We start from the raw sequence: 72,089 nt of genomic DNA, 5'->3' as shown, positions 1-72,089 counted from the left end.
ATGTCAGAAAATGAAATTTCAAAGTTTAGGATCTTGATGATGGTATAATTCCCCAAAATTATGAAGCTTAAGATATCATCATTTCAATGAGCTGCACTGGACTAATGAAGGAAGACAGAGTTGAAAAGTTTGAAGAATTACGTGATCAGGTTGTTAGATGGGTCATCAATATTCTTCTCTCTTTTCATTTTTAATCTCTACCCTTTTACCAGTTTTTTCCCACCGCTTACAAACATGGTTAAGTCTTCCTAAAATAACAAAAATTTCTCTTGATCCTGCTAAACCCTTAAGTTACCATCCTCTGCTCTCTTTACTTTCACTGCTAAATTTAGGCTTAACTTTACAGGTCCATTTCCTTACCACACACGCATTCCTCAAATCCTATAATTTGGCATTTATATTTACTATTCTAATAAAACTACTCTCTCCAAGGTCACTCATAATATTTTAATTGCTTGATTCAATGGTTTTTCATACCCTTTGATCCAGCAATTCCATTATTGGACATATACACCAAGGAGTTCAAAGACAGTAAGAAGGCCTCACATATTCCAAAACATTCACAGCAGCATTTTTGCTCATTTTCAATTTTTATTGGTTATCTTTTGGGGTTTTTTTTAATAACTTTTCCTCCAAATATATGTCTCCTTTGCTTCTCAGAGAGCTATTCCATGTAAAAGAGAATGAAAATGAGAGGGAAAAAAGCATTGTAAAAAACTATTAAATCAACTAATTCTTACAGTTTATACATTGTTCCATACCCATAGCACTCCACCTCAAAGAAGGGAGGGTGGGTACTTTTTCTCATCTCTTCTTCAGAATCAGCCAAGGTTATTGTAATTATATAGCATTCAGTTCCATATTTTCCAATTTCCAATTTCTTTCATTTATGCATTTTCAGTCACTGCATAAAATTGTTCTCCTGGTTCTGCTTACTTCACTTTTTATTAGCTCATGTAAGTCTTCCCATGCTATTTTGCATTATTTCTGTTACTTACTTTTTGGCACAGTAATATTTCATTATATTATATATTACAATTTGTTTAGTCCTTCCCAAATTGATGGGCATCTTTTATTTAAGTTCTTTGCTAACATAAAAAGTGCTACTCACTTTGTGTGGTGGAACCAGAAACAAAATGGGGCTGGGTGAACTGTGGCATATAAATGTAATAAAATATTATTGTGTAGGAAGAAATTATGAATATGAGGAATTCAGAGAAAAAATAAATAGAACCAAGAAATTTTTTTTTCAGAATAGTTACAATAATATAAATGAAAAGAAGCTAAAAGTTGCATGATTACAATGAATGATCTTGGTCCCGGAGGACAAGTAATGAAACATGTCTCACTGCTCCTGGCCAACAGGATGGGCCTATGGGTATGGAACATCATGTCACCTGTCAGACTTGGTCACAATAATATTTTTTTTACTAATTCTTCTTTGTTATAAGGGAAGGAAAGGTCAATTTTAGGGGTAAAAGAGTTAGGGGCTATATTGGAAAATGACTGATAGAGAAACAAAAAGAATCAGTAAAACGTTTTTTAAAACTTAGCTGCCTATTTTCAGTCATCATCCTTGAACTTTCTACAGCACTTGACACCATTAGCCACCTCTTCTTTCTTGATATTCTTCCCCTACATTGGCTTCCCCAATACAGTTCTCTTCTGACTCTCTTCTTTCCTATCTGACCATTCTTTGTCTGCATCACCGGTTAATTTCACCTGTAACTCCCTAAACATGTGTGTACTTACAGGCTCTAGCAGCCTTGGTCCTGTTCTCTTCTTTCTTTCTATTCTCTGCTTCAGTTCCCATGACTCTAATTATCCCTTCTATTTAGAATTCCCTAATCTACCTATCAGCTGTGATCTTTCCTCAACAGCAGTAGAGCTTCAGTTTCAACTGATTGATAAATTGAGATACCTCACCAAAATCTCAAATTTAGCATGTCTAAAACTGAAATCATCTTAACCCTCCCAACATGCCTCCCCTACTAACTCTCTTCTTTCTCTTCATCACACTGCATTCCCAGTCACTCAGGCTCAAAATTTTGGAGTTTCTTGACATTTCTGTCTCCTTCACCTCCAACTTTCAATCAAAAATCAAGTTCTGTCCATTCAACTTCAAAAAGGTTTTTTCACCTCTATTAACACTTCTCAGTTTAAATTGCTGTCAATCTGGTTTAGGGCCTAAGTATCTTTTTTTGGGGGGGGGGAGGGGAGAAGGGAAGGCAATTGGGGTTAAGTGACTTGCCCAAGGTCACCCAGCTAGTAAGTATGTCAAGGGTCTGAGACCGGATTTGAACTCAGGTCCTCCTGACTCCAGGGCTGGTACTCTACTCACTTCGCCACCTACCTGCCCCACCTCATTATTTCTTACACGGACACTTACAATAGCCTCATACACATTCCTCTGCCTCCACTAACTCCCTTCTATAATCCATCCTTCAGATAGCTGACAAAATAATCTTCTTAATTTGTATGAATCTGATCATGTTACCTTCATACTCAAAAACCTTCAGTAACTACCCACTGTCTACAAGATAAAATGCCAACTTCTTAGCCTGGCATTTAAGGCCCAGTACAACATGACTCTAACCTACCGTTCCAGTTTTACCTACTCTCTGTGACACATTCTAGACAAAACTGATTATAATTTTTTCCCCAATCTTGTCATTTTGATATGAATCTGCCCTGTTATCCTGTAACATGACAACTCTACCTCTTACCCCTGGGGCAATCACTCCCTGAAACAGAACACTCAGAGGTTTATGTGTTAGATAAACTGTACTGGAGAGAATCCTACTGTTGTGGGGTGGGAGTGGAGGTCGTGGGAAGTACTCTAATACACTTCTGACCTCCTTCCCAAGTTACAGCTTTTGAGTGGAGTTTCCTCCACACTTGTACACATTGTCTCGTAGGCAAGAGTAGGAGCTTGATCTCTGCCCTCCCTCTCCTTGCTTGCTTTTTCCCTTTTCAGGGTCTGCACCTAAATAGGCCACAACTCCCCATATTGGAAGTACAGACTTAGGTAAGCCTAAGGTCTATACCCAAGGGAACTGAACTCAACCTAAACTCTGGTAGACATCTCTCCAAACTCCATACCTATTCAGAGGTTCACTTTCTTAGCTTGTACCAGAGGTAAGTTCCTCTAGGTGAGCTGGAAATCCACGTAGTCTATCAAATGCAGTTCCTCCCAGTTTGCCAGTCACAAAGGCTATCTTTGCTTTTTTAACTAAAAATTTATGAAGCCATGTCCTTAATAGCATTATCTCCAGAAAAAACTAGGATCTCCTCCTACTTCCCCATAAAACAAGCAGGGATATAATTTCTGGTTCCTTTGAAGTCACTGAGGGCATAATAGCATAGAGGGCATATGACCTGGCATAATGGGTAGAGGTTGCTGTCTCAGGCAGAGATTGCCCCAGGGAAGGGGGTGGGGTGAGCACAAGGTAACCTAGGGCATTGGGCTTTATATCAAAGGAATGAGAAAAAAACCCAATAATCTAGTTTGTGTAGAATATGTGACAGGGAGTAGCTAAAACTGGAAAGGTAAGTTAAAGTCAGATTGTAGATAGATTTAAATGTCAGGCCAAGAAGTTTGTATTTTATCCTATAAGCAGTTGCACAGCTGGTATTGAGGTCAGGTAGAAGTGGGGAGTTGTCAACATCATCTACATTGTGAAATCCTGCTAAGCAGAGAGCTTAGCAATAAGCACTTAGGCAAGAGTTACTCTTTAAACTCTATACTTAATCAGTTTAATTTAATTTTTAAAAAAACCATCCAAGGTAAGGGAGGGAAAACTTCCATGAGTTTTCTACTGTATTTATTATAATGCAGTTTTACTCTGTGTCCACCCTCTCCATCCCCTGCCAGGCAATCTCCAAAAGAAAAAAGAGCCCAGGTAGGAGTTCAGATGGAATATGACAATATAGCTTTTCATCATTGTTCCCTCCATATTTGTAAAAGGCTATGCTGTTGTGTGTCCTTTGTTTTAGAAGAGGATCAAAGATATCACAGAGTGATGTCTTAACCTGTGTGTAAATTGAATTTAAGTGAGGCAGGGTTGCACAAAGTCACCAGCCTCACTCTGTCTTCCAGAGTCATCCAAGTCCAGTGACAAGACAAAAGTCAAAACAACTAGCAATGGCCTGGGATGCAGTGGATGACCTTGGTGTCTCCCATGTCTGACCAAGCTCTAAGCCCTTCAGCCTCCTTCATGAAGGCCATTGGAACAAATTGTTCTCATCTGTCCATTCCACCAGGGGAAGTCTTCACATGCTTGGGATAGACATTCCCCTAACCCACAGATGGATTTGAGGCCTGTTGGTTACCCTCAACCTAGTTTAGCCCATCTGCTAAGAAGGTTTTACAGGAATGTGGCCCCTTTGCATGCTACAGCTTCTTAGAGCCACAGGAAAGGGCTATGTAGGGAAGGGGAGGAAGTACATATCTAGTCATATCCCCACCCAATGCATACCTTTTTTTTTTCCTTTTCAGGACGCTCCCTAAATATTCTGCAGCTGTTCTCCTTCTCTGAAAGACTCAAAGCCACTCCCAAGCACACACTGACTCTTTCTATGGCCCATGATACTAGCCATCCCAGTTCTAGTCTCCCAGACAGCCATTCAAAATACATGAACCCTGAAGCTACTTTCTTATGCCATAGGAACAGCTTAGAGGAAAGCACTACACACAAACACTTGTGCATATTGTGTGCGTGTGTGTGTGTGTGTATGTGTGCGTGCGCATGTGAGTGCGCATACCATTTGTTGGGGAAGAGGTATGGTGCAATGGAAATAGTGTTGGATTTGGAGGGCTGAATCACCCTGAGGACTGGCATCACCAGCCCTCAGTTTCAATACCAGTTCTGCAGTGTGGAATAATCACGAGGACCTGGATTCAAGTACCCCCTTGGGTTCAAGTCTGACATGTGCTGGCTATATCCTGATCCATATACTAAGAACATAACTTAACCCCCCATTGCCCCAGGAAACTCTCTAAGACCAAGAATTGCTAAGTGGTAGGAGTTTCCTTACCAGGGAGTTCCCTCTAACAGAGAAATCACAGTTCCATACCCCATCCCTATTAAATTAAAAGGTTATAATGAAGCCACCACCACCATCACAAACATTTGCTTCCTCAGCCTTTGAATAGTAGGAAATGATGAGGGACCCACACCTAAGGTTACATACTTCTATCTACCTTTCCTTCTTTTCCTTCCATTTCTTTTTTCTTCGTTTCTTTGTCTTATCTTTGTCCTGAGTTTCTTTGTCCTGCAATCTGCCTTCTTCTACCCCTCTACTTTCATTAGCAAGTTTTCCAAATTCAATCTAAATTTTCCTCTTTGCAACTTTCATTCACTGCTACTGTTCTGCCCTCTAGGTTCAAACCAAACAAATCCATTCCCTCATCTATAAGACAGGTTTTCAAACACTTGATGAGAGCCCTCCCAGAGTCTTTTCTTCTCCAAGCTAGTTCTCCTCCCTACGTCCTTCAACTAATACTCAAATGGCATAGACTTAAGGCTTTTCATCACCCTGGTTGCCCTTCTTTGGACAAATTATAGCTTGCCGATGCTCTTCTTATGCCTCGGTGCCCAGAATTGAACACCATACTCAAATGAGTTCTACGAAGGCCAGAGAACAATGAGAAAATCAACTCCCTATTCCTAAAAGCTGTTGCTTGCATAATGCAGCCCACAGTAAACTGCAGTTTTACTCTGTGCTTCCACATCACACAGTTCAGGGCAGCTAACTGGTGCTGCGGTGACTCTGCCAAGCATTCAAATTCTGCTTCAGAATGCACAACTCTGATAGGCTGGCCACGTTGTTCGAATGCAAAATGCACGCTTGCCAAAAAGACTGTTTTATGGGTGGTGGTCAGAAGAAGATATACAAGGACGTTCCCAAGGTCTCTCTCAAGAACTTTAGAATTGATTTGTGACATGGGAGACATTGGTGCAGGACCACTCAGCATGGCATTCCCACATCAGAGAAGGTGCTGTGCTCCATCAGCAAAGCAGAATTGAAACAGCTCAAAGGAAATACAGTGTGCACAGGTTTGGAGTATCCACCCCAAATGTTCACACGGCTCTATGTGCCCAATCTGTGGTAGAGCATCCCGAGCTCATATTGGCTGAGAATGAAGGAGAACAACCAGCCAAACAACCAACTCTGGAGTCAGGAGGACTTGAGTTCGAAGCCAGCCTCAAATATTTACTAGCTGTGTCACCCCAGGCAAGTCACTTAACCCTGTTTGCTTCAGTTTCTTCATCTGTAAAATGGGCTGGAGAAGGAAATGGTAAACCACTCCAGTATCCATGCCAAGAAAACCATAAATAGGGCACAGAGTCAGACACGACTAAATCAACAAAAATGACAACAAATTTTGAAACCTAGGTGGAGGGGTGAACGTGTTAGAAAGTGGAAGAAGGAAGGCTAAATGCACTGACTCTCTGTAACATGGCTCTTCAAATTGGAAAACATTCACCCGTAGAAAATAACAATGGTTTCCCTCATTGTTTGCACTTACTAAAGTCTGACCGTTTTCATATTTTGAAGCAGCCTGTGTGTATGATTACAGGCTTGGCCAACCATGTCAAGAACCACCACTTATAGCTCTTATTTTGATACAACCCTAGAAAGTAAGCTGGCAGTCATTGTAATTCATTCAGCAATTACTGAATAACTATTAGGCTCATACTCCTATGGGAGGCACTGAGGAGTATAATTGAATAAGTTTGGAAGCAGTATGAAATAGTGTAAAGAGAACCATATTTGGAGTCAAAGGGCTGTGTTCAAATCCTAATTTTGCTATTTTACCACCCGGGTGACTTTGGCAAAATCACTTAAGTCTCTAGGCCACAGTTTCCTCATCTATAAAAAGAAGAGGTTAGCCTAGATGACCACTAAGTTCTTTTTCCAGCTCTAAAACGACTATTACTTCCCGTTCTAAATCTCCCGTTACTTTCAGCACTAAATCTATTATTACTTTTGGACAGGCTGTCCTCCATGGCTAGAATGAACTCCCTTCCTTCCTCTGCCTCTTAAACACTCTAGCTTCCTTCAAATCTCAACTCAAGTGCCACCTCCTACTGTCTATGAGACTCATCTGATCTTCTAAGTGCCACTCCCCTCTCCGAAATTCCCACGGCCTAAATTTACTTTGTTTATATTTCTCATTTACTTTTCTGCATACATGTTGTTTCCACTTGGTAAAAAATAAGTTCCTTGAGTTAAGAACTGTTTTATTTTTATTTGTGTAGCCTCTGCACCAAGCACACTGCCTGGCAAACAGTGAGCACTTAGAAATGCCTGTCTATTGGTTGATAAACTAAAAGAAGTTGGTTTATTCCCTTATAACCTCCCCCCACCCTAACATGGTTGACTCTAGACACAATTTTTGGAATAATATTACCTTAAAAAAAACAAAAAAAGTCTTTTACATATATATCGGTCATTTTGGAGCTTATTTAGAATATGGCAACCTATAAATGACCACCAAATGTATCTCGTCTTACCTTGCCATTAAGTTTCTGACTATCCTTGTGTACTTTACTGGTTAGAAGTATACAACTAATTATGTCAGAATGTAATGAACCCATTTAAAAATAAGGATCATACTACTTATACGTGTGTGAACAACTTAAAAATAAATTCTAGGGGAAATCTACTTGATATCAGCAATCTAGCATACATTTCTGGTTAGTTATTTTAGAGGTAGAAAAAGGGGTCCATTGTCTGGGAATTTTTCAAATCACTTTCCAAAAAAAAAAAAATACCCTGACCCGAGAACACTGTAGGAGAAGCAGAAAAAATATGTAGCTCTAACCAAGGACACAGATACCTGCCAGTGTTCAGAGCACAGACACATCAGGGGAGGGAAGACCAAATAAGATTCGAAGATTCCGTTTAAGAGTTTGGAAGAGTTTCAGAACCTGGACTTTGAGATAAGTCTCAAATCAAGAACTGAGGCTGGAGATAGGAGTCTATAGATGCCACCAAATGAAAAATCATTTATTAAACTCTTCCTATGTGCTAGGCACTAGGCTAAGCACCAGAGACATAAACATAAGCAAACAAAATAGTGCCTGCCCTCGAGGCTTAAATTCTAATAGGAGAAGAAGAATTCTAACAGGGAAGAGTGTCAACTGCTTGGACAATGGAAGTGAAATCTCACTAATCAAAACCCAGGATTCCATAAACTATCATAGCTTAAGACTAAGCTGAGACTTTTAAGGCATTAAGACTTTGAGGACTCCTTGTATAAACACTGTAAGTGAACAGATGCTCAAGAAATAAATCAAGAAAAAGAAAAAACTACAACCAGAACTTCAGGGAAAAAAATAAAGAGCATTAGACTAACAGAAGGAAATGAGGCAAGAGATAAAAAATGGAATTTTAAGTGAAATACAAACACTGTTGGAAAGAATTGGAAGAATAAATTAGAATCTTATCCAAGCAGCAGACTCCCTGAAAACCATAATGAAGCAAATAGAACTCAATTACTCCCTTAAGCAGCAATAGATATCAGAACAAAATTTAAAGATTAAAAACACAGAAGAAAATGTTAGATATCTACTATAAAAAAATGACCTAGAAAATTAGTTAAGAAAAGACTATTTAACAATCATTAGATTTCTTGAAAACCATAACCAAACAAATATTAAATATTCCAAGAACTCATGAATTAAAACTCATACCTATTAACTGTGGAGTGTTACACATGGCTCTGTCTCGAGGCCTCTTTCCTTCTTCCTCTAAACTATTCCACTTGGTGATCTCATCAGCTCTCAAGGATTCAATTATGATCTCTATGCCAATGATTCTCAAATCTACTTATCTAGACCTAAACTTCTGGTTGACCTCTAGTCTCCCATCTCTAACTGAACATCTCGAACTAGATATCCAGTAGGCTTCTTAAACTCATTATGTACAAAACTGAACTTATCTTTCCCTCTCAAACCCTCCCCTTTTCCTAACTTCCCTACTACTATTGAGGGTAACTCCATCCTCCTAGTTCCCTGGGCTCACAACCTAGGTGCCATCCTCAACTCACTCTCTTTTACTCCTCACATCCAATCTTTGGCCAAGACCTATCAATTTTAACTTTGTTACACCATTCTCATATGCCCCCTTCTGTCCTCTGACACTGCCACCATCCTGGTATAGGCCCTTATCACCTCACACCTGTACTACTGCAATAACTTGCTGGTTGGTTTCCCTACCACAAGTCTCTCCCCACTCCACTTTCTATTCAGCTATCAGAGTTTTTCTGAAGGCAAAGTTCTAACCATATTACCTCCCTACTTAATAAATTCAATTGGTTCACCAGAGGTCTAGGATCAAATCTAAAATCCTGTTCGGCATTCAAAGCCCTTTATAACTTTCTCTTCCCCCCGTTTTCCAATCTTCTTATATCTTACACAACTCTCCCCCACTAAAAAAAAATATATTCTGTGGTCACTGATACTGGCCTCCTTACTCTTCCTCAAAAACGAAACTCCATCTCCTGAGTCCTTTCATTTTCATTGGCTGTCTCCCATGCCTGGAATACTCTTCCTCCTCAGCTGCACCTCATGGCTTCCCTGGCTTCCTTCCAGTCTCACCTAAGATTCCGAGTTCAACAAGAAGCCTTTCTTTCTGTTGATTGTTTCCAATGTATCTAGTATCTAGCTTGTTTGTAAATAGTTGTTTACATGCTGCCTCCCCCATTAGATTGTGAGCTTCTTGAGAGGAGGGGCTATCTTTTACTTTTTTTTTTATCCCAAGCATTTAGCCTAGTGCCTGACACACTAATAGGAGCTTAAAAAAATGTTTATTAACTGTCTGATGGAGGGCAAAGCAACCCCCAAATTAAAACCCCCAGGGATGTCATTGATGAAATCCAGAGTTTCCAGGTTAATGAAAAGTACTACAAGTAGCCCAAAAGAAAGTGTTCAAATACCAATGCACAGTTAGGATCATATAAGATCATATAAGACCTGATTGATACAACTATAAAAAAGAGAAAATCTTTGAACACAACATTCCAAAATGCAAAAGATAAAAGTTTACAAATAAGAATAATTTACATGGTAGAACTGAATATGACTCTATGGGGAAGAAAATGGACCTTTAATAAAATATGGAACTTTAAAGCATTTTTTATGCAAAACAAGTGTTCATTCAGAAGCCTAACAGCTTCCAGAATCAGGAGAGTGAGTCTGACAACTTCGAGCAACTCTGCCTCATTTAAATCCAATTTATGCTCTAGCCAAAAAAGTTTTCAGAGTCACAGAGGGGATTAAATAAGACAAACAAACCAAAAATATGAAATGGTTTTGTCCTGCTTTGACAGTCTTATGAGACGAAACAAAAGGGAGGGGAAAAGGAATACACTAGGAAAGAAACGAAATAGAAGAGGCTAGAACTTGCTATTTCTCAAAATTAGGATGTATAGGAAAAAAAGAGCATTAAAACATGAAGGAGAGGATGGGTGGAGTGGGCAACACAAGAACCTCACTCTTATCTGAACCAAACAAAAAAAAAGGTTAACTACACATACACACACACACACACACACACACACCACAAAAAGTTTGGTCAATGTTAATATATTGAACTCAACAGGGAAACAGGTTGGGAGGGAACGGGAAGACAGAGGTTAAATAAGTACAGAGTCAGTGAAAGAATAATCACAATTAAAACAAACTTCAACTTCCAAAGGTGTCATTAAAGGACTATTAAAAGAGAAGAAAGATGGGGCAGCTAGGTAGCTCAGTGAGTAGAGCACCAGCCCTGGAGTCAGGAGGACCTGAGTTCAAATATGGCCTCAGACACTTGACACATTTACTAGTCCTCCTTGGGCAAGTCACTTAACCCCAATTGCCTTGCCTTCCCCCCTCCAAAAAAAAAAAAAGGGGGAAAGAAAGAAAACATAAGACCCAGAGTCTAGACAAGAAGAAGAGAGGAGAGGCATGGAGAGGAAGTAGATCACTTCAATTACATTGATCATATTTCTTCCTTTCTACCATCTTCTTGGGGAGTAAGAGATGAACAAATATAAAAAGATATCATGAAGTGAAATCCACAAACAATGAACATAAATGGAGTGAACTCATGTAAAAAGGAAGGGTATCAAAAATAGATTATAAAGTAAAATCCAGTAATATATTGTTTACAAGATCCACACTTAAAACAGAAATTTTCACAGAAATAAAATAAGGGGCTGGAGTAGAATTTATTTTGCTTCAGGTGACCTAAAAAACACCAGGAGTGGAAACTAGAATTTTGGCCAAGGCAACAGTAAAAATGAAAATGGTTGAAAAAGATATAGTACCATAGATAATGCAAAAAATATCAATAAATTAATACACAGGTACTAAATGGAATAACATTTAATTACTTAAAGGAGACATTCTTAGCCTAGGGCCAAAGTCATTGATAAAAATGTTGAAAAAAGTAGGACCAAAGATACAACACAGGAAACCACCTTCTAGTATTTCTTACTCTTTAATGTCAACTTAATGAAACCTGTCCGGCTTGATGATGACAACATTCAAGATAGATTTTTATGAAGAAAAATGTAATGGGGACACAAAAAAGCCAAAGCATTAGAAACTTGCAGGTGTACTAAGTACCTTAAATTAGGATATTTGCATTTCATTTGCATAGTACTTGAACAACTTAATCTTTTTTTTTTTAATATTGTGGACCTTCTATAAAGATTTTTGAATACTTTGAATACTACAATTATAAGTCCTTTGAAGTATGAACTGAGAACTAAAATTGACCTGTAGGGACCCAGAATATATCCTGAATGACTCATTCTTCCTGAAGAAAGCAATAATAAAACTCTGCAGCTTATCAGTCATATTCCATGAAATATAAGGGATTGTATATAACCCCCTAATTTTCTACGAGGTAAAAAATGGAATTGTTCCTTTTTCTTTTTCACTCTAAATTCAGGTAAAACTTGTGGTGGATATTCATATAATACTATCTTATCAGTGAGTTGTAGAATACAGATTTTTTTTGTTTGCAAGAATCTCTTATCATAAAACTCAGGAGTAATAATAGAAAGGGCAGGTATATCTTGCTTAAAACAAGCCAGATATTGTATGTGACAATATGTATTAACACAAAAGTTAAAAATTATTTTATTTCCAAAGTATGCAGAATATAATTTTTATATATGTTGAAAATATAATTTAATTGACACAAATCTTGAGAACTTACCTATTGAACTTAACGCATAATAAGCATTCAATAAAAGTAAGCAACAACAAAAAATCATAAAATTATAATCAGTAGATTCAGAAAAAAACTTTTAATAAGATACAACATTGATTCTTATTTAAAAAAAAAACACACCAGGAAGCATAGGAATAATTGGATATGTCCTTAATATCATAATAGTATCTATCTAAAGTCAAGAGCTAGCATCACCCATAATGGCAATAAACTAGAGGCTTTCCAATAAGATTAAAAGTAAAGCAAAGTTGTACTTTATAACCATTACTATTCATTGTAGTAACAGAAATGCTAGAAAAGACAAGAAAAAGAAACTGAAATTATACGCATAGACAATGAGGAAACCAAATTATCGCTTTTAGTAGATGATATTGAGTGGGATCGTGAGGACCTCTTATGAAATCATGAATTCTAAGCCTCAACCTTTCTGCAAGTTGAATGGGATCAGCATGGCTCAGAGCTTCTGATTGACAGCTTGGTCTAAGTCTCAAGTTATTGAGAAATCACCTCATTTATAGGAATCCAGAACTTAGAGTAGCTGGACCCACTTCTTCCCCACTAGTACCTCAGCACGAGCCTCGCCAAATAAGGAAAAAGATGTTTTTCACTTCTTTGTTCCTAGGTTAGATTTCTTGAGAGATTGTGAGCCTGAACTCCACCAATGAGGCTGAAGGTCAGTGGTGGGAGGAGGATGGAACTGCTAAGGTATATAGTCAAGCTTCACTTCCTGCAGGGGGCCTCTCCTACTATGTTGCTGCTGGTAGTGATGACGCCCTTTCTCACGAGATCATAATAAAGAAGTTTTATGTTTCTACCTGGAAAACCTCTGATATTTTTATTAAATGCCGGGTGGTCTCACCCCACACAATATGATAATTTAGAGAATCAAGTAAATAACTAGTAAAACAATTAACAACTTCAGCAAAATTGCAGGATATAAAATAAATACACACAAATCATTAGCCTTTCATATAATACCAATGAAATCCATCAGGAAAAGAAAGAAAGAGAAATTCCATTTGAAGAGTACTAAAAGCAGTAAATATAAACACATCACCTCTAATCCCATCACAATATTTCACACTCAAGCCTGGACTGAAACTACCTCCCTCAGTCTCCTTTTCCCTCTGATTAAAAGAAGGTGAAGTACCAAACTGCTCCCAATGCTTTCATTTATAGAGGGCAAAAACTCGTCTTTTGTGCTCTCTCCATTCTGCATCTGTTGCTCTACCTGATTTTTTCAATTCCTAGGGACCAAGATACCCCAACTCCTTCCCTTCCCCCTCAGCTCCTTGAAGGCTGGGGCTGTCTTTCTTTCATATGCAAATCACTCTGGTCCGAGACCAAACCTTACTTGGTCACCATTTGGGCCCTGATTGGCTCAGAATGAATGTAAATAACAATAGTTTCTATTTGGGCCAGAAATCCTGAGGGTCTTCCCCTCCCAGATCTTTTTTTTTTTTTTTTAAAGAGGCCTTTCTTTGCCTCATTTTTTTATTAAGCCTCAATCACTGAATGGGTGCTGCCTTAGGCAAACTGAGACCTGTTAAAGACCTTAGCTTGAAAAGGCCAAGGTCCCCCATTGCATCTGGGCCATCTCCAGTTGTCCTGATCCACATCTGGCCACTGGACCCAGATGGCTCTGGAAGAGAAGGTGAGGCTGGGTGACTTTGCACCGTCCTCCCTCATTTAAATTGAATTCACTTGGCATGTCATGGCATCACCTCCCTGATGTCACAATACTCTTTCAGAATGAAGGACAAACAGCAGCAGCAGCAGTGCTTGGCACATAGTAGGCACTTAATGAATGTTTATTGGTTTGGATTGGAAGTATATAATAATTGGGAGTCTATCTGTCAAGACACACAGGAACTATATGAACACAATTACAAAATGTTTTTTACATGAATAAAGATGGATCTAAATAACTGGAGAAATATTAATTTCTTATGGTTATGCCAAGCCAATATAATGAAAATTATAATACTACCTAAATTAATTTACTTATTAAGTGCCATACCAAACTACCAAAAGATTACTTTATGGAGCTAGAAAAGTAATAACAAAATTCTTCTGGAACAATAAGAGATCAAGAATATCAAGAGAATTAATCTAAAAAGAGAAAGAAGGGGGACTAGCAGTATCATATCTTAAACCATATTACCGTATTAATCATAATTTGGTACTAGTTAAAAAATGAAGAAGTTAATCAGTGGAACAGATTAGATATGCAATATACAGAAACAAATCAGCATGATACACTAAAGATTTCTGTTATTGGGGTAAGAATTCACTATTTGACTAAAAATATTGAGAAAACTGAAAACGAGAAACTAGTATAAACCAGTTCTAGCAGAAACCTGATATAAATCAATATCTCACACTGTATACCAAGATATGCTTCAAATGAGTACTTGATTTAGATTAAAGGGTGATGTCATAAGCAAATTAAAGTAGTAAGGAAGAAATTACCTGTCATATCTATGAAGAGGAAAAGAATTCATGACCGAGATATAGGATCATATAAGGTAAAAATAGAGAATTTTGGTTAACTAAGATTAAAAAAGTTTTGTATAAACAAAACCAATGCAGCTAAAATCCTAAGAGAAACAGATAAATAGCAAATGTATATATATATATATATATATATATATATATATATATATATATATATATATATATATATATATATACAGAGAGAGAGAGAGAGAGAGAGAGAGAGTAAGTTTTTCTAAGTCTCATTTCTAAAATATATAGGGAACACCTTCAAATTTATCAGAACAAAAGCCATTTCCCAAATGATAAATGATCAAAAGATATGAATAGGTGGTTTTTAGAGGAAAAAAATCCAAGTTATTGGTAGCAATATGACAAAATGCTCTCAATCATTAATAATTACCCATCAAATTAGAGAAAATGAAAAATGACAAATGCTAGAAGGGCTGTAAGCAAACATCTACTTTAATGCACTGGAAACTGGTCCAGTCATTCTAGAAAGCAATTTGGAACTATGCCCCAAAAGCCACTAAATTGTATATATTTGCTGATTCAGCAATATGCTTAGTGATATGCCTTTACTCCAAAAAGATTAAAGAAAGAGGAAAAGAACCTGTATGTACAAAAACATTATGATAGCTCTTCTTGTGAAGGCACAGAACTGGAAACTGAGGTGGTGCCCATCAACTGGGGAATCACCGAAGAAGTTATATGCATGTGACGGAGTATAATTGTGCTGTAAGAAATTATGAAGAGGATGGTTTCAGAGAAACTTGGGAAGACTTATGAATTATTGTAGAGTGAAGTGAGCAGAACAATGAGAACAATTTATGCAATAATAGCAATAATATGAAGACAAACAACTTTGAAAAACTTGAGCATTCTAATCAACACAATCACCAACCACAATTCTCAAGTTCTCAAGATGAAACACACTATCCATCTCCTGCAAAAGAGGTGATGAACTCAGGGTACAGATTGATGGAAACATACTTTTTTTGGACATGACCAGGGAATTTGTTTTGCTTAACTACATTTTTGCAATAAGGGCTTTGTTTTTGTTTTTCTTGCCTTCTTAAGGGGGGTGAGAGAAGTGAGAGGTAAAGAATCTGAAAACTAAATTTAATCAGAAAACAATTTTTTAAAAGAAATTCAGCTTAATTCAAATCAATGAATATTTATTAGGTGCCTACTATGTCCAAAGCCTGATTTTTGAAATGTGCTTGATAGAAATCTTGACAGATCTTTCCATTTTTCATCATTGGTTGCCTTCCTTTCATTTTCATTGTTAAATGCCTTTCTGGTCATGTTGCTTTATTGTCTCTCAACTTTCTGCAATCTCCTTTTCCCTCCACTGATTCTCTTTATGATATGAGGTAATAGGTTCGTAGGTTCTCAGTCTTTCTTTGGCCCCCTCCCACTTCTGAGGTGATGGTGTCAGAATGGAGAAAAAGGGGACAGAAAGTACTAAGAATTTCACAGTTCTTAGGCTGTTTATAAACATTAACTTACCTGTTGGTATTCCAAATGTGAATGACCAAAAGTTGACACACGATTAACAGAACTGAATTGTTTTTATTTGATATTCTCTCTAAAATTAAGCCAGAAGCCAAAAGGAAGCTGTAGTTACAGGAAAGATGGCTGACGAATTCTTTTGTGAAAGACAAATAAAGGAGTTAACAGAGTTAGTTTTATCATAAAAAGTGACAAAAAACATCATTTCCTGGGACATTTCATCTTCTTACATTGCTGGGAACAAGATAAACAATTGTAATAGAAGCTTATGCACCAATATGAGTGGCAAAAGATGAGGAGGAAGAGAAATTCTGTGAAGAACTCAGGACCATGTAAATTAAATCAATATACTAACATATTTGATGATTTAAATTTAAAGGTGAATACAATTATTAAAAATATGTAATTTTAAAATATGGCACAGGCACAAGAAATAATAGAGGTTTATGGGCTACACAAAACCTTTATACTCATGTATCATAAATATGCTCTTAGAGAAAAGAGTAGGAAAATGCTGGGCATTTGATAACCAAATAACATAAACAAAAATGAAATTGGTCATATCACAAGAAATAAGGAGTTACTCAATACTAATGTGGGAGCCATTACCAAATGCAACAACAATGTATTAGAACAAAAATAAATATTAATACAAAAGTAGATTAAAGGGGAAAAAGTTTTTATTTAAAACAACTTCAACTTGACCTATTTTAACAAGTTGTTGATGCCAAAAAATGGGAAGCAGAAGGGAAACTGCACCAACAAAACAATAGATGTTTCACAAGCACATTTATCTGATACAAAAATCAAGTGTTGTAATAAATTGTCGAAAAGGTTTAGAAACCCACTCAGGAAACTAATCTCCTTTCCAAGTAGAGAAAGATCCCATCCAAGGACAACACTGGTTTAGAATATATACTCATTTTCAGAATCTTACAGAGAATGGTGGAAAATTTAAAGCAGTGTTGCTTCATATATTAGCAAAAAGCAATAGAGGGGACAATAAATTTAAAGAAAACCTTTTATAGATCCTGCTAATCAGTAATGCTGGATACACTCAAGGATAAAATTCCAAGGAGGATGACAAAGAGATGGAAAATGGAAAAGACTTGTAAAAATTTAAAATTAGTTTTTTTGGATATCTTCTGTTTCTTATATCTTCATAGTTATTCCAAGTATCCCTCCCTCTCACACTCCCAGAGAGCCATCCTTTATAACAAATAGTATTTATTTTTAGAGAGGAAAAAAAATAACAGTGTAACTGATCAATACATTGAAAAAGTCTGAAAATGTGTGCAGTAATACCTGCGGACCTCTTCCCTCCATGAACGGGTGGATTGAAGGTATCCTTTCATATCTTTTCCAAGTAGTCCTGTCGAATCTCTATAATTTTGTTAAAATATACTTCTGACTTTTTCCATTTACATTGCTAGAGTCATTGTGTATGACTTGTGCATCTTGGGCAACACCACACTGCATAACTCATAGTTTCATTGATCTACACGAGCCCCTCCACCACAACAAGGCAGTGATGGGGAGGGGGCATTGTTTTGTTTTTCTGTCGTGTCCTACTCTTCGTGATCCCACTTGGGCTTTTCTGGGCGAAGATACTGGAATGGTTTGCCATTTCCAGATGAGCAACTGGGGCAAACAGGATTAAGTGACTTGCCCAGGGTCACAGCTAATAAGTGTTTCAGGCCAGATTTAAACTAAGGAAGATAAGTCTTCCTGATTTCAGGCCTGGCATTCTATCCACTGAACCACTAGCGGAAAGTTTCATGCAAAAATGGGCATGATAATAGACAAAAATGGTAGGGATTTAGCAGAAGCAGAAGAGATTAAGAAGAGGGAGCAAGACTACACAAAAGAAGTATACAAAAAAGATCTTAACATAACTGATAACCACAATGGTGGGGTTACTGGCTTCCTAGAGAATGAAGTCAAGTGGGTCTTAGGAAGCATTGCTAACAATAAGGCTGGTGGAGGTGATGGAATTCTAGCTGAGCTATTTAAAACCCTACAAGATGATGCTGTGAAAGCGCTGCTCTCAGTATGCCAGCAAATCTGGAAAACATTATACAGCGGCCACTGAATTGGAAAAGATCGGTTTACATCCCAATCCTAAAGAAAGGCAATGCCAAGAAATATTCAAATTGTTGAACAATTGTGCTCATATCACACACCAGTAAGGGTATGGTTAAGATTCTGCAGACTAGGCTTTAGCAATATGTGAACTGAGAATTACCAAAAGAGCAGGATGGTTTTCGAAGAGACAGAGGAACTAGAAACCAAATTACCAGCATTCACCAGATTATGGAGAAAGTAAGGAAATAACAGGGGGAAAAAAAAAGAACCATATATCTCTGCTTCATTGATAACACTAAAACCTTTGACTGTGTGGATCACAACAAAATGTGTCAAGAGATGGGAATACCAGATTATTTTAGTTGTCTCCTAAGGAACCTGTATGTGGGCCAAGAAGCAACAGTTAGAGCCAAACATGGAACAACTGATTGGTTTAATATTGGAAAAGGAATACAACCAGGCTGTATATTGTCGCCACATTTAAATAATTTATATGCAGAGTACATCATGCAAAATACCAGACTGGGTGAATCAAAAGCTCTAATTAAGGTTACTGGGAGAAATATCAACAATCTCAGATATGCACATGATACCACTCTGATGGCAGAAAGTGAAGAGAAATTAAGAAGCCTCATGGTGAGGGTGAAAGAGGGGAATGTAAAAGCTGGCTTGAAGCTTAACATTAAAAAAAAATAAAAAAAAAACTAAGATCATGGCAACAGGTCCCATCACTGCCTGGCAAACAGAGGGAGAAGAAACGGAAACAGTGTCAGATTTTAAATTCTTGGGCTCAAAGATCATTGCAGACGGTGACTGTAGCCATGAAATTAAAAAATGCTTGCTCCTTGGAAAGAAAGCTATTTCAAATATGGACAGCACACTAAAAAGCAGAGACATCTCTCTGCCAAAAGAGGTCCATAGAGTCAAAGCCATGGTTTCTCCTTTGGCAATGTACAGCTAGGAGAAGTGGACCGTAAGGACAGCTCAGTACCACAGAACTGAAGCATTCATATTGTGGTGCGGGAGATGACTTTTTGAGAGTCCCCTGGACAGCAGGGAGGTCAAACCAGTCTTAAAGAAATTAATTCAGGCTATTTATTCATTGGAAGGTCAAATACTGAAGCTCAAGTTTAAATACTCTGGCCACATAAGGAGAAGATGGGACTCGTTGGAAAAGACTCTGATGTTGGGAAAGATTGAAGGCAAAAGCAAGAGGGGACAGCAGAGGATGGGATGGCTAAGGTATCATGGAAACAATGAACGTGAACTTGGACAGGCTTTAAGAGATAGTAGAGGATACAAGGTCTGTTGTGTTATGAGCCATGGGGCCGTGAAGAATTGGATATGACTTGAACAACAAGATGTCACTGTGTATATTATTTTCTTGATTCTGCTTACTTCACTCTGCATCAGTTCATATATATCTTTCCATGATTTTCTGTATTCACCACACACATTATATAGTACAATTATATTCCATTACATTCATGTACTAGTTTGTTTAGCCATTCCTCAATTGATGGGCATTAAAAAAAAAAAAGGAACAAAATCTGACAAACATGCATTCACCAAAAAAAACCCAACAACACAAAAAAATCTTAGACTCAGAAACAAATAGGATAGTTAATATTATATTTTAATTATTTTATGTATATATAATACAGATTAATTCTGTTAAAGTCAATAAACAACAATATTTTTTCACAAACTGTAGCTTGGAATTTGTGGTTTTATGTATGATTTTATTTTGTTTGAATGTTTGTGTGGTTATTAACCTTAGAAGAAAAAAATTAAACAAGATATATTTCATTTTAAGAATGATATATTCCTGAAAAGCTCTGTAAATCAAATTTTTGTAACCTAAATAATTATAAGTAGAAATCCTTTGCTGACTATTTAAAAAAATCAGTCTCTAATTGCCTTTGTATTGAAAATTCATCTTTCTCACATATTGGGTGGCCTAAGTAACATTTCATATCTGTATTTTTCATAGCTATTATCACATTTAATCTTGCCAACACCTCTGTGATATAAGAACTGGTTATCATTATTCACATTTTATGGATTATTGAAACCCATGGCCCCGAAAAAACTAGGTGGTATGCCAAAGGTTGCCTCATTAATTTATATAAAAGGAATTTGACATCTTCCTCATTTAGTTCTCTTTCCATTATATCAGATTTTTAATGTGTAACAAATGGGTAAACAAAACTATCCCAGTATAACCCATTTGTATGTTATAAAAGGAACTGCCATCTCATTCTAGGTTATGGCAGTCAGTAAATCAACAAACATTATTAAATTTAGAACGTGCTAGATACCGAGGACACAAAGAAAGACAAAAACAGTCCTTGCCTTCAAGGAGCTCACATTCTAACAATCCTGTTAGATCACAGGATTGCAGGATCACAGGAGGCTGACAACTGGCCCATACAGAGAAAGATGAAAAATGCTAAAAGGGAGAGGAAAGATACGGATAAAGAAGACAGGATGACAAAGAAAAGAGGGAGAAAGAAAAGGTTAGAGAAAATAACAGCAAAGCAGAGCAATATCAGCCTGAGAGAATAAGGGAAAAGAAGAAAGGCAGGGAAAAAAATAGTTAAAATGCTACCCCAGCCCGGCTATCACTTCCAAATGTCTCCCAAACTGAATTCTGATTGCTACTTGACCTAAGACATCTGGGGGGGGGAGGGGAGGGAGTCGAAAATATCTGAAAATTCTATCCTCCACTTAGTCCATACCATTCTGTATGTGCAGAATCCCCAATTCGCATGCCCTCCTACCTGGGTCTCTGTAACATACTTGGATCAATAGGACCCATACTGCTAAAAATAAAAGCAAAAGACACGCACACGCAACTTTGAACGCTCTGTGCAATTACATATAATGTTATTTTAAGATCTAGGATTTATTGTAGTCCTTGTTGCTCAATTAGTCAAAGCAGTGCTGTTTGTGTTAGGCAATATTACATCTTCCATCTCTCTATTTTTTGCACAGATGCTATCTCCCTCCTCTCCCCCTACATTAACAAAGCAGTTTTAGCTCACCTGCAACTCATAGAATCCCTGGATTCTTTTAAAATTTAATCCTTATTTCTCCAGTTCCTAGCGTCCTACCCACTACACATTGTATTTATTTTTTCTGTATACCCATCCTTTTTCCCCCAGACCCAGACATAGCAGGAAATGCTTGTTCTGGAGTCAGAGGACCTGGGTTAAAATCCCACCTCGGCACTACTGTGTATCTTTGGGCACATCTTTTACTCTCTTAGAATCTCGGTTTCCTCATCTGGAAAAATAGATGGGGTTGAACCAAAGGCCTCTGACGTCTCTTCCAACTTTAGCTCTATGATCTTATGAATGAAAAGTTTCACAACTGTCTCTTTACACCACACCCAGGCTAATTAGGTCAAGCGGTTATTAATAGCGGCAAGTTGCTGAATGGGTTAAGGAACATCTCACACTCCTGATAATTAGGAATTAGAACAGTTCAGCAGCCCATTTCAAAAAGACACACCCCACCCACCCCTTCAACGTTCAGGAACAAATCCTGTAAAATGAAGGGGGTCTGAGGCTCTCACTTACGATTCTGCAAATAGTTTAAATGGCCAAAGCTTTTCATTCAAGAAACATTTATTAAGCACCTACTGACGCCAGGCACCAAGCTAAGCTGTGGGAAAGCTAAGAGACAAGACAGCCCCAGCACCCAAGGAGTTTACGATCTATGACCTGGGGGAAGGGGGAGGGGAGAGACAAGCTAATAAACATACACAAAACAAGCAATAGGATAAATAGAAAATTATTAACAGGGAAGGCACTAGAAGCAGTGGGGTTGAGGAAGCCTTCCCGATGGAGGTGAGATTTTAGTTGGGATTTAAAAGCAGTTTTTTTTTTTACTTTTTCAAACTCTTCCTGTATAGATGTCAAAAAGAATAAAGTCTTCACTGTTTTCTACTTCGTCTGAAACAACAGCTTTTAGGTTTCTGTATATTTAAAGCTAACTTAATTTCAGAGCGTCACCTAACACACTCTGCAGGAGCCTGGGAAGCTAATTCTTCTCCTTTCCATTTGAGCTCTATATTGTTATTATTCACTCTTTTTCATTGTTTTGTTGTTTTTTTCTGCCGGCCCCGCCCCAACTGAAGCTTCCCTAAACTCCAGAACCCCGGGCTAAAGCTCCGGAGATTCTCCGCCGTTACCCCGTTATAAACCAGCACGTGTCGAACGCTGAAGAAAAAAGGTTTCGTTTGGGAGAGGCATTATATAAAGAGGGAGGAAGAAGGGACCGCCTTCTTCATCCCCAGGGCCCAATCCTTTCCCCCCAAACAAAGAGTCCTGGCAACTGATTGGCTAAGAATAGGAATGACAAGCGAGGGCGGGGCCCGGAGAGACGTCCATCACGTGTGGCCTGCCCCGGCGGTCCTGCGTAGTCGCAGTGCCCTTCCGAACTACTCGCGAGTTTGGGGTGGGGAGGAGGGGCCCGGAGGGGGGCGGGGGCGCTGGCACTCCTGGTGGCGCGCCTGCGTTGTGGGTGCTCTTGGGGGGGGGGGTAGTTGCTGCCTCCTCCTCCACTCTCCGTGCGGCCAGAGCCACCGCGTTCGAGTACAGATTTCAGAATCCCCCGGAGTTGAACAATGAAGCAGAGTTCGAACGTACCGGCTTTCCTCAGTAAGCTCTGGACGCTGGTGGAGGAGGCCCACACCAACGAGTTCATCACCTGGAGCCAGGTACTGCGGCCGGCGGCCTCAGACTTCCTCCGTTCCCCTTCCCCTAATGCACCGCCTTCCCCGCCCCCGATCCCCTGCCGGGGGTGGAGGGGAGCATGTCGCATCAATCCCCCCCCATCCCCTTGCGGGCGCTCCCGAGAGACGGGTCCCCCCTCCCTCCCCTTGATTTCCCCCGGTATTGTTCTTTCTGGCGGCCCGGGGAGAACATGCGTTGGGAACGTGGGACGCTGCTCCGGACTACCCGCTCAGCGCCTCCCTGCCGAGCGGCCTCTTCTGCACGCCAGCACCTGGGAGGGGGAGGCGAGGAGGGGGCCGCGGCTCCCGGATCTGGGCACGCACCTGCTGCCTTCCGGGCCCGATCAGCTGCGAGGGTAGCGCCGGCCTTCTCTGGCTAGCCTTGGGCGGGGGGTGGGGGGCGGGGCGCGACATACACAGACCACCATCACCACCCCCCACCCCCCACCCCCGCCGCGAGGAGGGCCGGTGTCTAGAGCGGCGCTGTGGACGGCTTCCTCCTCCTTCATCCTCCCGTTCCTGGGATGGGGGGAGGGGGGCGGGCCCAGATCCCGGGGTTCTGCAGTTTTCCTCCCCCTGAGATCTTTCACACTGCCATCTTTCCAAAGAAGTCTATCACTACACGCCCCTTTCTCATTTAAAAAAGAAAAAAACCGTTTGCGTCCGGGATGGTTATGGAGATAGGCGTGGAGGGGGGTGGGGGTGGACGTGGACAGTAGAGAAGTATGCCGATCTTAATAGCCGCATGATATTTGACTGTAAAAATCAAATTATTGGCCAGAAAAAGGAAAATTAATTCTAGCTTTGGGACCACCTCACAGGTTGTGTGTGTGTGTAGGTGTTTTAATGATTCTAAGCTTTATCAAGGTAGGCCGTAATTAAGCGATGGACTTAGAACAGATGAGGGAATTTCATAAATCAGTGACCCAGCAGAGTGATGTAATGGAAAGAGCCACAGTGGGCAGAGAATTGAGAGACCTAGACTTCCCCAAGGTCACACAAGGAGTATTGGAGTCGGGATTTGAACCCGTGTCCTCTAACTCTAGTGCTCTTTCCCCGCCTGCCTTTAATTGGTTCGATTACTTTAGGCAAATCGTTTAACCTTCTGTGGCCTCAGTTTTCTCTTCAGGGAAATGACAGTATTTGACTAGCCGATCTCCGGGATCCCTTCCAGTTTGAAGGAAGCCTTGTGTAATGGAAAGGAAGGACTGCACTTGACATTTGGAGAGGCCCGGGTTCGAATTCAGTTGTTGACACTACGAATTTTGAGTGACCCTAGGCAAACCTATTTAGCTTCTTGTTTTCTGATCTTATAAAATGGCATCATGTTACTTACGCTGTGAGACTTAGTGATGCTGTGAGACTTAAATGACGGGGAGAAAGGAAAAAAGCAATTATGTAGTGTCTACTGTCTGCCGATACTGTGAAAAGCTTTACACATGTTTTCTTTACTCTTCACAGCAACTCTTCAGGAGGTGTAGTTGCTAGTATCCCTATTTTACAGTGGAGGAAACTGAGGCACACAGTTTAAGTGACTTGCCCAGGGTCATTTAGCTAGTAAGTTCCTGAAGTAGGATTTAAGCTCAAGTCTTCTGGCTCCAGTCCCAGTACCATCTATTTCATCACTTAGTTGCATTGAATAAGTTAATATATGTAAAGTACTTTGCAAACCTTAAAACCTATATAAATAGTGTAGCTCATTAATCCGATACCAACTAAAGACAGACACAGAGGCCTTAGGGAAATGAATACCAGATCATTATTAGATGTAGTTACTCAATGGAAGGGTTAAGTCCCTGTTTTGATGCAACTGCTTCAAAAATAATGTTCCCTTTCACAGAGTTTATGGATCTGAAGATGGAAGAAACCTTAAAAGTTATCTTGTCAACTCTCCCAACCCCCTTACATTTTACAGCTGGGGAGACTGAAGCCTCATTTAAATGTCTTGCTCAAAATCACAGAGATACTAAGTGGCAGAGGCAGAATTCCAGTCCGGGAGTTTTGATTGCTGATCCAGTGCTCTCTTCATTGTCCCAAAATGCCTCATATATAGCCTCTCAGCCCTTTGTTCTTATTCCTCCTCTGCACTTAGGTTCTCTTTTATATTGTAGTTATTCATTTCTATATCTTATTAGATTGTAAGATCTTTAAGGTGAGACTGACTTTTTTTGTATTTTCACCCATCACAAGAAAAATCTGTACTTAAATATTTGTTGTGTTGTTGAATAGTTTATAGTCCTTAAAGGTCATCATAAAATGCTAAATAAACAAATCCTTTCAGAACCATCATTTTATATTAGTACATTAAGTCCTCTGATTGCTTTCTGTGAAGGAATAGTCAATTTAAATTGGGGTGGAGAAGAATGATTGAATCAGCATTTTGGAGGTAGAAGTAAACCTTAAAGATCTTCTAGTCCACCTTGTTTATTTTGCAGATGAATAAATTGAAGCCCTGAAAAGTTGAATGACTTAAGATGGTATGATGTAGAACTGGAAGGAATTTTAAAGGTCATCTAGTCCAGTCCCTTCATAACATAACTAGAAAATTAAGGTCAAAATAGGTTAGTCAGTTAAGTGACTTGCCCACAATTTCACATTTATTAAATAGGAGAACATGGATCTTAATCCAGATTCTATAATTGCATATCTAATGCTTTTGCTATAAAAATGCCACTTGTCCCACAATTAGGCATAGATGGAACTAGCACCTATGTTTAGTCTCTGTGTTTAGTGTAGTCCTCCTTTCCATTATACCGTACCAGGTACAAGTTTAATACCATTCAAGCTACCAGTGTTGAACTGGCATTGATATCTCACTTGACAACTAGTCTTGAACTGATGCTGCTGTTTGGGAGAATGGTAGCCAAGACCAAGAAAAGGGAACAGTATGTGCTCATGTTTGGAAAGAGATCCAGAATTCAATTCAATCCAGTAAACATTTATTAAGGGCATACTGTAGGCCATACACTGGAGGTATGAGGACAGAAATGAAACTCTCCCAGTCCCAGCATGCTTTTGTTCTGTGGGGAAAAACAGGTACATAAATAAGTGAATAGAAAATTTATACATAGTAATTTTGGGTGGTGAGGAGAGCCCACAACTGGGGAAATTGGAAAAGAGGGCTTCTAGGAGGTGGCACTTAAGCTGAGCCATGAAGGGAACTAGATTCCAGACTAAATTCTTTTTTTCCTTAATCTCTTATAGGGGTCATATCTTTGTATTCCCTGTAAACCTACCTTAATGCTTTTCACATAATAGACTCTCAGTAAGTATCTGTTTAGTGACTAAGTGACCTTGCGACAGTAAAAAAATCTAATGGCCATTTCTTTGACCTCTTTTCAGTATTCTACAAAATCCTTGACTCATCTCTGTGTTTTCGTGACCCTTCTGTTTTAGTTCTGCCTCTGTGGCCCTCTTTATTATCCTTTGTTAGATCACCACTCATGTTCTGCCCCTTAAGTGTGGTACTCAGGAAGGCTCTGTCGCTTGCCTTCTCTCTTTCTGTATCTCTCGCTCAGTGATCTTAGTAGATACCGTTGATTCAGTTAGCATTTGTCTATGTCATTCTACAGCCTTAGGTTTTGGATCCATACATTTTCTCCTTGCCTATTGGACGTTGCTCACTTCTGCTTCGTAGTCATCTCAAACTGAACATACAAAATACAATTCATTATTAAATTAATTTTGTAAAGCGTTTAGCATAGAATAGAGCCTGCACATAATCTGTGCTTTATAAATGCTTGTTTCCTTCTTTTTTCTCTAAACTTCTCCCTTTTTTACTCACTTCTGTTCAGGGCATTACTTCTAGTCACCCGTGTTTACAGTATAGGCGTTATCCCAGACTCCTGACTCAACTTTCTTCCACCTAGCCAATTACTTGCCAGGTCTCCTCAGGTCTGCCTTTACATCTCTTGAATCCATTCCCTTCTTTCCATTCCTCTAAGAGCACCACTCTAGTTCGGGTATCCCTCAATTAGAAGTTTCCTAATTGGTCTCCCAGCCTCAAGTTTTTCCCCTCTTCAGTATATCTGGCTGTAGCTGCCAGAGTGATGGTCTGGAAGGCAGTGGTACAGTGGATTTGGAGTCAGAGGACCTGGTTTCAAATATTAGCTTTCTTCCTGACTGTGATTTTCAGCAAATGATCAGCAAATGATTTTACTCTTACGGGGCTCTTCTGTAAAATGAGGAGTTGGGAGAACTAGAGGGCCTTTGTAGACCCTTCCAGCTCCAAGTTTGTGATTCTATGACCGTGTTGCTCTGCTGTTCCAAAAGCACTAGAGGCTTCTTACTGCTTCTATGTCAAATAAATTTTCTTTCTGTTTGGCTTTTATTAACACTTAATCTGACATCAGGCCTATTTTCCAGGCTTATTTGCACATTATTCCTCTTCACATATTCTGTAGGGCAATATTTTCCCTGCTTTTGCATAGGCTTTCACTGTTTGGAATACACTCTCTTCTCTCTTGTCTCTTAGAATCCCTAGCTTTTTCAAAGCTCGCTTCAGCTATCACCTCCTATACTGTGTGAATGAATCCTGTCCGGACTGCTCTTCTTCACCCCTCCCACTACGGCAGTTTATGTCTCCCATCGAAGCTCCTTGAGGGCGAGCATTTTGAGTTCTTTTCTTTTTTTCTTCTTATCTTTCTATCCTCTGTGGTAGCAGCACAAAGTAGGCCCTTGATAAATGCTTGTAAAAAGCATATAATTTAGTCTTCCTGTCCAACTTTTTTTTTTTTTTTTTTTTGCTGACAAAATGGATATTAGGATGATTGTCCTTACCTACCTCTTAAGAGCACAGAATTCTTTACAGCAGCAAATCCTGTTAGGATCTCTTCATTTTAAAGATGAGGAAACAGAGATTAAGTGAACTTCTCAAGGTTATGTGGTATTAGAACTAGAAAAAGTAGTGCTTCTAGTATGTAGTGGTAACATGAAAATAATGTATCATTTTTTGGTAGCTATTTATTGCTCTTTATCCCCATTTGGAAAAATATTTTGGCAGTCTAAATGTTGAATGATTACCCAAATATCCTCATATCAAATATCTTCATAATTTCTTAACATTCAAACTTATTGTTCCATCTATAAAATTATTGTCTTAGTATTTTTTTCCTTAAAATGTCTGAAAATTTAAAATGTTTTCACATGAAGTCTTGAGCAGGAGCAGTTTATTGAATCAAAATCTCAAGGTTTCTTAAAGACTGAAGATCTGCTTTCTGTTTACTGGGCCACTAGGTTGCCTCTGATTATTATGTTGTTACTTACTATTTGGAGATTTTTGTTGTCATTGAGACATTTGATATAATAGGGAGAATCAGAAGAACCAAATTGGATTCCAGCTCTGCCACTGACCTGTCTTGCAACAAGTTACTTTCTACACTGCCCCTCATTTTCCTTATCTGTGCAAGAAGAGATTAGAATATATGAGTATTCAGAGTTTTTGTTTATATTGGGGAAGGGGGAGTAAGGGAAAAGAAGGCTGATTGTTTTGCTGTCCTCTTCCACTCCAAGAAAAGAAAAGAGAGCATTTGAGCATTTTTTATAATTCACAAAAGAAAGAAGAATGAAGGCCAGAAACACAATTTCAGAACAACTTTGAACGTTCAATGTAGAACTTACTATGTACTTGAAAGGCAAACTGTATGTAATAGAGATTCTTGGTTTTATGAACACTCATTTTCTAGTTTTTCATTTTATTTGGTATTTAAGCTCAGAATTTAAAAATTAAAATGAACCATGATGACCAAAAAAAACACCCAACTCACTTGGCAACAACAGCTCTTGGACTTGAAATATGTCGATAGAACTCATAAGTGCAGATCAGCCAATCTGAAAAGCAAGCTGGGCCAAAATAGAGGGAATAAAGCTTTTTATCATATTGGAAAAATTTCCTTACGTTGTAAGTATGTTAATAATTATTATTTAATATTTTAAATAGAAGCTGTTGTTAGCATCAGAATCTTATAGAACCTTCATTTAATTTTTTTTCCTTGTAATCCAGATAATCCCTTTCCCAAAGATTTCTTCTGTCTTTAAAATTTCATTTGTGTGCTTTTGGTAGGCACTTTGGCAGAATTACAACCTATTCACAATTTGCTAGATGGTGCAGTGGATAGAGTGCCAGAAGTCAGGAAAACTCATCTTCTTGAGTTCATATCTGGCCTCAGACAGTAGCTGTGTGACCCTGGACAAGTCACTTAACCCTGTTTGCCTCATTTTCTCATTTGTCTAATAAGCTGCAGAAGGAAAAGGCAAACCACTGTAGTATTTTTGCTAAATGGGGTCACAAAGAGTTGGACAAGACAATAGTAAAAATATACATACCTTAAACTGTATACTGATTTCCTGGGAAAATTAACGTCTCTTCTTGAGCTGCTCAGTGTACAGACTACAGAAAAGCATATTTCTCCTCAGCCTGAGTGAAAACTTAAAATATTCCAGAAGTAAAATGGACTGCCTCAGGAGTCATAGTGAGTCCTCAGTCACCGGAGGGGTTCAAAGTTTCTGTGTATGTGGGAAGTGTTATAAACAAGATGGAGAAAAGTAGGCATTGGAATCACATTTACAAAGCTGGGTAACAAGCAGACCCTCTAACAGGAAGTTCTATACAAATATCTAACCTGACAGAATGTGAAAGGATGATTTGGGGCTAGATTGGAGAGCTCATGAATGCCAGGTTAGGTTAGGATTTATTCTATAAGCTAGGTAGTAGACTTTGAAGACTGAGCAAACAATCAACATGCATTTATTAAGCTGCTTTTCTAAGAATAGTGGACAAAAATGAAACATCCTCTGTTCTCAAGGAGCTTCTTACTCTATGAGGGAGACAATATGTACACATGTAAGTAGTGTATACACAAAATAATTTCTGGATGGGGACGTTAGGAACAAGGTAGAGTAACATGCTGAAAATAGAAAAGATAAATCAGGTAACCCTAGGGTGAGTTGGAAAAGGGAGACTGGAGGCAGGAAGCCAAAGAGAAAATTATTGTAGTAGTTAAGGTATTTCTTTAGGGAAAAGTAATAAGCATTTCTATGATGCCTGCTATATGTCAGGCACTGTACAGATATGATATCATTTGGTCCTCAAAACAATCTTGCAAAGTAGGTGTTATTATCTTCATTTTACAGGTGAGGAAAAATGGAGGCAAACACAAGTGGCTTATCCAGGGCCACACAGCTAGTACATGTCTGGAGACTATTTAAACTCCTAGTCCAGGACTTGTAGCCACTGTGCTTTTTAGATGCCTTTAACATCATATATTTCTACGACTCAGAAAGCAGTGTTACTGTTCTGATAACTTTCTTAGGAATACAGCTCTAGGTTTAGGCCAACTGGTAGTAAACACTTATTACCGTTTGGGAGAGGTTCACTGAAGTGTGGTTTGCTGGGTAGGGAATAGTACCGATGAGCCCTTCTAAAATTGCTCTGAGAGCATAAGAATGCTGATGATATTTCTGTTGGATATCAGCCATCTTAAACACTCTTGATATTTATTCAAACTGTAAGGGCATTGACTTATCTTTTTTTTTTCTAACTGTGAACTTGCAAACATTTACCAACATTTGTCTTTTTAAGGATTTTTGCCTGGGTTGAATGAAATGAGGACATGTACTTATGTCTTGAGTTTATCTAAAATGGGACTACCCCATACTGATACCCTGGCTGTTAATATTATATGTCATTAAGCCATTAATACTCTTAGTGATAGAAACTGGAAAATGGACATGGAACCTTCATCTCAGAATATCCCTTTAAATGGAGAAAAAGTTAAGTTTTGTACCATGGTATTGTTATATGTAAATTCTTTGTCAGGTGACACAATTGGATACTTAAGACTATAGTCTTGAAAAGTATAACCCGACTGTTTAAATTAGTTATGGAAAATGATCGTTCATCATAATCCTTATTTTCAAATAGGAACACAAGACAGGTTGAAACTTGCACAAGGCTCCTGAAGGGGTGAAAATAAAAACTCAGTCATGCTTAGTTCCCATTTCTTTTTATCCTCCATATGCTAACTAGAACATTGTGTTACCACTGTTAGCACTTAGCAAGAAAACTTTACTTAGCTAATGATAGCTAGAAAAGCAAAAACAAGACACTAGCACATTTTAAAAATTGCCGTTTGAGGGTGCTGTTGCTTGTTATGTGTTTCTGGTTCCCTTCATGCTTGTTTGCTCTGTTTAGTGTTGAGGCAGCTCAGCGTTTGTGCTGAGTGAAAATCTTATTAAGGCCTTTTTAGAACTAGCAGCTGTTTTTGGAATCAGATAATCATTCATTCAAAAAGCTTTTATACTTGTTGTGGAAAATGTCTTTTATCCATCCTAAACTTTAATTGGAAATCTAATCATACCTTTGTGTGTTTCTTCTACTCTGTTACAAATAATAAGATAGCTTTTCTTAGTACTTAAGGAAACAAACAGCATAGACTTTGTGGTAGAAAACTGTTCCAAAGCTGGCTTATTCCTAGCTTCCTAGAGCCATGTCTGAAAATTTGTAACCAACCAGTTGCTAAGACAAGTTTATTGAGCAAAAATAGCTTGGGGTAAAGTAGGAAGGGGAGGGGCGGTCAGTCTGGGCACATTCCTTTGATGATGACCAAATCTTTTGCAAAGTGATGGTAACATTTATGCTCAAAGCAATACTTATTTAAATGGCCCCTTTAAAAAGCATTTTATCTCTCCATCTATTTGTCATATCGTTCTAAAGTAAACTTTAAGAAATCACTCTTGGTTTGATTTCATTATGTTTAACCTTACTCAACATTAATTTATACATCGAATAAATAATTTTTTATGTCAGCCTCACTTACATAGTAAGTGATTATCACATAGTGACTATCAGATTGTTAGCTCTAGAATCTTACTGAATTATTCATATGGTTATCATCCCTTACTATTAAGGGTTTAGGATTACAAAGTGACTTGAGCATTTTTCTTCCAACCATCCTAATGAAGCAAAGTATGGTAGAAATTCAGTAATTTTTCTGCAAGGTGCCCATTGTACAGGTAGAATTAATGCAGAGCTGTTAAAAGTCGGTCCCTGGCTTTAGTAATAGGGTATGACTGCCCATCCTAATTTTTCTTAGTAATAAAACTATCAGGGCAGCTAGTTGGCATGGTGGATAGTTGGCATGGCCCTGGAGTCAGGAGGATCTGAGTTCAAATTTGACCTTAGTAGCTGTGTGACCCTGGGCAAGTCACTTAACCCTAATTGCCTCCAAAAGAAAATAATAATAAAAGTATCATTCAAATACGAATCTTTTTTAATACTTTGGCTATTTGATATTTTAGTGTTTGGTGGAGGGCATTTTAGAAGGCAAGCAGAATTAAGATTCGTTGATTTATATGGAGCATAGACTGTAGAGTCACCCCTATCATGAGTTGGCATATCCTTCTTTTACTTTTTAGACACTTTCTCTAACTGCTTCCCCCTGAGTTTCACTCCAGATATTTGCTGTTTAGGTTTTTTCCCTGGCCTACACATTTCTATACCAGCATGGTAATTTTAGGATCAAGCCAAGTTATAGTACATTTCCGTATCCCTAGCCAAACTGAATGATATATTTTTAATGTTAGACGAGATAAAAAGTAATGAATATTTTCCCTCCAACTCCACTCCCACTACCCAAATGAAGCAGAGATGATTTTACCAGGAAATCCAAGATTATTAGAGTGAGGGGTACAGATAGGTTGCAGGTGTAGTTATGATCCTTTTTTTTTTCTTACACACAAAATGCAGTAGTAAAAGCCACCAGATCTGTGTGATAGTGGTGCTTCGTTACTTGAATTGCTGCTTTCTGAATACCTAAAGATTTTTTCTTAAATATACATGTGCCAGATTTGGACTATGACAGTCTTAAAGCCTTTTTTTTCTTTAAATGAATTGATGAGTTCTATCTTTTCTTTGCTCTCTGGCACTTAATGGATCTGGGCTGTTTTAATTTATGAATTCTTGAAATATAATATCCAACTCTTTTTTTTAAACTTCATCATGGTTTTCAGGGAGTCCAGTAATTCTTAAATTATCTTTCCTTGACCTGCTTTCCAGGTTGGTTGTTTTTAATAACATCTATGTTATATTTTCTAGATTTTTTTTCATTTTTTCATTCTGTTCTAATATTTATTTCAGTGTCATGGAGTCGTTAAATTTGGTCTATTTAAGTTTTCAGGGAGTCTGTTACTTGGGTATAGTTTAGCATTTCTAAGTTCCTAATAATTCTGTCTTCTGGAGCTTTTGTTTAATTTCTTTTTCTCATGCTTTTCTTCTAGGTCTTCACGTAGACCTTGTGGAAAGTCCATTTTTTTCCCCTTTGGGTCTCTGCTTACAGTTGTTACAGAGTTTACTCTCCTTTTGCGGGATCATCTAGATCAAGGCTGTCCAAAATGCAGCACATAGTGCGATTTATGTGGCAGGTCTACAAGCATAGAAATTTACATAAATGCTTTAGTAAATGCAGAGCTCTCGCTAAAATGGCAAATCAAAATAAACTGTCAGTAGTTTCAATAAAAACCTAAGGTTGGACAGCCCTGATACAGATCTATAGAATTTTTGGTCTCTTTTATTTACTCATGTATTTGGCTGTGGTTCCTGAATTGGAGTTTTGTGCCAGGGCCAGGTTCTACCTAGTGAGCTTTGGAGTGTGTGTGTGGGGAGGGGGGTTAGCTTTGATTGATATCATCCTGTTAGGCTCCCCTAGTTCTTTGAGTTTCAGGACTCTGGGTCTAAACAGCTGTCTCAGACCGTAATGTTAGAGACCTCAGAGTTGTCTGAGATTGAGTTGTCCTGGTTTGAGAACTGCAATACTGTGTGTGTATGTTGCTGCCCACTGCCACGACTTGGCACTTTCAAGTACCTGGCTCTGGAGCTATCTAAAAACCCTGAGGCTTTCTTAGGGAATTCCACTCTTGCTGCCTTCAGATACAGAGCTATACATCTTACTAGTCTTTGGTCTCAGTGCTGATTTTGCAGGTTTCCCTCTTTCCTGTTGCCCTCAAGCTTCTGGAAGTTTTTTTTGTGTAGTTCGGAGGTGGAAGGAGTCACTTAATGTAGATTTTTATTGGATTTCTTGATTATTATTGGATGTGGTGCAGATTTCATCGTCTTAATGGAGTAGGCCTGTGGAAGCTAGATGGCTGATTCCTACTCAGGCAGGAACTTTCTGGAAGTCTCCTATTATACATTTCAAACTGTATGTGCTGGAAACATCTCAAGCTCAACATGTGCAAAACTGAACTCGTTACCATTCCCTCCAAAACCTTCCCTTCTTCCAAACTTCCCTTGGCTGAAGGCACAACCATTCTTTCATCTCAGAGATTTATAGGTTCATCATGATCTTTACCCCTTGCTTTCCTTTAACCCAGTCTAATCACTAAACCATATCTTGCCTTTCTCTCTTTATACTTTTTCTCTTCTGTAAGTTCCCATCTTCACAGTCACACAGCCAGCACCCTAGTTCTTCCTCTGACTTTTTGGTCTTCCATTCACCTTAGTAGGGGAAAATATCTTGGTAGAGCACCTACTTCACCCAGTCTTCCAGCACAATATAAACACAAAAACATATCGAGCTCTTTACCCTTTGCTCTCTCGTCTCAGACCATTTAGATGAAAGGGGACTAGAAAATGGAGGCAGATGGGAGGGAGAAATATGTGAAAAGCATTTGTTCTATGCTTTCAGGTTTAGCAACAATAAGTAAATATATCTTCTCCTAAATCTCTTCATGTTCAGGCTAGAAAGATCACATAGAGATGAGTATATCCTGTGATTTTAGATCCTGCCAGCCTTAATAATTTAAGATCCAGTGTTATAGTTCATTAGTAGTAATTTTATGTTTCCTTCTCACTTTCCACATCAGTAGTAGAATTTCATTTGCAATGACAGAGAAGTCCTTGAGCTACCAGTATTTGTGACTATTTATGACCCAAGGATAGAAAAGCAGCCACTTGTGGGAGGTTAGAGTAAGCTATAGCGTAAATCAGGTGGGCCAAAAGAGACTGAACCTTATCTTCAACAAGCATTGTTGTTTTCTATTTGCCACGCATTGTGTTAAGTGCTGGGAATGTTTGTTGTTGTTGTTAGACCGTCATTCTCAAAGAGTCTGGTGACATCAGGAAGGTGATACCATGACTTGCAAGTGAATTGGATTTAAGTCAGGGAGGGCTATGCAAAGTTACCAGCTTTACTTTCTCCTCTAGAGCCACCTGGGTCCAGTGGCAAGATATAAACCAGGATGACTAGAGATGCCCCCCCCCCCCCCCCCCCCCGCACTAGGAATATAAAGGAGAGCAAAGACAATCCCTGTCATCAAAGGAGCTCACATTCTAATGGGAGAGATAATGTGCAAACAGTTTATGTTCATACAAGATACATACACAGTATAAGTGGGAGTTAATCTCAAAGCAAAAGCATTAGCAATGAGAAAGACTATAGATTTCTTGGAGAAGGTGAGATTTGAGCTGTCTTGAAGGAAGCCAAGAAGCAGAGGTGATGGAGGAGAGAATGTTCCAAACCTGGAGGACAGCCACTGAAAAGGCATGGAGTCAGGAGTTAAGGAGAAGGGTTGGAGGAACAACAGAAAGGCCAATGTCCCTGGATCATAGGGTGTGTGGAGGGGAGTACTCAGTGTAAGAAGACTGGAAAAGTGTCGAATTAACTCAATATTGCTTACTCAAGGTATTTTAATTTTCCTGAGCAAGTATAAGAGCCAAAATACTAACTGGACATCATACCTAAACTCTTCATCTGAGCTGAGGACAGCTGAACAAACTTATATAATCTTGTGAAACTCTCCCTCCCCTCAATTAAATGAGTGATAAAAATGTAGGAGATTGAAGATGAAAGAATCGGGTTAGGTGGCCAGGTGGGAGGTTTTTTAATATTCTGAGAAAAGTAAAATATTAACATATAATTGATTATTACAGTTGATTGAGGTAGCAGTTTTTCATTGTTCTGCCTAGAGGCAGCAGTATCCTCTGGGAAAGAAAATCTCTCTGCATCTAAGTTACCCACAATCCTTAGCTATAATGTCAGTCTCTCTAGAAGTACAACAAAATAAAATGAACCTAGAGCCTGGATCCCTCAATTGCCTTAAGCATGTTCAAATTTTTTGGGTAAACATGCTTTGAATAAAGTGGAACCAAGGGATGGATATAATCTGATTAGACTTTTAAAGTCTTTATTCTCCACCAATAGATAAGCTTGGGATTGGATGGACTATTTTGTTAGCCTATAGAAACTAGTTTAAGAACATACAAAAAGTAAAAACAAATTCTCACTCCTGAGTGACCAAGTATAATAGTGGAGGTCCTTCTATGTAGGATTAGTGTTGAAACCAAATTATTATTGTGGTTATGACTTACTATTAATAGACTTTTAATAATTTGGTTTCAAGCAGTGTATGATAAAATCTCAAGTTTGTAGAGAACAGTAAGCCCTTCCTGATAGTGAAATGCAAAGGTAGTGGGCATAAATTATAGGAAAACCTTGAGAAGCTGTGTAGAGGGGAAGAAAATTAGCCATAAACTTGATCTTCCACAACTTCTAGTTAGTGAATTTAAGGGAAAATTATCTACATATACTAAACTTAGAACTTAGAGTCCATCCTTTGCTAAACACTGATCTAGGAAATCAGAATCCATTTCAAATACGTTGGCCATGTGTCCTGAATTGATCAGGTCAACAAAATATTTGACTTAATTTGGGTAGTGGAAACAAAGCATCCTGCTTCATCCTTAACATGTTAAAAACTGGTTGTGTACTTTTACTAGTTTCTCCTTAAAAATGCAACAAATGATTAAAAATCCAGTGATGGCAATGTAGAATGTTCAAGGGTTTCTTAGAATCTTAAATGTACATAGAGAAGGAACTTTGGTAGTCATCTAGTCTAGTTCCCTTATTATACTGAGGAGTCCCAGGGAAATTAATGACTTGCTCCCAGTCATTCAGGTAATAAGCAAAAGGAGTAGGTTTTGAAAGGAAGTTCTTTATCTTCCAAGTCAGTGTTTTTTGCATTATGCCACAGTGCCTCCACCTAGGGAATGGAGGCTTTTCTGTCAGATTCTTCAGTCTGGAAAGTCAGAGACTGAGAGAACAGATATGTTTGCAAATATTAAAATGATGAATAGTACAATTTCACCAAATTCTAGGGTATTAAAACTAAAACTTGGGGGGGGGAGACAAATTTAGAATAAATGTAGTGGAAGCTTATACTTCTTACTGTATCCTGATTATTGTGTCTTCAATTGTATGCCTTATTGTATCCTGCAAGTGACCTGGATTCTCAGACAGTATGATACCAGAGTGCAAAATTCCAGCATGTCCAACTCAGGTAGAAAGGCTTTGAGTATGGACTAAGTGGCAGATAATATTTCTGTTGTTTTAACTAAATTAGAAAGGCTGGTCACCACATTTCTGGGTGGTGGATTTTTTGGTCACAGTAACTCAGGGACCATCTTCTAAGTTGTAGAGAAGCTCCCATCTGTGTTAATGAAGGGAGTAGGAAAGAGATGTTCCCACAGAGAAAATCAGAGATCTTTGAAAATATTGAAGTAAGGAAGATTGCTGTGCGCCTTCTAACCTGTGCTGTTGCCAAAGAATACTGTACTGGACTCTGCATGGTCTGACCTAATGGTGTGGACACATAAGGCAAGGGGTCTTCCTTAATAGACATTTGTATTCATTTTAGAATGGCCAGAGCTTCCTGGTGTTGGATGAACAGAGGTTTGCAAAAGAGATTCTTCCCAAATACTTCAAGCACAACAACATGGCGAGCTTTGTGAGGCAGCTAAATATGTGTAAGTCTAGAGAGCTTTTGGTTTGGGGTGGGGAATGTAGATTGATTCTTGTTTTTTCTCTGGTTGGTAAAGGAAAAGAAAACCCTTTGAATGCAGTAGGATTGAATTTGGATTTTGCTCACTTTTCTCAGTCTCCTTGGTTGTATAATTCTATTTTAGATGGCTTCCGTAAAGTAGTTCATGTTGACTCTGGTATTGTAAAGCAAGAACGAGATGGCCCAGTTGAATTTCAGCACCCATACTTCAAACAGGGCCAGGATGACTTGTTGGAGAATATTAAAAGAAAGGTAAATTACTGTTTAGTTTTTTGTTTTCTTAATCTAATTCGTTTTAGTGACTGAATAATGTAGGTGCTAGGTTTTATTTTCCTTGCTGTTTAAGCTTAATACTTTGCTGGGATGATAAAGCTTATATTAAGTGTCTGATTACACATGGTACTATGCTAGGCATTGTGCAGAGTGATCTGTTCCCTCCCCTTTTAGGAGCCTAAAAGTATTTTAATACAACCACCACCATCATCTTTCTATATAAAAGGCAAATGTCATGGTTGTAACATCTGCCCTTTCTGAGCAATTGAAGATCATATGGAGGCTTGAAAAAAAAAAACCCTTTACCCTTAAAGTCCTGAAGTAGAAGAGATTTTTATTTGTTGCAGAAGTGGTGCTGGACAGAAATAAATGTCTGTAAGATATCTTTGATATTAGGATCTCATTTAGTTTACTAAAACGTTTACATATTTTAAAATAACAGGTATTTTTGCTAAGCAATTAAAAAAACAGGTTAGTGTGCTATGCCCTGGAGACAAATTGCATAGCATGCAGTTGAGTAATTACTACAGCATAGGTTTACTAAATAAATGGAGAGGTCAGGAGAATATTTGGGAATAAAGCCATAAGAGACGGTGAAAAAGGAATCCTTGATGTTTCTTTCAAAGAGAATATCCTTAGACCTGGGGTTCTTAAATGAGGGCCTGTGAACTACTTTTTAAAATATTTTGATAACTGTTTTGATACCAATCAATAATTGGGTTCTTTTGTAATGATTTTATTTCATGCATTTAATATAGTATTTGAAGCAGGGGGCGGTCCATAGGCGTCGCCAAGTCATTGAAGGGATCCATGACATTAAAATGGTTAAGAACCCCTGCCTTGAATCATAAGATAATAATTTGGAAATTTTTTGCATTTGACATTTTTTCTTGAAGCTCTGCCCTGTTCTTATCTTTGGGGAAACCAAATGGTTCAGCTTGTTCTTTGACAATCTATTCAGCCTTGCATATCCTTCTTAAGCTGTGAGTGTTTTTGTGTTAGTGTATTTTTTTTTTAAACTAGAAATGCTAAGACTTGGAATTCAGGTGTTTGGAATTTATATCTATCTTCTTCATTGTTTTGTTTGAGCAGGTTTCCTCTTCAAAACCAGAAGAAACCAAAATTCGCCAGGAAGACTTATCTAAAATCATAAGTAGTGCTCAAAAAGTTCAAATCAAACAAGAAACCATAGAGTCCAGGCTTTCTACTTTGAAAAGGTAAAATAAAGTTTCAAGAGGTACTTTTCATGTGGGTATGTGGTTTTAACAGACTGCATCCTTAGCTTTGAATTTTCATGGTGGTAATCATGAGGGAGATGAATGAACAGATAAATGAATTGGTACAAATCTTTTCCTGTTCTTGAGGAAAAAAGGTAAAAAATGTCCTGCTGTTACATCATTAGTATATGAGGATTAACATTTTAAGAAAATTAATGTGAGTAGTTTTCACATAAAGAGGCAGAGGGATAATTATAATCTTTTTTTCAAATGTGTGGATATCCTATTTAAGATACCATTTGTTTCCTATGTTGCGAAGGATTGAAGATTTCCCAAAAACTTAATAATGTGGCCTTGCCACCCAGAATGAAATGGTACTCACTCCCCAGAGAACTGCCCTACTTTATACTTATTTTAATGTTAGCTTGGAAAAATGTATGTTACTTAAACTCTTTAAGTACCATTTTAAAAACTTACCTTATCATAATACCTGGTGTCTTCATTGTTTCCAACATCCCACAGATAATTTGTGTGTGGGGAGATAAAATTCAACCCATATAAAAATGCATACTTTGCCTCTTACTAATAAATTTCTGTGGAACTTCTTCACCTAAGTAGGCAGGGAACTAAAGACCCATGCACTGTGTAAGTAGTAATTCCTGGGGATGAAGCAGCTCAACTTGGAAATAGAGCATTATAAAGCTTCCATGCTGATCAGCAGAGGTTCAGGCCCTCTAGTGGCTACTGGTCTTCCAACTTGGGCAAGATAAGATCTCAAAAAAAAAAAGGCAGTTATTCCTAGCCTTGCTTTGACTGTTCCTATTCTGTGTTTTAGAGGTCAATTAAATTGATTTTCTTTCTTTTAAAATGCTTTATTGATAGTATTTTGTTTTTTTTAAATCACCGTTACTTCTCAGTGACCCTTCTCTCTTAAAAATATAGTCAAAACAAATCAAGACACTGGGCACGTCTGAAATGTAGACTTCATTCTGTCCTTATAGGTTACCACCCATCTGATTCTGTTTTCTCTTTAAACATATATTTCTCCCAGTTCCTTTTATTTCCCATATTCAGTAACAACTCTGTTGAATATGGTGACTCAGAGGTACCTCTTGACCTTGGATTTCATGGTTCATTAATGTCAGGTATTACAGTTTTCAACACATAATTCTTGAAAATAGTTTTTAACTGCTTTATTGGCTAATACAACATTTTCCACTAGTCCCCATCTATACTTAGTTTGTGTTAAGAAATTTGGCTTTCAAGTTATAAGAAAGTTGAAATTGAAACATTTAATATAAATGAGTTTTTTGATACCCTATCAGCTTTGTCGCTGTTGTCACTAAGAAGGATGCAGTACAGTTTCAGTAAGAAATTGTTACAGAAAGAAAATGTTTACTGTTAACTAAGTTCTAGGATGGTTGTGTCCCTGGATATGCCGGTTTAAAGTATTTTGATCTTTAAGTATTTAGGAAACTAAAGGCCCTGCATTCTGTAAGTAGTGAATCCTGGGGGTGAACCAGCCCATGTTAGGAATGGAGCAAGTCAAAGATTTTACAATGATTATTGTAGGTTTAGGCCCATTAATGGCCACTGCCCATCCAGTCTGGGAGATTTAGAGAGATGAGGTCTCTGTGATTCTAATCTATGCATGTTTATGCTCTTAAGAACTTTTTTTTTTCATTTGCTTGGTTATTCAATGCAAGATTTTAATCATATTGTAATATACCAAGTTTCTGGGGAAAAGAAAGGATCATTACACGAGACCCTAGGGATTCAGGTCTGAACTTCAAGTGTATGTTTGTATACCTGTTGCCATTGGTAGCAGATTCTATCAGTGTGAAGCTATCAAGTGTAACATTGGGTTTGTTCCAAAGACAGCTGCCGTTGCTATACTGCTGTCCAGGCTAAGGGCTTCCGAGTCTCTTGAAAAGCTTACATTAAAGTGTGAATAAATTCTGTAATACAGTCATAATTTTAACTAATGGCATTTAGTTTTTTGGTTGTCCCTTTATTTTAAATGACAGAGAAAATGAATCCCTTTGGAGGGAAGTGGCAGAATTACGGGCAAAACAAACACAACAGCAGCAAGTAATTCGAAAGGTAATGTGTGTTTTCTGTGGCTATAAACTACCATTGTTTAGTGCATGTTTATAATTAGCCACACTTAGTTCTATATTGATTTGAATCTTGTAACAGTTGGTGTATGGTGAGGATTGGTGCATGTAAACTGGGAAATGAAGGCAGAGATTAAGTACCTCTTCACTAAATAGAGAACACTTCACCATAGCTGTAATGGCCATTCTATTCACATAGATTGTCAGAGTAGTTTTCAAGGCATCTCTTGTCCATTTTACTAAAGTTTAGGTACGGTTATCATCTTAGAGAACTGACTCAGTTTTAGAATTAGTTGCTTATGATTTGTTAATAGGTCATTTTATAAATGCTTAATCAGGATAAACTTTTAATCTGTGCAATAGCAATGGATATGGTGGCTAAATCCTTCATTTTACCTGAGAATGGTGGTGACACTCAGAAGTGTACGTGGTACCACCACTTAATGTCTCAGCATTAAAGCTTAAGTAAAAGAATGCTAGTAAGTTAATTTTATTTTGTTCAAGAACAAATTGGATTGGACCTTTAGACAGTAGACCCTTTTATATGCTGGGACCACGCTGGTCTTATGTATGAGTCCTTCCAGCTAAAAATAAGTTTGTGGCTGTGCTTTACTAAAGGCATGTATTTGGTTAATTCAGCGGTAATAGGTGTACAGCATGTAAGAGATGCAAATTTGAACATAGAGTCAAAATAAATTTTCAGTATATTTTATCATTATGCAAATTTAGGCACATGACTAATGGTGGTGGTGGTTCTTTTGCATTTTCTTGGTGTTATTTGATTTTTCATGGTGAAGCCATTTATCTTAAAGAGATCACCCTTTGCTGTTATGGGCTTCACAACAATTCCTTTTAGTATTTTAATGAAAATATTCTTTTCTGAAGAAATTTTGTAAATGTTGATTGATAATATAAGAATTTTAAGATTTCAAAAAAAGAAAGAAAACCAAGGACAAGAAGAGTTGGTTATGTTGTAATATTTAATATAAGTTTTATTCAGAAAAGGTTAGTATTAGTGTTTAGTGCTGAAGTGTAAGATACTGTATTGATTGATTGTAAGAAGGGAAAAAAGTTACCTGAAGTGGAAGCCCACAGCTGGTGTATTGCTTACCAAAAAGGACCGGTATAACAAGAAGAGAGTTAATATGTTTCCCAGTTTTAATAAGACAGGTGTTTCATAGAATGTTTTCAGTGATTAGTCTGCTTAGCAATTTCAGCAGTTATGAATATTTGCTTATACACCTATGCAGAATATTTCATTGACATTGTAATCCCAAGGATATCTAAGTGGTTTTTTTTCTTCTATCCTCTCTTACTCCCCTTTTTAGATTGTCCAGTTTATTGTTACATTGGTTCAGAATAACCAGCTTGTGAGTTTAAAACGCAAAAGGTAAGTTTACTTGTTTATAATAAGGTCCTGAGAGGAAACAGGTAACTAACTCCAAATATGGGAATTTACCCACAAACTGCTGAGTGGGAGCTAAGGTATCTTAGACCTGAGTGAATAACAACTACCTTTTTTTATCACTGGCTCTCAAACTTTGCAGTCTACACTCTTAAAGATTATTGAGGACCCCCTCCCTCCAAAGAGCTTTTATGCGGATTACATCTATTAGTATTTTCCATATTAGAGATTAAAATATATTAGTATCATTATGAAAATAGTTTTGACCTTGGGGACCCCCTGGGGATGCCTGTACCACACCTAGAGAACCACAGTTTTTTCCTACCAGACTAATTAGTGTATCTTCCTCTTGCTGTGGCTCCCTGGTTTTTGTCCTGGTATTGGGATAAGTTGAAGCATTAATGCAAATTCATCTCTTCACCTGATCCCCAAAACTCTACCTTCCTTCCCCAAAATGGAGAAAGAAACAGATGGAAAATGCATTTTCTATGAAATTTGTATAGGTGCAGAAAGCCAGAATCAGTGGAGTACTGGAAGCAGAGCCTGTGTTGGAGATAACAAAACAATCCCTATTGCCTCTACTGTTTATGCTTAGCGCTGATATTTACATTCTCTTTTACCTTGGTTGCCAAGAGTGGACAAGGTTGTAGCCATGACTTCCGCTGGCTACCTTTTCGTTCTCAGGATAAAAGTGTGGTAGAAGGACAAAGGAAGAAATGAAAAAGAAAGGGGAAAAAAAGAAAGCTCTGGCATTATTCCTTTAAAAGCCACAGTTTTGCCTGAATTTGATTTATGGTGGCTTTGTAAACATTTGACTAAATCACTACTGATTTGTTTGGAAAATATTATCTTTTTATAGTGCCACAAAAGTTTTTTTTTTATTGTTTAACAATAGATACGTGTAGTAATTCAGCCCTTATTTTTTATGTGCTTTTATAACTAGATATATGAATTTTTCTTCTGATTTTTCAGGCCTCTACTTTTAAATACTAATGGGTCTCCAAAGACAAATCGATTTCAGCAGATTGTCAAAGAACCAGCCAGTAACCACCACCACAAAGTAACTTTTCTTTTTAAATCCTGTAATAATAGAGTACTTTTAAAAAAACAGTATTATTTAATGTTTCCTCATTTAGTTCTTTTAATTAAGGCTTAACTAATAAACACCTGTTTCATGCTTTTTATGCCTTAGGTTAGATCTTCTAGTGTAGTCACTTTTAAACTAGCTAGTTAGCATCATGAAACTGAACTCCATGAGGGCCAGGTACTCCATTTCTTTAAACTGAACTGTGGCTTAAAAACACTCCTTGGAATTATTGCTTAAAATGTAACCCACAGAATATTTCGAATGATTCCTCTAGTTCACTAATGACCACATGAAATGGGTTAAGATTAGATATTAGGAATTCTAACAGATTAAAATGAAGTGTCCTTAAATATAGTTCTACTTAGATGCAGGTCCTGACTTTGGCATATGTGGTAATAAGAAGTATAATGGAATTTTCTAGTGCTACCATCCAGTGATATTTACTCATTCATTTACATTACCTCTTCTGGCAGACTGTGCTTGATTATTTTTTTAAATGGGATTTTGCATTCAATCATAGAATGGTAACCATCACTCCCAGCCCCTCGCCACCTCAACACACATCATAAAAAATGCCCATGCAATTTGCTGTTCTTTTGAACTAAACTGTTGACTGCTTTTTTAAATCAGTCATTTCTGGAAATCCCCTTCCACCAAACTGAACCCTCTCATAATAAAAACAATTAAGCAAAAATACCTCTTACAGTAATTTGTTAAAGTATAAAACATTTAGCCCCCTCTCTACAAGATGAGGAAGGGAGGTGTGTTTCATTTGCTGTTCTCTGGGACCATTAGTGTTTTTTTAGTTACTCAGAGTCTGGCTTCATTTTTAGTGATCTTTTTATTTAAATTGTTATTACCTTATTGTAGCTGTGCATATTGTCTTCTTAGTTACGTTCACTTTACTGTACATCAGCTTATCTAGATCTTCCCATGTTTTTCTGAATTTTCCTCGCAGTCATTTCTTACTGCACAGTAATAGAACTTTTGTTTGTAATTATTGGTGCAGTAGTTGATTTAGAAATTGGAACCTTGCTCTTAGACATATTTTCTTTTCCAATTTCATAGGTTCCACATAGTAGGACAGAGGGTTTAAAACCAAGGGAGCAGATTTCAGAGGACATCATTATTTATGATGTCACTGATGATAATGTAGATGAAGAAAATGCTCCAGTTACTCCTGAAACCAATGAGGATGCTACATCTGACACTTCAAAGTAAGAAGATTCTGAAAATAAGTGTTAGAGGACAACTTTATACGTCTTGTTATGCAAGGAATACCTATTAAAGCCCAAATCAACTGATACTAGATTTCCATTAGTTTATAATAGTAACTGCTCTGTAGGGCTGATATTCAGCTAAGTTTTGAAACCTATATTCATTTAAACAAAAAACAAAAAAGGTTTAAAGTGAACTGACTTGTATTAGCTGATGGGTTCTGCTGATAAAACACCAGACTAGTTTAGGACTCCAGTCTGGACACGTCTTTGCTTGGTGACTATAAGTAAATTTCATAACTTCTGAGCTTGTGGCAGCTGTCACGTACTACTAAGTTGTAGATAGTTTTAGGTCTGCTTCAGTGGTGGGTGTTACTGAACCATCAAAAAGTCACACGTCTTGACGTTGGCATAAGAAGGAAGAACAGAATGATTTAATAATTTTATTCTAGACTGTAGTTCTAGAATATAGGCCCTTTTTCTAATAGCATCTTATATCGCTGTGTCCTCTGTGGTTTTAAAATCTAAATTCTATGTTCTATCAGTGTTAAATATCTAGAAATTTACAGTAGTGGTAGGAACTTTAAGGAAAAGAATATTAACTGCTTCTTTCTTTTCTCTCCTGTCCATGGCATAGTTGTAGCCAGTACCCTGATATTGTCATTGTAGAAGATGACAATGAGGATGATTATGCTGCTGTTATTCAGGGTGGGGACAAAAGAAGTGAACCAGTCAGTGTTCCAGCCAGTCACCGTGTGAATTCTGTCAGCGAGAATGGCAGCTCGCTCATGTCTAATGCTGTCCAGGTAAACAACTCGTCTACTCTGACTTCAGAAGATCCTGTCTCTATGATGGATTCTATCCTGAATGAAAACATCAATCTTTTAGGAAAGTGAGTGATTTAATTTTGAATACTAATTTTGAGCTTGATAAATTAAATTATTATTCTGTTTCTGTACTTCACTCTTATTATCTGGTAGACTTCTGCATATTTTGTTTCTACCCCTTCAAGTTTCTTCTTCAGTCCTTGAAAAATTTAGTTATTTACTCAATAAAATTTATGTCCAGTTTGCTAAATTCTTCTTTGGTCTGCTTAATTATGGCTTCTTCTAAACCTAAAGGTATGCTTGTATGTGCTAGACGGTTTCTTTTTTATCATCTCTGCCTTTTTTGTGTGTGCAGTGTTGTCTATGTAGCCTCAACACAAAAGAGGTAGAAAGAATGCTAGCCTTGGAGTCAGGACCAGGGATCAAATTATGGCTCTGATTCTTAATATTTGTGTGACCTCAGGCAAGACACCTTCTCTGACCTTCAGTTTCCTAATCTAAAATGAGCATATTTCTGTAGATAATCTTTAAGGTTTCTTTTGTCTCTAAATTCATGATGCTAAGTTTTGTGGTTTTTGTACTTGAGTTTTCTACAACTTCTGAAAAAAGTACTTAAAGGTTAAGCATGAGTTTCTAATTTCTGGTTTACTAAACCTCCCTTACCCTTCTCACCTATCTTTTAGTTAAAGTAAATATATGTCTTAACTGTTGAATAATATTTTCTGTCTTGTTCATTTCATGTTCTTTTGTGGTCTTGACTAGTCAGGGGGATTCCACTGAAAGAACATTTTATATATTTGATTATTTTCAGTTAGCTCCTGTTTTTGGATTTTTGAATGGTGCATTGGTTATGGAATAAACAAAACAAAACTTTTACGATAAAACTGACAATCTGCCCCATTTGGATGTGTCCTAGATTATCCACAGTTAATGTTGCCATGTTCTTTTGATTGTTTACAGATGTTTTGGGGAATGGGACATCTCCTTTTCTGAGTTCAGGGAATTGTACCTGTTCATTCTCCCCCTCCCAACTTGGAATGTCCCTAATCTTTCATCCATTTAGAAATCAGATTACCTAATGTTGTATTGTTTCTTTTTTAATTAACTAGACTTATTTGATTGTTTTTATTGTATAAAAGTCTGTCTCCCCCTGTATTTGAGTTCAGCTCACTCTAAGCTGAGGAGGTCTGGTCCTGCTTTGTTAGGCAATTGCCTGCATTTACTTAATAAATCAGTATGTTCAGAAGATCAAACCTTTGTTTCCTTAGTCATTTCATCTTTTACCCACCACATTCAGAAGATAGAAGATGCATGAGTACAGAGGAGAGGGTTTTAAAAGCAGTACAATTAACTTTTGACTGGATGCATGAGTACAGAGGAGAGGGTTTTAAAAGCAGTACAATTAACTTTTGACTGGAAAGGAATTCATTAAGTTTATTCAAGTTTCCTTTTTAACTCAAAAGTATTTATGGATTTGTCTTGCACAGGAGCTAATGTAGGAATTTTAGCGACATAAACTTTATATAATAGGTGAAATAATAATTATATATGTGTATATATGTATAATAGGTTAAGAGATATGGTCATGCCTAAAATTTTTCTGAAATCTTTCCCAATATCTACTAGAATTTCATTTTCAGGTTTATACGTGAGTCAAATAGTATACAATTAAATTTCTTGTTCTTCTGCATGATGAAGCTTCGTTTTTAAATTGGTAAGTTCAGTAGAGTGATGAAATTCCTTAGTTTCTGGTCCATCTAGTAGCTCTAGCTTATGTAAAAAACTTCCTTTGTGCTCAGGGTTGGCTCCAAGCAGAGTGGTATGATCATTCTCAAGACATAGATCTTTTTGTTTTGCTCCATGCCAGTAGCTACTCTTCTTTAAAAAATTTTTATCGGCTAACATTTGAGTACCCACAGGTTATGTATAGCAATTCACAAGGTCCTTGACATATTCTTATTAGACAGTGGACATGGCCATTTTGCAGAAAAGTTAAGAATAAAACATTTAATAGACGCCAAGTTACAACATTTAATAAAATAATTTGGAGGAGAAAAGATGAATTAAAGCATGTTGGCACCAAAGTATTCCAAATTAATATTCTAATATTTAATTAAACAGTCTATATTTTAATCTTTTTTTGATTGGAATCTGCAGTTTGATATGCTGCTGGGATTACTTCTTTTGCCTAGCCAGGTTGTTGTGGGGTTTCAAAAATAATTTTAGACTTACATGCAGACACACATCTCAGAACTTACCATATTTCATTCTTCTTCTCTTTTCTCTAGGGTTGAGCTGTTGGATTATCTTGACAGTATTGATTGCAGTCTAGAAGACTTCCAAGCCATGCTTTCAGGAAGACAGTTTAGCATAGACCCAGATCTACTGGTGGATGTAAGTGTTTTATATGCTCTTTTCTCTTCAGATGTATTTGTTGATTTCTCAAAACTATGAATAGAAATTAAAACAGTTTGGGGGAGAGTGTTTTTTGTTTCTTTTTGTATCCTGCGTGGCTTATCCTTCTTTTTAAAATTCTGATGGTAGGCCTTGAAAGGAAGCCCGTAGGCTCTTTATTAATGTGTTCAGGACATTTAGATCAGGGTGTTCCTAGAGTAGCAGTTGAATTTAATCCTTCAATGGCAGCATTTGAACTTTGATCAACAATACTGTTAAATCTGGGTCTTGTTTGAACTCACTGTGATATGAACAAGAATTATTAGGGGCCCTGGCCAGCCAGAAAAGTTTTTATTTTTATATATATGTGTACATATGTGAAATGTATTTCCATTTTAAATGGACATACTACTTTTCTTATAGAAATGTGATTTTCAAGGACTGTTGGATTTCTAAATGTGATTCCTCATCATATCTTGAGAGCCACTGTCTTCCCCCTCTCTTCCCACCTTTCCACAGATGACTGATTTCTAACATTTTTTGACTAGGAACCTTTATTTTTAACTCTTATTCTTGTGTAAACTTCTCTTTTTGTTCCTTCATTCTTTTTTACCCATACATCCATTCATGCACACTCAATTTACCCAAGCTCTCATATCTTCTGCCTTTGACCCTCTCCACCACTGTGGGCAGACTTCTCTTTTATCCTAAATAATTTTTCTCATCTCTTCACTCTTTCTTCTACAAATGAAACCTGCGTCTACCCTCTAGATACTACCTTCCCAGCTTCCCTTTCTAATTGAATGCTATTCTCCATCCACCTTAGGCTTCAGTGGGAGGGCAAGGTCAACTTGTTCCTTACTCCAGTATTAGTTCCAGACAGTTGTTTCTCTGCTGCTTTTCAGAGTCTCTGACATTTGCACCATCTCCAGAGCATCATTGCAGTCCAGGGGTTCCACCTTTATTATTTTGATTGGCTTCTGCACATAATGTGTTTTTGGCTTAAAAAAACCTTTCTCTCCATTTTTATCTAAATGTTCACATTCTAGAATGCTGCTAGAGAATAACAAAGCTTGCAAATCTGGGGCACTCCAAATTCTACAGTTAGTTCCAGGATACTTCATTGTCAGTACTTCTGTTCTTCTCTTGCGGATGATCTAGTACATTCTTCAGTGTGGTTTTCCAATTTTTCCCCCTTAAAACAAAGCATTCTTAGCAGATGATTTTGCTTCTATTAATGAGATATTAGGGCCTTCCCACATGAGCATTGTCATCTTCCTAGCATCTGTCTTCATTCTCTCCTTTTCTCCTCCTTCCTGTTTCTCTACTACTAATTTGTTATATGACTGAACCAGGAACTGAGCCTCAGTTTCCTACTAAGTAAAATGAGAGGGTTAGAGTTGATTCTCTTTCTAGCACTATTACCCTATGGTTTGATTCTTTAAGCCTAAATCTTATTCTTTTCCCCAGCGTCCACTCCTACAACTTTTCTTTCCCTGTTAATATTTTTACACTGGTACTTTTCCTTGTATCTTCAGACGTGTAGATTTTCCTTATTTTGGAAAGAAAAAGAAATTGATTTTATAACATTATTCAGTACTGTCGTATTTTTTTCTTCCATTGCACCATATAATTTCACAAGTCTTTGGTCTACAGACTATTATTATTCATTTCATAACTGTATATAGTATGTTTTAACCTCCCTTCAGCCTCCTGTACTACATGATCATTAGTTTTCTTATATCCATTGGCCTGTCTTATTTCTAACTTGACCTGTGAAGCATTTGGCCTTGTTGCTGTAGTTTGGCCTAGTTCCTGTGGCACCATCATCTTTTTATTTTTTAATTGAATTTTATTTTCCCACAACTTAAATACACAATAAGAAAAGAAAAAGAAACATTATATACTTAAATATTAAAACAAATATAAAATAAGAAAAGAAAAAAACATGTCATGTGCACAGCAGAACATAAGAGAGGATTTAAAATACATAACAATAAATTTCCATTTCAAGAAAGCCTATGTAATAAATACTGTGTTGTGTTGAGAGCTATCTGTCTTTTCTTTGCTTCCTTGTAAGTTTTCTTTTGTTCTCTACTGTGCACTTTTTACTTTGTTCTTCCTCCCTCCTGCACCCCCTGCTACAGTTAAGCGTGGTTACACACATACATGCACACATATGTACATACATATATAAACATATACTTTCCCTAACAAATTCTACTCTTGATCTTTGTTTTATGTTTGTGCATATCTCTTATTTCCTATCCCTTCTGACTCCTCTACTTCACTTCTACCTGCTACCTTGCCCTCCTATTGCTTAACCTATTTTCCCCCTCCAAGGATCCCTCCCTTATGCTCCCATTCCCATAAATCTAAACCCCCTTATGTACCCCCCTTTGACCTATTACTTCACCCTTCCATCTAAAGATCACTCCCTTATCCTCTTCCACCTCCTTATCTCCTTAGAGCGTTTTATTTTTTTTCTTTTTTCTTTTCTTTTTTTTTCTTTTTGGCAGGGCATTTGACTTGCCCAAGGTCACACAGCCAGTACGTGTGTCAAGTGTCTGAGGCTGCATTTGAACTCAGGTCGTCCTGACTCCAGGGCTGGTGCTCTACTCACGGAGCCACTTAGCTGCCCCTAGCGTTTTATTTCTTTCTGAATTTAGATTTTATACTCTTGTAGATATATATGTATTGTTTCCTCTTGAACCCATTCCCCATGAAAGTAAGTTTCCAGAACTAATAGTCCTCCTCCATTGTCTAATTTCTCTACGTCAGTTCTTCCTCTCCCACCTCATCTGTATAAAATAATGACCCTTTAGCTGTTCCTAAACAGTTTTATATTTTAAAGTCATATACTCAGGTCTCCTCCCTGCCCCCCCCCCCAGTCTTTCTTGTGAACTATCCAATTACTAATAACAATCTTAGACATACGTTTTACATTTTACATACATAAAAGGTAAACAGTATGTCCTTATTGAGGCTTTTGTAATTAGTCTTTGGTATGTACCTTATAGTTCTCTTGGCTCTTGTATGTCAAATCTTCTACTAAATTCAGGTTTGTTTGTTTTTTTTTTAACAAAGCCCTGAATACCTGACAATTCATTAAATGTCCATTTTTTTTTTCATTCAGGATTATGCTTAGCTTTGCTGGGTATGATATTTTTGGCTGGAACTCCAGGCCTTTTGCTCTTCCATATATAGTGTTTCAAGACCTGTGGTCTTTTAGTGTCTCCACTGCTAGGTCTCATATAATTCTAGTTGTGGAACCACCATATTTAAATCTTTTTTTTTGACTGGGGTGGGGGAGGACAGTTGGGGTTAAGTGACTTACCCAGGGTCACACAGCTAGTAAGTGTCTGAGGTGACATTTAAACTCCTGACTCCAGGGCCAGTGCTCTATCCACCGTGCCACCTAGTTGTCCCTCCCATAAATCTAAACACCTTTCTATATCTCCTCCCCACCCCCGACCTATTCCCTCACCTTCCCCTCTAAAGATCCCTCCCTTATCCTCCCATTCCCATAAATCTAAACACTGTTCTATATCCCCCTTAACCTATTCCCTCACCCTCCCTTCTAGAGATTCCTCCCTTACCCTCTCCCCCCTCCCTATCCCTTTCTTTCTAAATTTAGACTTTTATACTCTTGTAGATTTATGTATTGTTCCCTCTTAAACCCATTCTCGATGAAAGCAAATCTCCAGAACAGTCCTCTGCCCCCATCTAATTCCTGTGTCAGTTCTTCCTCTCATATCTCATTTGTGTAAAATAATTACTCTTTTTTAGCTGTTCCTAAACAGTTTTACTTTTTAAAGTCACATACTCAGGTCTGTCCCACGTTCATCCGTCCCCCCCATCCCAGTCTTTCTTACAAACTACCCAATTACTAATAACAGCCTTAGACATGCGTTTTACATACATAAAAGGTAAAGTCTGTCCTTATTGAGGCCCTTGTAATTAGTCTTGTTTTTCTTGGATTTTTTTTTTTTTTTAGTTTTTCTTCAGTCTGTCTCGTTTGATTTTTAAAGTCTTTTTTAAGTTCTTCTGTGAATTCTTTTTGAGCAAGTGACCATTTGGTGTTATCCTTTGGGGTAGAAGAGTATTTCTTTGCTTCAGTATCTTCCTCTGAAGATGAGTCCTGGTCTTCTCTATTCCCATAGTAACTCTCTATGGTTGGATTCTATTTGTCATAGTTTAGTTTTTGTAATCACTTCTAGTCCTGGGGTATGTAACCTCTGGCCTCAGCTCCTCCCTCTGGCCTGTAACTGAAACCAAGACCTTTTAAAAGATTTTAAGTTTATATTGAATAGCAATATGACTAGTTACACTTGTTTTCCAGCTATCTTCATTTCAATAAATAAAAATGCACACTATGTTATAACATTTCAGTCATTACTCTAGTCTCTGTCTGGATTCTTTGTTCATTCCCATTTGCTTATTCTTTTGTGGTCATAGTCACTAGGGAATAGGGACTATCTCCAATTGTCCTGATCTGTATCTTGCCACTGGATCCAGATGGCTCCAGAGGAGAAAGTGAGACTGCTACTTTGCACAGCCCTGCCTCCCTTAAATCCAGTTTACTTGCAGTTTACGGCATCACCTTCCTTATATCATGGTCCTTTTTGAAAAAGTGGGACAAACAACAACAGTAGGGAGTGGTGATCATGGAAAAGCCAATATATTGACTTTTGCAAGAACAAATCATTGCCAGATTAACTTTTTTTCCCCTTTTTCGACCGAGTTACTAAACTGGTAGATCAAGGGATCGATGTTCATATAGGTTTACACGGATTTTAATAAAGCATTGGATTAAAGTTTCTCATGCTAGTAGTGTAAGGCAGAGGTTCAAAATATGTTCTGGCTTTGGATTAGATGTAATTAGATGGCTTTGGAACTGGTTGAATAACTAAGATTAAGAGGTCACTGCAAGTTTTTAGCTTTGAAAGTTTCCAGTATAGGGCACCAGGTTGCTGTACTTGGCCTTGTGTTGTTCAGTATCTTTATCAGTGAGACAGGTAAAGCTATAGATGGAATATTTGTCAGATTTGCACATGTTACAGTACTGAGAGGGTTAGCTGACACACCGGGTGTCAGGATCCAAAAAGATTGTGACAAACTAGACTAGTCACTAGAACATTGGATTTAACTAATTCAGTAAGAATGAATATTAAAGTCCTTGAATTCAAAAGGTTAACTTCACAGTTACAAGATGGAGGAGTCACTTTGTTTGAAATAAGGGAAGAAAGTTTTAGTGGACTATAAGCTCAGTCAGTATCAGTCAGCAGTGTTATATGGCAGGCTAATTTCCTTTTGGGCCACAGTAAGAGAGGAGTAGCTTTCAGGAAGAAGTTATTCGTCCCTCTGTACTGTGCCCTGGTCAGACCACATCTAAAATAATGTATTTAATTACAGATGTCACAGCTTAAGAGAAATAGCATTTTGCTGCAGGATGTGTGGTCCTGGGCAAGTCACTTAACCATCCCTCAGTTTCCTTATCTGTAAAATGAGCTGGAGAAGGAAATGGCAAACCACTCCAGTAGCTTTGCCAAGAAAGCCCCAAATGGGATCACAAAGAGTTGGACACAGTTAAAATGAATGAATAACAGCTGGATGGTAAAGGTCTTTGTTCCTTGCCAAATAAAGATGGATTGGAGGAATTGGGGATATTTAGCCTAGAAAAGAGAAGGTTGAGAGGGGATATCTCTTCTTCAGGTATTTAAAAGGCTATCACATGGAAGAGGGACTGAATTTGTTTGTTTGGTTTTTTTTGTTTTGTTTTTTGACCCTCAAAGGGAGAGCTAGGGACAATGGGTGGAAGCTGAAAGGTTTTCTGTCAAGAAAATTTTGCTAATAATTAAAGATCTGTAGTATACAGAATTAGATTGGACTGCTTCAGGAGGTAAGTGGGTTCTCTCTCCCCAGAGCTCTTCAGAACATATGTTGCATTTGACCACTTATCAGGCATGTCATCATGAATATTCTTTTTAGGATATAGGTTGGACTAGATGGTCTCCTCCAACACTGAAATTCTGCAGTATTCTTGGTCCCGTTTTTTATTGCATTATTACATAAAGCTCTTAACTGATTTCCTTTTTCTCCTCATGCTTGCTAATATTATTTCATCATAGTAATAGATTATCAGGGCTTCCAAATATGGTCCGCAGTGCAATTTTATGCGGCCTGCCTGTGGGTTTTAATTTTCACAAGCGAAAAAATAAAATAATAATTTGCATGGAATGCGTATTAGATTTTAAATTCCATCACTAATAAATAATCTCTTCGATGTTAATTTTCTTTGGTGTTTTATTGCACATATCGCATGGAATTTTCAGTCAATCTGTGGGATGCGTTCCATCTGCACGATGCAGACTAGTCAGTATGCACCTACATTTGTATTGTTGTGGCTTTGTTGTTTTGTGTTGCTTTCGTGCTTCACGCCTTCACCTGTCATTGATGATGCACGTTCCCCCACTTTCTATTGGTGTACTGTATTTTTTATTCTGGGTGTGTCCCTCGAATAATTATTTTATTTTAATACGGCCCTAAGGTAACCTAAGTTGGATAGCCCTGCATTATATTAATGTTCCGGAATTTAACTATTCCTCTTATTTAAAAAAAAATTAATGAATTTGTTGCTTTTTTGTTTTTTTTTTTACACCAATCATTTCCCCTTAACCTGCCTTCTGTTGAACCCTTCATTTGAACAACAACAAAGTATCACCAATTAATTAAGCAAAACCAACTGACAGTTTCTAGTACTGACAGTGTATACCGCATTACACATCCGTAGATCCTGCCTCTTTATTGAGTGGAAGGATAGTATTTTTCCTCAGGTTCCCTAAGATAAGATTGTTCTTTACAGTTTATCATAGTTTGACTGCTTTTTTTAAGTTATTATTTACATTATTTGTGTGTGTGTGTGTGTGTTTTTCTTGATTCTGCCTTCTTCCTTCCCCATCATGTCATCCATGTTTCTCTAAATTTCTCATATTAATCATTTCTTATGGTGTATTGATAGGCCATTACATTTGTATTCGATAGTTTGTTCAGCCACTCCTCAGTCAGTAAGCAACTTTCTGCTTTAAGTTTTTTTTTTGGTACCACAATGAGTATTGATATAATTATTTTGAAGTATATAGGATTTTTCTTTTTTTCTCATTTTCTCATTTCATTTTTTCTCATTTTCTCATTCATTTTTCTCATTAAGGTATTTGTCCAGTAGTAGTTTTGCTAGGTCAAAGTATATGAATAGTGTTTTGACTTTACTCATGAAATTTCCAATTGATTTCCAAAATGGTCGGACTACTTTATTACTCCACCAGCAACATAGTGTGCAAATCTTTCTGTAGCCCCTCTAACATTGCCTTTTTTTCTTAAGAGTATTTTATTTTTTTCCAATTACATGTAAAGGTAGTTTTCAAAATTCATTTCTGTAAAATTCCAAGTTCCAAATTTTTTTCCCTCCTTCCCCCCAAGGATATCAAGCAATCGTAATATAAGTTATACATGTACAGTCATGTTAAACATATTTCCACATTAGTTATGTTGTGAAAGAAGGATCAGAACAAAGGGGAAAAACTACAAGAAAGAAAAAAAAAGTTTAAATAATATGCTTTGATCTGCATTCAGACTCCATAGTTCTTTCCCTGGGTGTGGGTAGCATTTTCCATCATGAGTCTTTTGGAATTGTCTTGGATCATTGTATTGCTGAGAAGAGCTAAGTCCATCATGGTTAATTATTGCATGATGTTGCTGTTGCTGTGTACAGTGTTCTGGTTCTGCATACTTCAGTCAGCATCAGTTCATGTAAGTTTTTCTGAAATTCATCTGCTCCTCATTTCTTACAGTACAAGAGTATTCCATTATATTCATATACCAGAACTTGTTCAGTCATTCTCCAATTGATGGGCATCCCCTCAATTTCCAATTCTTTGGCACCACAAAAAGAGCTGCTATAAATATGTTGGTACATGTGAGTCCTTTTCTTTTTTTTATAATCTATTTAGGATACAGACCTAGTAGTGGTATTGCTGAATCAAAGGGTTTGCACAGTTTAGTTGCCCTTTGGGCATAGTTCCAGATTGCTCTCCAGAATGGTTGGATCAGTTCACAATTCCACCAGTAATGCATTAGTGTTCCAATTTTCCCATATCTCCCAATAGTTATCATTTTCCTTATCTATCATATTAACCAATCTGATAGGTGTGAGGTGACACCTCAGTTGTTTTAATTTGCATTTCTCTAATTTATAGTGAGAGCATTTTTTTCATATAATCATAATCTGGTAGCTTTAATTTCTTCTCTAAAAACTGCCTGTTCATATCCTTTAAACATTCATCAATTGGGGAGTGACTTGTATTCTTATAAATTTGACTCCCTTCTCTGTATATTTTAGTAATGAGGCCTTTATCAGAAACACTGGCTGTAAAAAAAATCGTTTCCCAGCTTTCTGCTTTCCCTCTAATCTTCGTTGTAACATTGACTTTTTTGTATTTTTAATTACTCTTCCCCTCCTCTCCCTTTCTCCCCTCAGTTTTTGCTCTATTTTTGGACATTTGGGTTGCTTCCAGTGTTTTTTCCTCAATTAGAAGTAGTGATACTATAGAAAAACTTTGAAGCACAAAGCTTTTTTTGTTTTGTCTTTGATAACACATTTCATAATATATTCCCAGCAATGGAACTACTGAGTCAGAGGGTATTATTATTTTGTAACTTTCATTGTATGCTATTAGAATTCTATTGATGTAGATGCTTTCACCAGCAAATGAGTGCACCTTTTCCCACAGCACTGTTAGCATTCATTTCCATTGCTTGTAATAATTTTTGCCAGTTTGTTGGGTGTGTACTGGTACCTCAGACTTGTGTTAATTTGCACGTGGCTTCCCAGGGCTTTGAAAAGACTGCAGTTGGACAAAGGATGGGGACTTCTTTCAACTCAGGCCTGGTACTGTGATCAAGGAACAGGAGGGACCTCCTGGGGTTAGATTGGTGAGGAGACTTCCTTTTAACTATCTGGGGCCTTCAAGTGGTTAAGTGATATCCCTTGTGGTGGCTTTAGATTTGATTGGCCCACATGGGAGTTGGCATGAGCAAAAAGCTCAGTAATTTGTGAACCCTTTAACCCAAAATGAAAGCCCCTCTCCCCACCCCACCCTCCAACCTGGGTTCTTGCAGGTAAGATATGTACCTGGACAAGAAATGTCAGTAGTATTACAGGTTCTGGTACTTTAGTCAGTGTTTTTCCATAGCTTATAATAGCTGTATAAAAATGTTTTCCCTTTCTCTTGGTAACTTTTATTTTTCTATTCCTACTTCATTTCTTCTTGATAAGGCAGGGAAGAGGTTTGGATATAATTTCTAAATCACTGAAAGATCTTAAGCGAAGCTCCCCTGACTTCTTACTGTTGTGATATCTTTCAGAAAATTCCTAGTATCATCTTTGGCTTCTTTAGTCAGTGAGTTTATCTTGGATTATCTTTCAAAATGTCAGTTTTATCAGTTTTTTTCCCTATCTTATGGATGCTTCTCTACTGCCTACAAACATGCTCGTGCCTTTTCCCATCCTCAGAAAACCTCACTTGACACATCCATACCATCTTTCTCTCTCCTTTGTGGCTAAATCCTTGGAAAGACCATCTACAATAGGGTGCTCCACTTCTTTTCCTCAGTTTTTTCTTAATTCTGTGCAATCTGACTTCTGATCTCATCATTACAATGAAGTGAAATTGCTCTCTACAGAGTTAATGATCTCTAATGCCTTTTCTCAGTCCTTATTATTCTTGACCTCTCTACAGTCTTTGACATCATTTATCACTCTGTTCTCTTTGATACTCACTTGTCTCTAGGTTTTCAAGAAGCTGCTTCTTCCTGATTCTCCTGCCACACATCTGACTGTTCCTTTGCAGTCTCCTTCGTGAATCTTCATTCAGTTCATGCCTACTAACCACAGGTATCCCACAGGACGGTGGGGCTCTCCTCTCTTCTCCCTCTGGACTGTTTTCACTTGGTGATCTCATCAGCACCCATGATTTCAATTATCATCTTTGCTGACGATTCTCAAATCTACTTGCTAAATCCCTCTGCTGACCTCCAGTCTCGTACCTCCAGCTGCCTATTAGACATCTCGAGTTCAGTGCCCCACAGACAACTTAAACTCAGCATGTGCAAAACTAAATTTCTTATCTCTTCCCCACAAAATCCTCCCTCTTACTGGCTTCCTTATTGCTGTCAAGGGTACCACCATCCTTACAGTCACAAGCTGGCAACTTAGGTCATCCTCAATTCCTCTCACTCTCTTCCCCCACTCCCAGTCCCATATTAAAATCTGTTGCCAAAACTTCCCCATTTTACTTTTGTAACTTCTCTCACACCCCCTTCTCTTCCCTGATGCTGCTGCTGTCCTAGCACAGGCCCTCATCACCTCATGCCTGGACTATTGTAAGAGCTTGCTGTTTGGTCCCCCTGCCTCAAGTATCTCCCCACTCCAGTCTCTCCTCTACTCAGTTGTCAGTGATCTTTCTAAAGTCTAAGTCTTAACTATATCTCCATCCTCACCCCGACCCTCCACTTCATCCCCACTCATTAAACTCCACTGGTTCCCTAGCACTTCCGAGATCAAATATAAAGTCCTCCGTGTGCAGTTTTAAGACCTTCATAACCTTTCTTTCCTTTCTTCTTTCTGAGTCTTATACCTCCTCACCCCACCCCTACCTGCCTCAGTCCCCTACACACAAACACACTCTCTTGACAGCCTTCTTGCTCTTACTTGTGCAAGACACTCCATCTCCTGACTCCAGCATTTTCACTGGCTGTCTCCGTGCCTAGAATTCTCTCCCCCCTCATTTCCACTTCTTCACTTACCTAGCTTCCTTCAAGTCCTAATTAAAACTCCCTTTTTACAGAAAGCCTTTCCTGATCCTTTGTAATTCTAATTCCTTCCTTCTGTTAATTTCCAGTGTGGCCTTTATATAGCTTTGTTTGTGCAGAATCATTTGCATGTTGTCTTCCCTGTTACACCGTGAGCTCCTAGGAAACAGTACCTGTCTTTTGCCTTTCTCTGTATCCCCATCACTTAGTATAGTACCTGTCATATAGTAGGTACTTATTAAATGTTGATCGATTGATTGACCATTATAGCATTCTTCTTCCCAGAGCACCAGTTTTTACTCTGAATTCCCCTTGAACTTGCCTTTACTCTATTAACTCCAGTGTGCTTCCAGGATGTGTAGTCCTAGAGGAAATAATGTAGTTTTCCCTTGTTTATTCAAGGGGACAGAATCTGACCCTTCCCCTAAGCATATGCTGTGCACAGAGGTTTCCTAAGAACATATGAAGATAATTAAGTCCTAGTCCCCTTGTTTGCTGGTCAGTACTTACCACCTCAAACCTTCTGATTCAACTAACTGGTCTATTCACTATCCCTAGAACCTCTCATTCCCATTTCTACCCCATGTCTGTTTTCATGCTACTCCCTCCTCCCATTTCTGTCCCTGTCCTCATCCAAACTTAACTTTATTCTCTTCCTGTTATAAGACTCTTCTGTTCCTTTCCACATGAATTTTGCTCTGTCTTGTATACCTAGTACTCTCACATGTTCAGCTTTTTTCTTTCTTTAACTGTTTTAATACCAAATATTTATGGAATGAATAAATTTCTGTGTGAGTTGCAAAATATATGCATGTTGAGTAGGTGACCCACTAGTGCATGCTAGCAGAGCCCTGTTTAGTAAGAACTTAAGGTTTCTTGTGACAGTGATGGGGAGAGAGAACAATATTGGGAGATTCTTCAAGAGTATATTTGTCATTGGGAGCAAATGTTACTTTTTAACTATATCCTTAGTACCATTTTCTTGGAGGAGGGGTCTTCAACCTCCTCAGTCAAAACCTATTGGGGGCTAATAAGTGCTCCCAGCTGTATTATTTTAGTACTGACTGCAACCTGGGAAGACAGGATAATGTCATTGAGAGGCTTAAATAATGAGAGAAAAATCCAAAGGGAGAAGGAAAATGCACTAGTTGTCTTAAGTGCCTCCAGATTGCCTCCCTGTGCCTTAGCAGTACCCTTAGAACCAGAAAGAGGAGTATGAAACAATAGGAAGCAAATTCCATGTGATATGTGGCAAAGAAATTCCGTCTGGGTGTATGGCTTTCTTTGTTTTATCTTTTTCTTTTATTTTCTCATCTCAAAATTTTCTCCAGATAATACTCCTGCCTGTGAACTTCTGGTGTAGGGTCACATCTCTTTACCAGACAAGATGTCTGCCTGTTGTGGCTTTTTGAAAATCATGAGTAAATATAATATTTTTGAATATTTATTAAACTTACAATATCTCATTTGGTCTTTCAGCTTTTCACTAGCTCTGTGCAGATGAATCCCACAGATTACATCAGTAATACAAAAGTAAGTTTTAGTTAATATTGCTCAGGACCCATAGCTGTAAAAAAAAAAAAAATCTAAAATAATATCCTGATAACTAGAAAGCAGTGAAATTGTTCCTGTCACTAAAGAAAAGCATTTTGTTTTCTAATAAACTGTAGGTCTAATGGAGGTATTGGAGTTCTGGGTAAAAATTTTTAGTGATGATTGTTCTTTTGGAACTTAAGAGATAAGTGTATAGTTAGTGTAAAGTATAGTTGGGTATTAGACAATCTCCTGATTAAAGTTGGGATTGTAAAGGAGGAGCTTTGAAATAATAACGATATATTAAATATACCATGTAAATATATACATACCTTCCATACTTCTAAAAAACTTCTTGGTAGAGAGAGGCAATGTTATACCATGAAGCACTACCTTGAATCAGAAGACTTGGCTATAATACCTAATATTTGAATGATTCTTGGCAAGAAATTTATTATCTCTGATCCTCAGTTTACTCATCTGTAAACTGATAATACTTAAACTACTTCACAGAATTACAGGCAGCAAAGTGCTTTGTAATCTTTATGGCACGATATAAGTGTAGTTTATTATAGTAGTGTGTTTTTCTGGAAACTGTTTCTATGATAATTCCTTTTATTACTATGCTAAATTTCCTAACAGTATATGTGAAAGTGCCAATAATTTGGACTGATATGGAGGTGTAGCAAGTTTAAATTAATGAAACCAGAATTGTAGGCTGTTTAAAGAAATTAACTTATAATATGGTAGCTTCTGCTGAGCTAACAGAGTATTAGCAAATAGAGATTTTTGAGTGACCTGCTTTAATGACCAGATAAGGATGATTTGTAAACTATCATATCTAGTCATAAGGGATCTGGTGTGACAGCACACTGTAAGTCCCTGCTACTGAGGGAGGCTGAGGTGACAGCACACTGTAAGTCCCTGCTACTGAGGGAGGCTGAGGCTGGTAGATTGGTTGAACTTAGGAGTCTGAGCTGCAGTAAGACTAAAGTCGGTTGGTTGTATGGTGAGTCTTTGAGAGCAGGGGGCAAGGAGACAGAATGGAGAAGTTTAAAGCCTCCTTGAGGATTACTGTTGGGGTCAGGCCCATGAGTGGCCTCTGTACATCCAGGTTAAGTGCGATAAGAAAAGCCAGTCTCATAATACTCAAAGGTTCATAGGATTTTAGAACTGTAAGGGACCTTAGCAAAATCGAGTCAAGCCCCCTTATTTTGCAAATGAGAAAATTGGGGCTGAGAGAACAAAACGGACTTCCCAAAAGTCACAGAATTAATAAGTTACAGGGCCTATGTTTGAACTCATATCTTCAGACTCCAAGTTTACTGTTTTTTACACCATATTATCTCTTAGGCAGGCAAAAATTCCCCTCATCTTGGTTTTTATAATCTTAATTTGCTTAGTGCATACACCTAAGTTTTAAAGTAAATGAATCCATCATCTGAGAATTATCACATAATTATTTAAGTTTTTAAAAAATTTTTATTTATTTTAGGTTATGTATTTATTATTTTATTTTCATTCTAACACTCAGTGGTTTAGGGATGGGGGGGAAGCATACTAAAGTAATTTTTATTGTGCGTTATATTTGAGTGTTGACATGTATAATTGGTTCTGGGTCTTCACAGAGCTACCTACTATTGATCCTTTGTCAAAATTGAATACCAAGAAGCCAGTTTATATTTATATATGTATATGTACATATATATATATACACACACACACATGTTATTATGTATTTTATATCATGTAGTATATATATTTTATATATAAAATACCTGATATGTGTATGTGTGTGTGCGCGCACGCACGTGCGATATTATATATATAAATACCTGATTACTTGTGTTAGAGACTTTTCATGCCTCCTCAATCATATTATGAATGTGTTCCCATGGTACTTAGTCATATAATCTTATTTCTGGAAGGGACCTTTACTCTTGTGTGTATTTAATATATGTGCTTCTGTTTTTGATTCTTTACTACCTTCTATGTTGTAAGTCACCCCTTTAGCACAGGTCAGGATCTTTCTTTCTAAGATTGAGAAACTATCACAAAAGTGTCAGGAACTGAAAGTTGAGCAGCTACAGAGTTGCCTGTAATTCCGCTGAAGGACATTGATTTACTGGGGTTTTCACTTAGGACTGTACAGTTAATGAAAAATAACAGTATTGAGTAAAAATAAACCAGGGCCCAAATGCTTTGCAACAAATACTTAATAAGAATACCCTCATAAATGTGTATTTTCCTCTTATGTAGAATCTTAAGTGAATAAGATAGGAGCATTCTATTTATATTTGGTACAGAATAATGCCAAACTTAACCATCAGGTGGAACTGAGACAACCTTTTTTTCCTTAAAAGTACTCAAAAAAGTCCCCAGCATTCAAAGTTTGAGCACTTCTGTAGAGCAAGAAAAAAGAAAAGCTGGTTAGGAGCATTTAAAGATGTGATTGGTCCATTTACTGTCCAGAAGATAGATACGCATTACTCACTAGTGGCTGTAAAAATCTGTACCACAGGCCAACCTGAAAAGTTCAAGAAAAATAGAAGATAAAGAAAGGGGAGATCTTGGTAGGTATAGAAATGGCACAGTGAGTAGTAAGAAGTAGATACGATGACATTGTGTGGCAGAGAAAGACACATTCTGAATGCAAAGGGACAGACAGCTGTATTGTACCTCAGCCTCTAAGGCTCTCTTTTCAGTAATTGTTAGTAACAATGATCATTCCAAGTCAATCAGAAAAGGAAATCTTCCTCTCTTGTCTCATCTTGACATGGAGATGACCCTGGGTTTTCAAAAGTTGTGTCATGCAGTCCTATTTCTGGCAGATACTGCCAAGCTGGAAGGACTCAGTTCAGAGGGGCTAAGCAATCATCAGGTTGCCTGCAAGTTGATGATTTTTACAGCTACAGCAACTCATATGTCTACCAAGCTCTAGAAGAGATTGTGATCTGTGTCTGTGCAGGTGGTGCCCAAGTTCTTTATTTCTCTTAAATTGGAAAAATGTGTAAAGCATTTTGAAAATATTTCTATAGAAAAAAGGTTTGAGATATTTAAAAAAGATTTTAATCTTTATCTGGAGTTATTTTGAAATCTTAGTCATGGTGTAATTCCTTCCCACTTTAAAATCTTCCTTCTCTGCAATGTCTCCTATCCCCATTCAATTTTATTGCTAACTCTTCTTTTTAACATCAGTTTAATTTCCAAATACCTTACTCTGGCTTCACTTATAACACAAAAGAGAGGGAGGGAAGGAAAAAAAAGAAAAGCATTTCAGCGAGACTAAATAGCACATCAGCTGAATCTTGTTCCACATCCATAGTCACCTACCTCTGCAGAAAAAGGTGGGAAGTCCATTTTTTCTTCTTTTATTGGGGGCCAAGCTTTCAACTTTCTTAAAGAGTCCCATTGCTATCATAAATACCTTACAGACCAGTTTAATCTTTCTAAACATGGCTATGATCATCATTCCTAATTAAATACTTAATACATCATTGCCTAGTAAATTACATCCAAATTACTTAGATAGTATTCAGGTCCTTTTGAAATATCTGGCTTCAGCTTTTCTATTTTTATTGCCTTCTGCTGTTCCTCACGTAGCCCAGTTCTAGTCAAACTGTGCAACTCAGAGTTGTTCTCTTATTTTAAAATGGTCCCTCCTCCAAATCTATATTTCATTCAAACTCTAGCTGCCCTTTTAGGTACAGTTCAAGTGTTACCTCTTCTTTGAAACCTTCCCTAGTTTTACCTCCTTACCCCCTTTGTTATCTAGGAATGATGTATCCTTTGAACTCCCATAGCACTTCCTTTTTACCTTTTGGCCTTATAGTATACTATATATTAGGGTTACTTCTTATATATTAGGGTCTCTGTCTTATATATTAGGGTCTCTTCTCTGTCCAACTAGAGTGTAAGCTCAGTTGAAGATGTCTCCATCTTCATATTCCTCTCCTCTATGTACAAGAAGTTTGGACCAGAGCTTTGTTAGGTCCCTTCCAGCACATTCTGTGACTGATATTTACACTTTTCTGTATCAATACTTGATGTATAGGTAAGTTTTCAAGAACCCAAAAAAGATGTAGGCATAATATTTGACTATGTTGGGTTTTTTCCCCAGTTGGAAAATAAAGGATCAGAAACTAATAAGAGTAATGAAGTTCAGCCAACTTCAGAAGATGGAAAAAATTCTAAGCCTAAATCAGGTATGTGTATAAGATGCAACATTGAGGTGTTTTTTTTTTTATCTTTTGTTGGTACTATTTGTTTTTTTACACCACAGTCAATTCTCAGCAATCCTCACATTTACAACCTCCACCCTCCTTCTTGGCCAATCTGTTCTTAATTATGCAAAATCACCTAACAGTGACAGCAGTAAGCAGCATTTATAGATAATTTGCTTGAGAGCACTACACAGAAAAATAAGTTGTATGTCATGTCAATACTGACATTCTCTGACACTTTTAGGTCATATGAGAATGTAAAATATAATTAAAAGACAAAGTAAGTGAATTAAGAGAGAGGTGCAGTAGCGTTTTGTAAAAAGTCCAAAGCTGAGGAAAATTTTCATTGACTAGAGTGAAGAGGAATCATGGCTGTAGAACTAGAAGGGACTTTAATCCCCTAGTTTTATAAATGAAGACACTGAGGGCCTGAGAGTTGACATGACTTTCCTAGGGCCACACAGATAACAAGTGGCAAAGGCAGGAGTCTCCAGGTGCTCCCAACTCCAAATCCAGCACTCTTTTCCCTTTACCATACTGCCTCTCTAGGTGGTATTAAAGTTGTGGTGGCAAACTCAAATCGAAATGGGAACCACTAAACTACATATGAGGTTCTCTGACTATACATATTGACTTAAAAACCACATATTAACGTTATCTTTGTTCTAGTTTTACTTATTTTGCTAAATACTTCCCAATTACATTTTAATCTGGTTCAGGCGGCAGTTGGAGTATTGTGGGCCCATTTTGACACCTCTGCTTTAAATAATGGTTAGGATTTCTAGAGGTTAAGCTTGGGGACTGGGGGAAGATATTCCAACCATAGGACAATTGTATGAAGTTTAGACAGAATTTAGATTATATGGAGAGGAGTTATTAAAACATCCACTGTGAAGCAAGGCACTATGCTTAAGCAGTAAGGATATAAGGAAAAGCAAAAGACCAATATGCAAATTACTATGTACTAAAAAAGATATATACAGGGTAAATTGGAGATAATGGACAAAGGGAGGACGTTACCATTAAGAGGGATCAGGAAAGCCTTCTTTGCAGAAGGTGGGACTTGGACTGAGACTTGAAGGAAGCCAAGGAATCTAGGAGCAGAAATGAGGGAGAAAATTCCAGGCATGGAGACAGCAGGTGAAAATGAATGGCATCTGGAGATGGAGTCTCTAGTGCAAGGAACTTCGAGAAGGCCATTGTCACTGGGTGGCAGAATACATAGAGGGAGTTAGTGAAGTTAAGGTATAAGAAGACTGGAAAAGTAGGTAGGGGCCAGGTTACGGAAAGCTTTAAAAGCCAAACAGAGGATCTTAGGTTTATTTCTAGTGTAATAGGGAGCTGCCAGAATTTATTGAATAGGGATGGAGGAAGATGTGATAGGGTGAAACTTTTGTTTTAGGAGTATCATTTTGAGAGTTGAATGGAAGATAGACTTCAGTGGGGAGAGACTTGAGGCAGGGAGACCAAGCATGAGGTGATGAGGTGGTTGTAGTGTCAAAGGAGAGAAGGAGGTGTATACAAGAGGTATTACAAAATAAAAATGCTGGGACTTGTCAACTGATTGGATATGGAGGTTGAGAGACTGAGGAGCTGAAGATGATACCTAGGTTGAGAGCTAAGTTGACTGAATGGATGGTGGTATTATTTGACAGTAATTGAGAAGTTAGGAAGAGGGGAAGCCTGTGGGGCAGAGGTTAGAGTTAATGAATTCATTTTGGACATGCTGAATTTAAGATGTTCTATTTTCAAAGAAATGTGAATGCTAATGGCTGTGCAGTTTATTAACAATGTAACAAATAATACCAAGATATTTAAATATTAGGGGGGCAGCTAGGTGCACATGGATAAAATGCCAGGCCTGAAGTCAGGAAGATGAGTCTGTGTGATCCTGGGCAAGTCACTTAACCCTGTTTGCCTCAGTTTCTTCATGTCTTAAATGAGCTCGAGAAAGAAATGGCAAACCACTCCAGTATCTTTTGCCGGGAAAACACCAAATGAGGTCAGGAAAAGTTAGTCAGACATGAATGAAATGACTGAATAATGACAAATTGAAATATTTCAACAGTATATCAGAGTGAGGAAGATCACAAGCAGTGACACCTCTAACCATCAATTGCAACTCCAGAATTTTTAGCTAGGGAAACAGTCGTATCATTTAGATCTCTCAGGTTGGCAGTCACATCTTCTCTTTTCAGCCTTTTTCAGTGATAGTGAACTCAAAGAGTCTCTCAGGAAATAAGTCCTTTTAGTCCTGTCTCTATACCTCATACAATCTCTCTAGTCATGACAGTTAAGTCTCCAAGTGACAGTTAAACCGCCTCTTTTAGATTCTTTTTCCTCTCGCAGATAAGAGTAACAGTCTATATTCTCTGTGGATTGTGGTCCATAAAAGCTGGGATTACATAGGGATTGTGATACTGTTTTCACATAGAGATTGGCATCACTGCATCAATACCTTCACTGAGAAGTAGAGTGGTAAAATTGGGAGAAGACCTGGATTCTACTGCCCACTCTATTTCTTAATTGTGTAATTTCTCTGTTTTCCTTTTGGTTTTGTATAAACTAATCTTAAGAGTATTCTGTTCTTTTTTTTAGATAAGCAGCTCATCCAGTACACAGCTTTTCCTCTCCTTGCATTTCTTGATGGGAGCCCATCCTCCACTGCTGAAAATGGAAATGCAGCTTCGGAAGCTGCGTCTTCTTCAGACAAACCCTTAGAGGTTGATGAGCTTCTGGATAGTAGTCTGGACCCAGAACCAACCCAGAGTAAGCTTGTTCGACTGGAACCATTGACTGAAGCCGAAGCTAGTGAAGCCACGCTGTTCTATTTATGTGAACTTGCCCCGGCACCATTGGACAGTGATATGCCACTCTTAGATAATTGAATCCCCAAGAAGGCGGACTAAATGTATATATTCATCAAAATGATGAACTATTTATTTAAAGTATCATTTGGTACTCTTTTGTTTTGTAAATGGCTTTGTTTTGTGTATTCAGATACTGTGGAATCTAAAGCACCTTCCCTGTCCGCACCCCAAGTCTAACCACACACTGGTCACTCTTGCAAAGCTTTCAGACGTTGCTCAGCTGTGTAGTTCTATAAGATTTCCTGAATACTATTGGCAGATCCTTAATTTGGATTCGAATTGCCATTCTTCCCCTAATTGCAGTGGAATTCGTTAATTTGTGTTTTCATGTATATGCCCATTACCCTGATCTAATTAAACTTTTGTTTGTTTGTTGTAATTTGTTCTGTTTGATGCTGTCTGATTGCGTACAGTGTAAACACACTAGTGCTGAAGATGGTATTCTGAATGCTTTCTCTGTTGCAGTTAACTTTTATTAAAATTTTTACACTTGGCTTTTCAAAACTGGGAACATAAAGTGCCTGGATCTAGTAGAATTTCATTGGTTTCCCTTGGTTCTGAGATGTACTCCTCTGCACCACACAAGAACAGTGAAATGGGCATGATTTTCTCCTGCCCCTAAAACCTTCCCGGTCTACGTTAGGTAGTAGAGATCATCTCTGCCCACTGAGTTGGACTGGAATGTCAAATAAAAGGTTTTTCAGTTTGCTTGTGTTTTGGGTTTCTTTTTTTTTTCTTCCCTTTTTTAGCCATACTCAAGTAAAAATAAACACAGTAGATATTTAGGTCTCGTTTCGGCTCTGCTGTCTTTTTGTGTGGTTTCTGTAAAAAGAAAAAAAAAAGGTTCAACTCTAGTAGATTCTGAAGCATCCTCTAACTTTTTTGCATTTCAGCATACAGTAACTTCAAGGTTTTAATTTACAAGTTAGTCATATAAATGAGGCAAAAGAATTGGAAAATAATCATCTTCATTAATATTATAGTTGCCAGCCTTAACTGTTGGGATGTGTGTGTGTTCCCCTGTCTTTCTCTCTAGGATGTTACTAGAAAATTGCACCAGCTGAGTGTAAGCATCAGGTGCCAGAACCACAGATTGCTTATTAACACATTCCTGCCAGGGTTTAGGACTCTCTTGCCCTGACTTACTAACAATTACTATAGCCGTTTACGTTTTGAAAATCCCTAACTAGTGCTCCTACTTGCCCTTTTTTCACTCATGGATGAGGAGGCATTTATGGGAGCCAGATCTGGAAGGTACTTCAGACATAATTTGATTCAAACCCCTCTTTTGGCAAGTGAGGAAACAGACCCAGAGGGGTTAATAAGCAAGTTGCCCAGAGTAACATCACTAATAATAGTAAAGTCAAGACTTGAACCACAGACCTTTTGATTCCAGAACTAGTGCTTTTTTTTTTTTTTGCCATACCACCATATTTTCTCTAATAGTGTTTTTTTCTTTTCCTACTTTTCTAGACAAATTTCAAAGATCCCTCCCCAAGTTTGCTGCTTTTGCAGTTTGGCTCCTGCTATTTCTTCCCTTTCACATTACTCAGTGATGAAGCCAAACTATATTACCTACTTTTGTTATGCCTGCCATTTCCTGAAATGCCCACTATTCCCCATCCTTCAGGGCCCAGGTCACATGCCACCTCCTCCATAAACTTCCACGTCTCCTAACCCCAAATGAGGAAATAAGGTCATTTTTCCTGAATTCTGTGGTGCTTCATTGCCACTTGCCATACCGTTTATTTGTCTACCCTACCTCACCTCCTAGGTTCTGTGGACTGCAGTTTTGTCTTACCTAAGTCTCCCACAATACTTTGTACAAAGAGCTTCCATCTGAGCAAAATCCTACCAATGCAGATCTGTAGCTTCTCTTCAAGTGTCAGAGACTGGGCTTGAACCTGGGCCTTTCTTAGCTTCAAGGCCATCTCTAGCCACTACGCCATGCTACCTCCATGGATTTACTTTAATGCTACCATTATTTCTGAAGTATAAAGCAGTATACAGAAGTTCTTGACTGCTATGCTTCTCTTAAAGTAGCTGTTTGGGGATGAGCAAACAAGTTGGGTCTGTTAGATGTGGGGCTATTGATTTAAATGAAAAGCCTCCAAAAAGACGACATCTCCTAATTTGCCCTCTACTAGGTTAGGTAGCTCTTCAGGCTAACCCTGCGTTCAAGATGTCTGTCAACATGATGTTTTTTGCTAAGATTCTTTTACCTGCTAAATATCCTTGAGAGTCTTCTCAGAGAATCACAGAATATCAGGATATATGGGACCTTAGAATAAATCTAAACATTTTACAGAAGAAATTGAAGCTTGGAGAAGTTCTATGACTGGGCAAATGACTTAATTGGTAAGTGGTTGGGGGCTCAGGTCTTTTGACTGAAGAATTTAGTGCTCTCCTTACTACGTAATACTGCTGACCGTATTTGTCATTTCAGTAGCATTATCATTTTTCCTATTTCCAATTCACATTTAGTTCCTCTAGACAGTAATGTAATGAAGTACTTTTTAAAAAATTTGCTGTTTCAAACTGGATTGCTGGGAACCCTTTTTTAAGCTTACTTTTTATACAAAGTTTTGTTTTTTTTTTTTGGCAGGGGAGAATGCAGGACAATTAGGGCTAAGTGACTTGCCCAAGGTCACACAGCTAGTAAATGTGTTGTGTCTGAGGTCAGATTTGAAGTCCGGTCCTTCTGATTCCAGGGCCAGGTGCTCTACTCACTGTACCACCTAGCTGCCCCCAGATGCAAAGATTTTAAAAGTTGTGTATTTGTATGCATATATTCCAGTTAATACTGGAATATCAAAAAGATATCAGCTTGTAATATTGAATTGATTCTTAAAGACTAACAATAGATCATTAATATTTTATTTTTTTAAGTCAGCTTTGAAAAATCATTCTTTGCTTCATCTCAGAATAATAATGTACTATTATATGAATTCATTAAGCACCTAACCTGTACCAGGCACTGTGCTAAGATAGGGTAGCTACAAAGAGATTTAGATGAATTGCAGACCAATCACTTCATGATTTATTTTTTTAGCATTAAGGCCATTGAGAGCAAAAATCACTATGATTACTGAATAAATCAGGCCCTAAAAGATCCCCAGGTATTTCCTAGAGGAATAGTACTTGACTTACACAACAGGATTAAGTTGATTTTAAAGAATTTTGAGAAGTTAATAGCCTGACCTCCCTAACTTCTTCAGTCAAGGAACAGAGTAAGAAAGTATTATAAATGGACATCTCCTTTCTGTTACCCATACAGGGGTGCTCTCCTGCTACTACCCAGGAAATATTTTTTCTGAAGGGAGTATCCTTGACAGCCCAGATTATTATGGTTGTGATCCTAAAGAAATTGATTTCTTCCTAAGGACAAGATAGAGATCCAAGCTAACATAAACCAAAAAGTTGGGCTGGGTCCAAAACCTAAGAACATTTATTAAGCACTTGCCATGTGCCAGCATAAGTGTATACAACATAAAAAGTAAATTTATGAAGGGACAGGGATCATGGAAGGCTGCTATTAAGAGAGAGATACGGATGAGAGAATGAATATAAAGCATCTACCATATGCCAGGTACTTCGCAAATATGTCATTTGATATTCACAGCAATCTTCCAAGGTGTGCTTTATTTTACAGTTGAAGAAACTGAGGCAGACAGGTCAAGCGACTTACCTGGGGTCACATAGCTCATGTGTCTGAGGCTGGATTCGAACTCAGGTCTTCCTGACTCCAAGTCTAGTGCTATGTTCACTAAATCAGAAAGTGAGGTGGGAATGATATATTCCATGTTTAGGTGACAGCCTTAAAGATAGAGAAATGGAATACCTTGAACTGTAGAGTGCAGAAAGAATAACATAGTAAGGTTGGAAAAGTTTCAGATTATAAAGGGTTTTAAAAACTAAACAGAGCAATTTGCATTTCATCTTAGAAGCAATAGCAAACTTTTTTGAATAATGAAGGAATGACATGTTTTAGACTTGCACTTTACAAAGTAACATTGGCAGCTGTAAAGAAGGGATTGGAGAAGGGAAGCACTTGAGAGGCAGGGCAACCAATTAGGCTATTGCAGTAGTCCAGCAAAAAGGTGACTAGAGCGAATGGAGGCAAAGGGTCAGGTACAAGATAAAGGTGGAAAGAA

The 72,089-nt window shown here is 37.8% G+C and overlaps 1 protein-coding gene across 3 annotated transcripts; it reads left to right on the top strand.

The window, feature by feature from the left end:
- Positions 1-22,688: 22,688 nt before the first annotated feature.
- Positions 22,689-68,643, top strand: HSF2 (heat shock transcription factor 2). 3 transcript variants are annotated; one of them, XM_036768856.1, is made up of 13 exons: positions 22,689-23,056; positions 37,760-37,868; positions 38,028-38,155; positions 39,269-39,393; positions 41,421-41,496; positions 42,839-42,900; positions 43,888-43,975; positions 45,071-45,219; positions 45,857-46,111; positions 48,335-48,440; positions 60,789-60,842; positions 64,963-65,047; positions 67,664-68,643. In XM_036768856.1, exons 1-13 carry the CDS (start codon positions 22,964-22,966, stop codon positions 67,951-67,953), a joined length of 1,620 nt encoding a protein of 539 aa, XP_036624751.1. In that variant the 5' UTR covers positions 22,689-22,963; the 3' UTR covers positions 67,954-68,643. The 3 variants fall into 3 exon arrangements, with proteins under 3 accessions (XP_036624751.1, XP_036624752.1, XP_036624753.1); XM_036768857.1 differs by lacking the exon at positions 60,789-60,842 and having other exon boundaries at positions 22,756-23,056; XM_036768858.1 differs by lacking the exons at positions 45,071-45,219; positions 48,335-48,440; positions 60,789-60,842; positions 64,963-65,047; positions 67,664-68,643 and having other exon boundaries at positions 22,902-23,056; positions 45,857-45,940.
- Positions 68,644-72,089: the final 3,446 nt, after the last annotated feature.

The sequence above is a fragment of the Trichosurus vulpecula genome, chromosome 7 (assembly GCF_011100635.1).
Source record: "Trichosurus vulpecula isolate mTriVul1 chromosome 7, mTriVul1.pri, whole genome shotgun sequence".
In the NCBI taxonomy this organism is placed as follows: domain Eukaryota; kingdom Metazoa; phylum Chordata; class Mammalia; order Diprotodontia; family Phalangeridae; genus Trichosurus; species Trichosurus vulpecula.
This window is presented reverse-complemented; position numbering and strand designations above follow the sequence as displayed.

Excerpts from the sequence above, each read along its gene's own strand:
- HSF2 (XM_036768856.1), top strand. The coding sequence starts at position 22,964 with ATGAAGCAGAGTTCGAACGTACCGGCTTTCCTCAGTAAGCTCTGGACG. Across the intron at positions 41,497-42,838 it reads AGCAGCAAGTAATTCGAAAG|ATTGTCCAGTTTATTGTTAC; the intron begins GTAATGTGTGTT and ends TCCCCTTTTTAG. Across the intron at positions 65,048-67,663 it reads AAATTCTAAGCCTAAATCAG|ATAAGCAGCTCATCCAGTAC; the intron begins GTATGTGTATAA and ends TCTTTTTTTTAG.